The sequence below is a fragment of the Peromyscus leucopus genome, chromosome 13 (assembly GCF_004664715.2).
Source record: "Peromyscus leucopus breed LL Stock chromosome 13, UCI_PerLeu_2.1, whole genome shotgun sequence".
Lineage (NCBI taxonomy): Eukaryota > Metazoa > Chordata > Mammalia > Rodentia > Cricetidae > Peromyscus > Peromyscus leucopus.
In genome coordinates, this window is record NC_051074.1 from 63,377,929 (window position 1) to 63,430,098 (window position 52,170).

General features: G+C 43.9%; 1 protein-coding gene across 3 annotated transcripts; it reads right to left on the reverse strand.

Annotated features, from left to right (window-relative positions):
• Positions 1-7,666: 7,666 nt before the first annotated feature.
• Inpp1 (inositol polyphosphate-1-phosphatase) lies at positions 7,667-42,063 on the reverse strand. Of its 3 annotated transcripts, none has more exons than XM_028886772.2 (6): positions 41,637-42,063; positions 17,712-17,947; positions 15,344-15,404; positions 12,723-12,923; positions 9,931-10,105; positions 7,667-8,489 (listed from the first exon to the last, which is right to left on the reverse strand). In XM_028886772.2, the coding sequence occupies exons 1-6, from the start codon at positions 42,058-42,060 to the stop codon at positions 7,937-7,939; spliced, it is 1,650 nt and encodes a 549-aa protein (XP_028742605.2). In that variant the 5' UTR covers positions 42,061-42,063; the 3' UTR covers positions 7,667-7,936. The 3 variants fall into 3 exon arrangements, with proteins under 3 accessions (XP_028742605.2, XP_028742615.1, XP_028742621.1); XM_028886782.2 differs by having other exon boundaries at positions 41,497-41,726; XM_028886788.2 differs by lacking the exon at positions 41,637-42,063 and adding an exon at positions 24,729-25,212.
• Positions 42,064-52,170: the final 10,107 nt, after the last annotated feature.

Genomic DNA, 52,170 nt, shown 5'->3' on the forward strand with positions numbered 1-52,170 from the left:
AAAAAAATCTGGTAATTGGAGAATGCTGACAGATCTGAGAGCTATTAATAAAGTAATTCAGCCAATGGGCTCCCTACAGACTGGGATGCCCTTGCCCTCTATGCTACCAAAAGAATGGCCTATAATAGTTATTGACTTAAAAGACTGTTTCTTTACCATACCCTTACAGGAAAATGATAGAGAAAAATTTGCCTTCACAGTACCTAATTATAATAATTCTCAGCCAGTCAAGAGATATCAATGGAAGGTCCTCCCACAGGGAATGTTAAACAGTCCTACTTTGTGTCAATACTTTGTGCAGAAACCATTAGAGATAATTCGTGTAAAGTTTCCACAATCCATAATTTATCACTATATGGATGATATCCTATTAGCTGATAAAAAGTTAGATACATTGGAAAGCATGTTTGAAGAAGTAAAAAAGGTTTTGCCTCGCTGGGGACTGCAAATTGCTCCTGAAAAAATACAAAGAGGAGATTCTATTAATTACTTAGGATATAAGATAGAGCTACAAAAAATTAGACCCCAAAAGGTACAACTAAGAAGAGATAGATTGAAGACTCTTAATGATTTTCAAAAGTTATTAGGAAGCATTTCCAACTTACTGGGTATCATGGGAATACCCAAAGATGGACTACAAAATTTGGCTAATACTCTAGAAGGGGACAAAGAATTAAATAGTCCAAAGAATTATCAGCCGAAGCTGAGAAGGAATTGGCTCTAGTAGAAAAGACAATTCGAGAAGCACATGTGGATCGTGTGGATCCAGAACTTAAATGCATTCTTGTCATATTCCCCTCCAGACATTCCCCAACAGGTATTTTGATGCAGAGGGAAGATATTATATTGGAATGGATATTCCTACCACGTAAACCAAATAAGAAATTAAAGACTTATATAGAAAAGATCTCTGATTTAATTCAAAAGGGTAAATTAAGACTTCGCCAGTTGACAGGAATGGACCCAGCAGAAATTGTAGTACCATTAACTAATGAGGAAATTTCATCACTATGGAAAGATAATGAATACTGGCAGAGAGCCTGCAGTAACTTTTGGGAGAGATTAACAACCACTATCCCAAAAGCAAGAGAATAGAATTCATAAAGAAGACTGAATGGGTCCTTCCTCACATTGTACGACAAAAGCCAATTTCTGGAGTCCTCACATTCTATACTGATGCAAATAAATCAGGGAAAGCAGGATATAAATCAGGAGACTTAAGTAAAGTGGTGCAAAGTCCATATAGCTCTGTACAAAAGGCAGAACTGTATGCCATTCTTATGGTACTGATGGACTTCACAGAACCCCTCAATATAGTCACTGACTCTCAATATGCAGAGAGAGTTGTTTTACATATTGAAACTGCTGAATTTATTCCTGATAATACAGAATTAACTTCATTATTCATACAATTGCAGGAAATCATCAGAAAAAGGGAACATCCTATATATATAACACATATCAGATCCCATACAGGTCTGCCAGGACCTTTAGCACAAGGTAATGATGAGATTGATCAGTTACTAATAGGTAATGTGCTAGAAGCTTCAGAATATCATAAGAAACACCATATAAATAGCAAAGGTTTGAAGAAGGATTTCTCCATCACTTGGCAACAGGCTAGGGATATTGTGAAAAAATGTCCTACTTGTTCCATCTATAACCAAACTCCATTACCTGCAGGGAGTAATCCAAAAGGTATACAAAGAAATGAAATTTGGCAGATGGATGTGTTTCATTTTGCAGAATTTGGAAGATTAAAGTATGTACATCATACCATTGACACCTATTCAGGATTTCAATGGGCAACTCCTATGAGTTCTGAAAAGGCTGATTCTGTGATTACACACCTATTAGAAGTTATGGCCATCATGGGAATACCTGTACAAATTAAGACAGACAATGCCCCGGCATATGTCTCCAATAAAATGAGACAGTTCTTTGCTTATTATAATATAAAGCATGTTACAGGTATACCACACAATCCCACAGGCCAAGCAGTCATAGAGAGATCCAATCGAACTTTAAAGGATATGCTAAATAAACAGCAACAGGTAACAATGACTCCTAGAAATAGACTGCATAGTGCTTTATTAACCTTGAATTTTCTCAATGCTAATGAGAAAGGAACAACAGCTGCGGAGAGACATTGGACAACAGACAAAACTCCTGAGCTAAACCAACCAGTTTATTTTAAGGATGTGCTGACCTCAGAATGGAAACCTGGATATGTTCTACGTTGGGGAAGGGGTTTTGCCTTTGTTTCTGCAGGAGAAGAAAAGCTATGGATACCAACAAAATTAATAAAAATTCGATTCGAACAGGAAAAACCCCTTGATGAAGAGAAGTAAAAGATCATCCACCAATGTGACATCTCTACAAGTTGTAAGAAAAATTTAACAATCAAAGGGTGGGGTAGGGTTCTGTTTTTGTCTTTACAGGATAATGGAAATACCCATCTTTCAAAACTCATAAGGCCTTGGATATCCGGATGTTTACAGCAGAAAGGAAGAATCTATTGGTACCAATCTACACATGGTAAAATCTCACTGTCTAACATCTTTCTCTCTATCAATCTAGAAAAGTTGTGGTTCCAATTCAATTATAGCCAAGCTGGCTTTGGAGATGGAATTGGCTCACTCCTTCTCTAAACCCAAGCATATTGCTAAAAGAAAAGTTTGAGAGATTCTTCAGTCCCATATCAGAAGAGCCCTCTGGTGTGAGACAGAAGGAAACCAATAAAAAGGGACCATTGTCTTCTAAATTCTAATTCTCTCCATGCTTACTCTTGATTTCTCAGAATCCTTTCTTACATGCTATGTCCTCTTTAAATCCAAACCTCCCATTTTTGATAACAAATAAGTTTTTCCAATAGCAATCTCAGAAGTCTCCAGAAGGAAGATGGGGCCCCAAAAACAACATCTCTACCCAATCCAGAATGATGCCATGGTAATCATCATCATACTACACTTCTTGCCAGAATTTCAGACAATCTTACCCATTACTCTAAAACTTGCTGCAGAACCTACAGTTAGTCTAACTGAGATTTAACTATCTGAGCTTTCTCACAGTACCCAACAGAGATAACATCACCCCCTAAACAGCAGGAAGCAATTCTAAGAAAACGACACCCTTCTCCCTTAGGTTTCATAATTCTCAGGGTTATGGATGATGGTTATAGGGTTGGGGTGGAAGAAAATATTAACTCAGGATTGTAAAAAAAAAAAAAAAAAAAAAAAAAGAAGGGGTGGGGGAGAAGAAATGGAACGGATAGGTATAAGATATGATGGTAAATCATTGTATATACTAGTAAACAAACTTAGTAAAATAGCAATCTTAGATAATTTGCACTGTAATTTGTACTGTTATAGAATCTTATATGTTGATACAAATGTAGACTATTTTTATACTCCTGTTTAAGATAATTTGTATATTGATACAAATACAGAACTATATTTGTTATAATGTACATATATTTCTACTCTTATTTGAAACATTTTTATATTGATACAAATGTAAATTTATATCTGTCATACTTTATATATGTTCTACTTCTGTTTAGGATATTCGGTATATTGATATATATTTAATATTATTGTCATATTGCATATCGCACTATATATTCCTACCTCTGTTATAAATATCTTGTGTATTGTCACAATTTTGAAGTCATCGTTCTTCACCATACATTTGCTTATAGACTGTTTACCTTATTTATGTGAAGCCTTAGTCCTTAGGTTATTTTGATAGATAAGATTTATAGATTTATAGTCGCCTATGTCATCTCTATAGTTACGTTAGTTAGGTTATCCAGATTTACAGATACATAGGTTAGATGGGCAGGTAATCTTCAAACACTTCATAGACCTGGAGAATATGGCATTTAAATAACTTAGAATTCTGTTGACGTGAGACACAATTGCTCCTGGCTGCACCAATTGATCCCGAGAGAATGTTGGGCTTCTAAGACATCTCCATTTGGAAGTTTGTCTTTTGGCACAAAATGGCCTACTGGGCAAAGAACTGCCCCTGCCTTGATGGCTGACAGTACAAATGCAATGCTCTCCTTTCTGGACAAGCGGGACACAAGGAAAGCGACCACTGTACTCTGCCAAGACAGAGTAAGATGGTCTTTCAGAAATCCTGCTTCTGAAAATGGTCTGTCAGATACTCTAGGCCTGTAGCCAATTTGAATGCACCAACAATGCTGAGAAACATCAGGTGACTGTCCAGGCTGCCAGCTGTCTTGGTCTACTTTTGCAAGATTCCCGAAAGTTGCTTGCATCCATCTACCATTTCTCAGGTACCATTATGTTCCTTCTCAGGTCTTTGATGTGGTTGAAAACTAGATAGTTGTAATTTCCTCAGTTATGATAAAAGATAAGTTAGATATAAAACCTTAAACTCCCAAATATAAGATAGATAGGACATCTTCTTTAATATTGTAACTATAATTCTTGCTCGGTAATTGTTTTGCTATATGTAATTTTACCATGTTAAAGTTAAAACCTTCCTTTTTAAAAAAAGAAGAAAGGGGAAGTGCTGTGGATATCACTCTATGTAAATAAAACACTGATGGCCAATGACCAGGCAGGAGGTAGGTGGGACAAGGAGAGAGGAGAATTCTGGGAAGCGGAAGGCGAGGGGAGAGAGACTGCAGCCACCGCGAGGAGAAGAGCATGTAGAGACGCCGGGAAGCCACCAGCCACGTGGCAAGGTATAGATTTATAAAAATGGGTTAATTTAAGATAAAAGAACAGTTAGCGAGAAGCCTGCCATGGCCATACAGTTTATAAGTGATATAAGCATCTGAGTGATTATTTTATAAGTGGATTGTGGGGCTGCGGGGCTTGGGGAACCTGGAGAGAAGCCCTCCAGCTACAGCTGTGTTCTGTTTTTCCTTTTAATAATTAAGCCGAAAGGCTCTGGAGACATCTCAGGAGGTAAAAACACAAGCATGAGGACCCAGGTTTGAAAACCTGAGCTCAGGCCTCCTGCACCTGTCTCTAACTTCACCGTTGTGGGGATGAGACAGGCAGATCATGAGAACAACTCCCTAGCCAGCCACTCTGGCTAAAACGGTGACTTTCTGATTCAGCACCAAACTGTCTTAAAGCAGTAAGAGGAGGGCGGTAGATGAAGACACCCAGTGTCCTGACCTCTGTGTGTGTGTGTGTGTGTGTGTGGGCACACATACCTGCACACTTATATGCATTCACCATACACAAAAAATATACAGAACACACAGACAGACACACAGACAGACACACACACACAGAGTTCATGGATTAAATATAATGTAAAATAATGGGACATGAGTTTGAGAACAAAGAATCAAAGGTTTCTTCTGTAGGTACTGATAATGGTGACTCTTAAAAAAATACTGTTGTATATAAAACAGTTGTAGAAAAAGAATAAAATGACAAAAATATATAACAATTGTGCCTCAGGCTTCCTGCAAATGGTTCTAAACTTCTGCCTGCAAATGAATTTCGAAAGCAATGCCCCACAGACTCAAGTTTACACAGGCTCAAATTTCTTGTGTAAAATGACAAGAGTATTTGTATTTAACCTATTCAACTTTGTCCTGTGTGTTTCAGTATCCAGATTCTAATTCCTAAATTCAATTTGCAAATTATATATGTATGTATATATAATAGATGTGTGTGTGTGTGTGTGTGTGTGTGTGTGTGTGTGTGTGTGTGTGTGTGTGTGTGTTTTAAGACAGGGTTTCTCTATGCAGCTTTAGAGCTTGTCCTAGAACTCGATCTGTAGACTGGTCTCAAACTGACAGAGATCCACCTGCCTCTGCCTCCTGAGTGCTGGGTTTAAAGGCATGTGCAACCATTGCTTGGCTATAATAGACATTATATCACATTGTTTGGAAAATGTTGACATGAAAAGTCCTTATTCAGTACAATTTAAACTAAAAAAATGGTTTCCATCCGACATTGCTTGAACGTGTGGCTGGCTACAAAAGCCACAGATGAAAGGTCAGTTGTATATAATAGATGTTTCCAAAAGTGTTTGTATCTCTTTTCTCTTTGGGTCTTTTCTCCTTTAGTAACTGAGAAACTGTGCATTAAAATCTCTTTGAAGGTGGCTGTTTTCACTCTATGTTATTGACTACATACTCTTAAGATGTTCACACTAACACACTTACTTTTTAAAAGACATATTCATGTCTTCATGCTAGTGCATATGGGAGCAAGGTTCCTGGTTTCGTTTCTGATGCATTTGTGAAGAATGAACTTGTCTTCAAACCAACCTTTAAAATTAGGAACAAATATACAACTTGCAGGACTGCAGTCATTGACCACAGAGTAGACTTCTCAACAATCTACTCCATCACTAAAGGATGTTGCAGTAGACTTCTCAGTGCTCTAACTCCATCACTAAAGGATGCTGCAGTAAACTTCTCATTGTTCTAACTCCATCACTAAAGGATGTTACAGCAGACTTCTTAACACTCTACTCCATCACTAAAGGATGTTGCAGGAGACTTTTCAATGCTCTAACTCCATCACTAAAGGATCTGTCATGGGCAACTAAGTTCTAATACTGAGATTTACTTCATGTTAAAGAAGTAACTTATATAAGTTTATCACAGCATTGGTTACAGCAGTCGGGATTATGGAATCATCCTGAGAGCCCTTCACTGTTCCAGGTCCTGCAAGGCTGACTGATTCCAGCTTTGCTATTATAGAGCTGGATTCTCACTGCAGTTGAAAAAAACTCAAACTCAGAAGTGAAGAGAAGAATGATGACTACTCAGGGCTGAGGCAGGAAGGAGTTGGTAAAAGGAAACAGAATTTCAGTTAGAAAGAATGTTCAAGAGATCTTCTGTCCAACATGGTGACCATTAGTTAACAGCAGGGCATTTGCTGGAAGATTCCTAGCAATAGCTTGTAGGTCTCCTCACCACAAAAGGTGAGATATTAGTTCCATATAGTATGCATACTTCAAAGAATCGTCAGTGTTCAACACAAATATACATAAATTACTTGTCAATTCATTTCTTGAGTTTAAGAATAAGGGAAGACACAAACAAGTTTGACCTCTTTCCAGTAACTTGTAATGACACGATAGAAAGAGCCCTTAGCGCCCAGACAGTCTGCTGAAGGTTTGTTCGATCCCTCCAGTTGACACCACCATCGAGTGTGTCAACCTAGGCTGGGAAAGAGCACTGCACAAGTGGTGTATGCCCAGCTCTAAGAGCAGTTAGTATGGCAAAACAGAAGACTGCGCTGGAATTGTAATGTGTAAAACAGAGAGCTCTTTGCCGCACTCCTCCTGCTTTACCTGTGGTAGGGGACCGGCTCTCACTTGCCTGCACACACACACACACACACACACACACACACACACACACACACACACACTGCATGCTTCCTCTTTCTCCAGTCTCTGTGTGTCTCTCTTTTCTGTTTCCTGATTTCTAATTCCCTCCCTGCCCCAGCGCCCAGCCTTTCTTCTTCTTCTTTTTTAGTAAGAAATACAAAACTATTAAAAGTATATGCACTTGGCTACATTATTCAAATTTGCAATTCTAAATCTTCTGCCTCAGGCTAGAACCACAGATTTCTTTTTCAGGACAAGAAATAAATCCCAGCTCAAGCCTGGCTCCCCTAGCAGCTGGGTATTTAGCCATCACTCCAACTGGACATTTTTGCTCCTCCCTTGGTACTTTATTGATGGTTTCCAAGCAGCATTAACAGCACAACGTTCACTATAAGAATATTATATACCAACTTAGTTGTGACATGAATGTCATTAATTTACTGAAATTAACATTATGAACACATAATGGGGGAAATGTTCCTCAAAGGAGGACGGTGGTGAACGTTAACCATCAACAGGACGGAACTATATTTGACAGATAGAGATTAACAAGAAGAGGTTCAGTTCGGTTCAAGGGCGAGTTGAGGTCAGAGTCCTACGTCTGTGTCTTCAAAGGCCCGAGGTTTTGGATGAGGCAGCTCAGGAAGGAGTCCAGCCGATGCCTGGACCTGTACGCTATCAGTCCTCCCTTGTTGGCCCAGAGGTCCACCCCGGAAGCGCCTCTGTTTTCCATGTGATACAGCAGCTGTGGCCAGTCCAGCCCCGTTTGGGGGCTTCTCGCCAAGCACTCCTTCATGTCTGCAATGCCCCCACCCATGGCCCGCAGAATGGCGTGCGCTGCGCAGGAGTCCCACTTGTACGTGGTGTCCTCTGAGAAGATGTAAATGTCCACCAGGCCTTGGACTACACAGAGGCTCTTGTAGCCCGCCCCAGCCGCGGGGAAGACGCCGCCCCCGCACACGCGCGACAGCGCGGCTTTGATGGTCTGGTTTTCGCTGGTGCTGATGACCGCAGAACAGGGGCGGGAGAGCTCCACGTCTGCGTGTTCAGTCTGGGTCTCACCGTCGTTCCCTTTCGAGGTGGCGAGCTGCAGGGAATGGATGTTGGTCCCCATGTAAGAAAGGCCCCAGTAGTACTGTCCTTTCCACCTGCCGGAAACAGTTTTCGTTGGTGAGAAGCGTGTTTGGTTTATTGCACGCCGCTTTCAAACAGAACGAAAGGAAAAATGCCCCGGAACAAAACGAGTTTTAACGCTCCCGAGCCTATAAATGAACATCGAGCTACTAATGAGTTCTGAGTGACTGCCTGCGTTCCTGTGAGAGAAGGACCGCCGGTTTATCTCACTGTCACACCCAGCTGGGGTAACACTGGAGTACCGGTGGGATTTCTAACCTCTGAAAACAACGCCAAAGCTCAATCCTGCTTCTGTCATTCAGAGTCTCGGAGGGAAAATCTACTTGCAAATCCCTCACAGGCCTCCTCTCGCAGACCTGCTCGGGCTTCTCACACCAAGAAGATGGACTTGGGTTGTTATTTTTGGCAACAGCAGTAATAACAACTGCGTTTATCCACTTACCCTCCTGTAAGGCACTCTATTTACAGACGAGAGGCTAGGCTTAGGGAAAGCAAGTGACTTGCTAAGGTGGCCTGGATCCTTACGTGGTGGAACCCGCATCCAAACCCAGGAATTCACCCCTGAATCTGTACTCATCCCCCACCACTTCCCCATCCTCACCCCTACCCCCCAAAGCTGGCCTCGGACTCCTCTTATACCTTTGGCGTGCTGGGCTTACAGGTCCTTAATGTTTTAATGACCTTTAAAAGCATTACCAAAACATATTTGGTTTGAAGAAAAGTGGAGTAGAGGAAAATTCCAGAGGCTTAAACTGTTAACTCTTAGAAGATCAAAGGATTCTTATCTGAAGTAACCCGAAGATTAAAGAACACAGGCCGTCCTATGCAATGGAAGCTGCAAGTTATTTTCAGTGAACAGGGGTTCATTGCAGTTATTTTCTACTACGCCCAGGAGTCAGCTCCCCCAGCCCAGAGGCCCCTGGCCACTCTCCAGGCTGTGATCAGGGGTCAGTGGAAAGGCGGGGGTGGAGGGGTGCCGGGTGGCGGGCAGGAAGGGCACCGGTACTGGCAGTATTCGGAGGGAGTTAGAGTCAGCCCTGGCCACATCTGTCTATCATTCCACTGAACACTGCACATTTGGCTCTGTATTTCTTCTACCATTATACATCTGGCAACACAATGGTGGCATCCATCCCGTTCCAATGAATCAGAAGACAGCGCTGAGCATTAATCTGTATGTGTGGTTTTTGAGTGGATTTTAGAAACGGGAATAGGATGGCAAAGCCATAATTTCTCCATGACAGTGTTAATTTCTTTTAGAGTATCACTGTGCACTTAAACCCAAACCAAACTCTGCCAAATCCCGGGCCGAAGAGGGAAAGCCTTTTAATTCAGCCCTGTGGTCTCGCAGTGGGAATGCCCCACGGAATCCAGACGCGGGCATGCCAGGTAGTGACAACCCTAACAGGCAAGGCTGAGGCTGGACGATCGAGACGGAAAATGGCCATCTTTTACCTTAGCGTCGTCAGGTTTTGAGACGCGAAAGGTTGGTTGATGACTCCCATCAGGGGCATGCCTGTCTGGATGTCATAGACGCCAATTAAAATGGTCACACACTGAAGTCCGCTGGGGAAAACTCCTTGGTTGGACTTCACGTCGGCAGAACCTTTAATGTACTGATAGGTTGAATCTGAAAAATGAAGCAAATGTACAGGTACAGATTGTTTAGAAGATAACGGTGAATCTATTTAGAATTTTTTGTCCTTTGTAAGTTCTCCTTCTAATCTGGTAACCAATCAGTTTCACCTTTGAGCGTTGCCTGCAATGAATCATTTGAGCTCTCCTACATCATGTTTCTACATCACTCAGTGTATGAGAACTTTTAAGAAGTGTGTTGTCTTGAGACAGGTCTCTAACTGGAGATCCTCCTGCCTCCGTCCTTGAAGGGGGAGGACACAGTCACAGTCCTGTGGGGTCTAACACAGCACCTTGCAGATGACAAGGCCTCCAAGGCAGCTAGGGCTGGGGAGATGGCGTCATCGGGGAAAGTGCTTGCCTCAAAGGCATGAGGACTTGAGTATGGATTCCTAGGGCCCATGGAAGTTGTCGGGCAAAGTGGACCACACTTAAAAATCCCAGTGCAGAGGAGGCAGAGACGAGGATCCCTGGGGCCGCTGGACAGCCCGTCTATCAGAATCGGTGAACTTCAGGTTAGGTGGAAAAGAAATGAGAAAGGTAAACTACATACGACCCTGGCCCCAGTGTGCCACGTGACCAGCAGCACATACACGCACCCCTTAAAAAACGCAGTTAAATGGCCAACAACTCCTGGTAACTAGTGGGATGTTTCTTTAGAACTGTTACTAATCAGAGGACCGGAACAATCTGAGATGGAAAAGTCTCCTTCTAGGAATCCGCCAGATGTGAAATGGCCTAATTGTTGTTATCATTTGCCTACCCGAGCTGCAAGAAGGAGACAATGAAGCTGACATAATGGGAAGAGGTTCACAGTGCTTGTGAGGGTTGGTCTTGGTTGTCAGCTTGATGGGATCTGGGATCAACTAAGAGGAATGAGTCAGGGCGTGTCTGTGAAGGTATTATCTGGAAGCTTTACCTGAGGGGGCACAATCCTCCCTCAGAATGGGCAGTACCTTCCAGGAGCCCAGATGTAAAGAGGTCTGAGGAAAAGCAGTGCTGATTTTGCCTTCCTGCTTTTCTCCTTGCTGGTGTAAGCCTCTGCTCTTCAGCTGCTGCGAGCATCCTTCACTGACATAAACACCTTAGTGTCTCTGGACTTCCCATACGGACCGAAGACCAACGGTTTCCAGGGATTCCCCAGGCCTTCAGTGTCCACTGGGACTGCTGAGGCTTCCAGCACTGTAGACTGAGCTGCTGGCCTCAACAGTATGTGTCAGCCGCTGTTGCACGGCCCAGTCCCGTGAGTTAGCACGCGGTGAAAGATGTGTCTGGCCAACAACCCAGAGAGTCAGATAAACATCTCTTCAGGGTGGAACTAAGACAGGAGACCACCATCCCTCGGAACTATAACAAATGTCAATTTACCCTGACATGACCAGAGATCTGGGGGGAGATTCTTAGTGTTCACATACAACACACTGGCTGAATGTTACGTAGCTGTCTGATGTAAGGAAAACCACTGTGCACATGCTATGTGCTGTAGACTGGGGTTGTGAGAAAGTTGTCTGGCTCAGTATAATGCTTGCCACCAGCTGAGTTAAACAGAATTTACCAGGGAGATGGGAAAGTGGGGAGACTTTCGTCTGAGGACTTTGTATCGACAGGGCTGTGAGGGAAGGAACTGCATTTTAAAAACATGCACGATAGTTACAATTCTACCCAAAAAGGACAAAAACTTGGTAAGCTTTATGTCAGCTTGCAAGTGGCCCAAGACACGTTCAGGTGCCTTGCTTGACCGTGGTTTTGACTGTTGCCTCACTGAATGAGTAGCCAATGATTCAAAGTTAGCAACTCTCCCTTAAAAACACAGGTTTGCATGAACCTGTTGGGGCTGAGCTCTAAGTGGTGTACGTTATTGCCTTCTCACATTCTCACTGATTTACCAGTCAGAAGTCACTGAAAGATCGGTTAGTTCACCTGCGTGTGTGTGTGTGTGTGTGTGTGTGTGTGTGTGTGTCACACACACACACACACACACACACACACACACACACACACGCCTCACAGCCATCTGTCCCTCCAGTTCCAGTGTATCTGAGGACCTCTCTGGCCTCCACAAGCGCTGCACACACATTGTGTACGGGTATGTGTGCACCCATACACATAAAATAAAAGTAAGGGAAATCATTAAAGACAGTAACTTCTCTGGACACCATATGACTATTACACCCGTAAACTCACAGTGGCAGTGGTTCCTGTATAAGACCTGCATGAAACCAAGGTAGCCGGACTTCTGGCACAGACTGGGGCTCACTCATGAGGAGCTGCTGAAGGAGGGGTGCAGGTCTTTGGGTGTGGGTGTAGGCTCCCATGCTCTAATTGGACACTAACTGGACTTTGTGAGTTTAAAAAGAAACAAAAACCATGAAATTAGGAGAGTAACCCATTGGGGAGGTCTGGGAGAAATTGGTGGTATGATCATATTTCATTGTACACATGTATGAAATTCTCAAATAATAATAATAATAATAATAACAATAATAAACATTCCAGGAGATCTAGACTACAGTTCTAATGGCTTCTATTTCTTGGAGCTGCTCCGACCCCTCAAGAACACGTGAGTAAGAACAAAGCAGAAGTCACATATGGAGCAGCAGTCCCACACTCACCGATGGGATCCACCCAAATTCCCAGAATGTCCTGCGGGACCTGGATCTCCAGAGACTCCAGAGTGGGGTCAGTTAAGTCCACATCTTGATGCACCACCTTAGCCAACGCTTCAGACGCCGGCATGTTGCCATCAAGGACTCGGCTGAGAAGCTCTGCTGTCTCTGCCTCCGTGGTCCGTAGTTCCACAGTGATCTTTTCCCCTAGAATAAAGACACGTTGGAGGCCCTGCTGCTGAGAGTTCAGGGGAGAGCAGACAACAGGAGGCAGAGGGACGGGGAGGGGAATGGGCAGCTGAGCTGAGCTCTTAGGTCAGGGAGGGCAGTATGTCCACAGCAGCGGTTCTGAGACCCAGCTGACCCCCAGGATCGCCTGCAGCACTTCACAAAGCAGTGGATGTTAGGGGTTCCTAGAGGCTCCGTGCTCTTCCTCTCAGTGGAGAGGTTAGGTTCCGGGACTCAGCCTGCTCCCCAGAAAAATGTCTGCAAGGGCAAAGTTGTGCATTCAAGGAGCTCCACAGAAGCTGAAATCCTTCAGCCTTCAGTAATTATTCTGTTCCTTAGTTTTGCCTTTTGCCTTTTCATGTGCATAGTTTGCTCTGTCCGTGTTGGAATGTTACCGAAAAAGACGTAGGTTCTACCCACATACGGAAATGCTTCTACTTCCTTCTGTAATACTGCTTTTTAACAAAAATAGTGTTTATGCTCAGTAGTGTCAGATGAAACACAGTAATCTTTGAGTGCAAAAAAACTCAGCGGCTCAAAAATGACAGACAAAAACTCTCCTCTGTGAAAGCTGTTGGAAGCCAGATGTGAACAAGCCAGCTCTCCTGCAGAAGCAGAGCGAAGAGGCGGCTGGATTCCCATCTCTTGAAATACACATCTTAGGCCGCTGGTCTGGCAGCCAGCCTCCAAGGGAAGAGAAAGGGGTAGGAAGGAGGTAGAGTTAGCTGGACACGGGGGCACATACCTAAAACCCAGCACTTGGGAGGTGGATGCTGGAAAATTAGGGCTTCAAGTCCAGCCTGGGCTATGCATCAAGTGGAAGGGCAGGGCGGGCCACATGAACCCCTGTCTCCACAACAGCAAAAGGCACCACAGATAAACACAGAATGACCCCTAAGATGAATATGGTGAGACATGCCTATAATCCCAACACTCAGGAGGAAGGCTTGAGTTCAAGGCCAGCCTGGGCTACCTAGTGAGACCTTTTCAAAGAAAAAAGTGGGTATACAGATCCATGCTCCTACCTACTCTAGCAGTTCCAACCAGTGGCAGCTTGCTGGAAACAACACTTCAAGCACCACCTGGATGTACTGAAATTTCAGAAAAGCCTGAGGTCATAATATGATGAGCACAGCTCATGGCCCAGTGGGAATCTATCGTAGCTCTGAATTTTCACTTGTTGCTTTTGGTGCTGTGGATTCGGCCCAGGGTCTCTGGGAATGCTGAGCAGTTATTTTACCATAGAGCTGCATCTGCAGCCCACAGCAGTGACTCTGGGCCACCAAGTAGCAGTCACTGAATATGCATTCTACTTCCAGCTTACTAAAAACCAAGGACCATTCAAATGAATAAATCATATGGTTCCTGTGCTTAAGCTCGGCCAGTTGTCTCCATCACACTTAGTGGAAAGCCCAAGCTCCTGCTATGACCCAGGCCCACGAGTCCCAGTAAGTACAGCAGCCTCACTCCCGGGTTCTCTGTCCTTTTGCCTCTTCAGTTCTAGACAAACGAAGCATCAAATTAACTGTTTATGAAACGGTCAAATATAGGACTGTAAATTAGAGTGTATTGTGTATTGTGAGTTAATCATAATAGTTATTTTCAACTTTCGGAAGTTTAAATAAGATTTATGTCTTCTTTCTGGGAGTCATAGGGATGTATAAAAACTTTTATATACACAGAAATGTATATAAAAAGCCAGGGGGAATGAATGGTCCATGCCTGTAGTCTCAGCTACTCTGGGAGTTGAGGTGAGAAGAGGATTTGAGCCAAGGGTTTGAGACCAGTCTGTGCGGCACAGTGAGGCCCCACCTCACACAGAAAATAAACAAACAAACAAACAAACAAACAAATAAACAAACAAACAAACAAACAAATAACTTTGTACGAAATGGAAACTTCTAGCCAATCCAGCTACCTTCACAGAGGTTCTGTGATGGAATGCAGAGGGTACTGGAGCAACATCATGTGTTATTTCAGGACTGAGGTATCTGATACACTCTTAGGGTCCAGGGTGTCCACAGACAGGTTTAAATCCCTGCCCAGACACTGTTTGCTCAGCTGTGTAGACAAACATCTCTCTGGTGCATCAGTGACCATTTTAGATTGCCAAAAGGCTATAGAATTTTTCCACAGGCTATGTAACAATTACTAAAATGCTAGAGATTTAAATTTAGAAAGATGCATGGACTGCTAAATTATTCCAAGAAACCACTTCACCTCTCTCTAGCTTAAATGTCATCATATTCTGAGGTAGAGCCTAAATGAAGTTTCACATTTAAGCATGTTATGCTGTTTATACCTAAAAGCTTCCTAGCATTCATTTATTATTAGGTGAGTTAGAAATTAGAATAATAGGATGATTAAGTTACAAAACACAGTAAGATTCTTATACTTACCCAAATCATTTGTGAACTCATTGGATTCTTCTCCAAAAATTTTCTTCCCCAAACCTGGAAACTGAAAGAGTCAGAGTTTGAAAAACAAAGAAAGGAAGAAAGAACTACCCACAGCCCCACAATCAGTTCCAAGAGAGTTCAGTGAGTGTTAGATTCAAAACTCAAAAACTTTCATAGTAGGAGTCAGTCTGAGCATGGAAAATGAAGTCAGCTTGGTTCTGTGCTTAGCTGTCTCTTATTTTCCTTTTCTTTTGCCAGTCTAGAAAGCCTACTCCATGGCTGAAGTCTGGCTTCCTTATGTCCTGTCAGCTTTCTGCTGGAGAGCCACAGGACTGGAGAGCCACAGGACTGGGAACATATGTGAATCCTGCTCCTAAACACCAACCTGTAAAAGCTCTTGTTATTGTCTACGTCCCTAAAATAATTTCATTTAAAGAAAATTTATTTATTTTTGTATTCTATGTTTATGGGTACTTTGTCTATATATATGTCTGCACACCAGAAGAGGGCATCAGATCCATCCTAGATGGTTGTGAGCTACCATATGGGTGCTGGAAATCCAACTCATGTCCTCTGAAGAACAGCATCTCTTAATCACTGAGCCATCTCTACGGTCTCTAAAATAATTTTCTAAAGGTGGAAAAAGAACCTAGAAGGCAGTCTTCGATTTTATTTTCATTTTCAGGTACATCTCTGCATCTATGAGGTGTGTCAAAAAAAGGGGGAGGGAGAAAGAAAAGAAATACTGTAGTGACCTATGACTTAAGCATTGATACAGAGTGAACAGGGAATCATGTAGACTTTTCTCGAATCTCCATATCCGTGTTCAGATAAACACATTTGACTCCTGACCCTCAGAAGACGTTTTTTCTCAGAGACTCCTGTTGTTCTCAGGGAAGAAACTGCTTCACATACTTGAACATGCGCATTCCCAGATGCTCAAACCACCATCAAGGCCATACCACCTGCTGTTCTTTTTTCTCTTTTGTGAAACAGACCTACCATGGGTGGCAATCTGCCCACTCGCCAGCCCCACACCTGTTTGCAGAGCTGTTCAGAGGAATGCAGAGAGAGGGGCCTGAAATAAAAATAAAGTAGCTCCAACGGAAAGTATTTGTTTCATAAATTCTGGCATTACTTCATGAATAATTGCCTGGGCTTGCTCTAGTGCTGGGGGGAGGGTGGTGGTGGTGCACATATTAACCCATAAAACTAATGTTGATCCATATCCAGTCCAGTTGCTCAACCAGCCCTTGTATCCAACTGTCTCCATAACAACAGAAAACAAGCTTCCTTCATTTAGTTTGCCGAAGCCAGGTAGTAAAGGGGCATAAAGAAATTTTAGTCTGTGGGGATTTCATGTCATTTATTTATTCTCTTCCCATGCCAGTGGTCAAGATTTTACTTGATTCTAAAGTGGTCCTCAAATTTAAAAAATGCATTGAAATACAGAGAAACCCTGTCTCGAAAAACCAAAAAAAAAAAAAAATGCATTGAAAATATTAAAGTTTTTCTGACATAAACCTCCATCCTCCCAAATTTAAAAAAGGGGGGGTCATATATAAAAGGCAACAGAATCCCTAACGACAACAACTCAAGAACCATTTCCTATGTTCAAGAACTTGAGCTGTCATGCTGTGCTGTGCAATTTCAGGCAACTCACTCAAGCTCTCTGTGACACCTGAGTCACAGGGGAATAATAGCTCTTACTGAGCAAAAATGGTTACAGGGTTAACAAGCTAGAATTCATAAAGCCGGGTACACAGTGAGCATTTACATGTATCTGCTGGTATTACTGTTCCCAGTTCAGAATATTAGCTTTATCTCATCATCTCCACACTGAGAATCACAGTCACTGCGTGTCATATTTTTATAGTAGCATGGAGGGAGATTTTACTCAATTCTGAGCCCATAACCAAGGCAAACATTAGATAAATGGTTAAGTTGATAAGCTGGGATTAATGACTTAAGCAAGTGAGACAGGCCACGAACACACAAGGAGACTGCAGCATTCCTCAGCAGCGTGAGGATTCCCTTCAACACTGGGCATGGGAGGGACCTTCAATGTGCTCTGTCTCTGAGAACATGGATTATTTATTAACAAGAAACTCATCAATAAATAAAGGGGCCAATTCTAGGTACTCCTCTTAGAATTCTGAGTGCTCCTATTTTGTTTGTTTTTCTATACTTCATTGTTTCCTGCAAAGACCATTTCCTTAACACTGTAATAAAAATAAGGGAGGACCAAAAGATGTTTGTTTGAATCCAAGATATCCTGAGAACCAGTACAAGGCCTGCTGTTTATTCTGAGGGGAACAGAGCTGGGGAGGAAAAGCGTCTCACAGCCACCTTGGCCCTGACCTCTTACCTTGTTCTCCATGTTCTGTTTTATAACTTCCTGCACCAGCACATCCGCCAGGGTCTTGAAATCTGCAGCGAACTTCTTGTTCTTCTCTGCGTCTTTCTTCTCCTGGATGAGCAGCTGGAAGAGGGTCTCCTGCTGGCGGCAGGCCCGGGCGATGTTAGCAGCCTTCTCAGAGACGCGGAGCAGCTCCCGCAGGATGTCTGACATCTCTGAAGCCTCACCCACCCTCGGGCTCTCAGCTGGAAAAGCACCAGAATGCGAAAGAGAAAGCAGTTCAGAGTGGAGCCGGGGTGCCGCTCCTGCTCACACCCAGCAGGCAGCAAGTTGTCAGCATGGCTGGCCAGCTAGTGAAGACCACGTTTTCAGCGTGTAAGAATGGAGTTACAATCGAAAATTATTTCTCAAATTTCATAAAACAATTACACTCTCAAAAAAAAAAAAAAAACCATTATCCAAAGAACTGAACTTTCAGTGAAAGAAAGAAAGAAAAAAAATCTTTGAGTAAGAATCTATATTCCAGAGCCCTACCAGACAGAAGTACCACAATGTCAAAGGAAAGCCAGATTCTTGCAATGTCCTCAATCATAGCACAGCCTTATGGTGAGGATTAGAACAGCACTCTCTCTGTGAGAAGGGTGAGGGGTGACATTCACACCGCCACCTCCACGTCCTAAATGGCAGAGCAGCAAGCATTGTGTCCTGCATGGTTCTGAGGCCACTCTTTGGCTAGCGGCATAAAGCATCTCACAGGCAACTCCACTAAGAGCATTCCAGTGACGAGTGCCAGCCTCCACCAAGGAGCAGCCTACACAGCAATGTGAGGGGAAACTTGAACCCTGCCAGGACTTGAGAAGTTCTGAACTCTAAGAACTATGCATACACATACCCCTCTCTCTCTCTCTCTCTCTCTCTCTCTCTCTCTCTCTCTCTCTCTCTCCTTTCTTTCCTTTCTTCCTTCCTTCCTCCCTCTCTCCCTCTCTCTCTTTCTTTTTCTTTCTTTCTGTGTAGCCGTGGCTGTCCTGAAACTCCCTCTGTAGACAAGGTTAGCCTTGAACTTAGAGATCCACCTGCCTCTGCTTCCCACGAGCCGGGATTAAAGGCGTGCATGCACTGCCACACCTAGCTGCTGATGTCTTTCTACTGGAAGCCCTGAAATGCTTCCACTTAGTGATGGCACTCCTGTCCAAAGTGTGGATCATTCTGCTCCCGTTCAGAGAGAACCTACTGTGAGAATGATCTGCCCTGTGTTAGTTCCGGAATGAAGCTTAGGGGGTTGAGTAACTTCTAAAGGGTTGCACAAGGCTGGAAGGTGGGGCTCAGAATTGCTCACACACAACACTAGGGCTCTTTATTGTCACAACAGTTTCCTCTATTAAAAGAAGCTTGAGGCTGAGAACTCACTCAGCCATGAAGACGCTGGTGCAGGGGTGCGGCAAGCTGTTATAACTAGTTTGTCTTAAGTTAGCTAAAAAAAAAAAAAAAAAAAAAAAATTCTTATGGTCCATTGCCCGAGGAAACACTTCCTCAACAGAAGTGAAGGGAAGGTGAGTAAAACAACGAGACATCCCTTCTCACTAGTCTACTTCTTTACCCTCGGCAGTCATCATCTCTGGAGGTCAGCAGTAGGACAGATGCCGACTCTGACAATGGACCTGGAAATACACAGGTTTCCAGGGAGCTGCTGACATGACCATAACAAACCCCTACCCACGGCCCTCTCTCATCAGTCACAGTAACAGCTCCAAGTCTTAGCTTAATCTGTAAAGAAAATAAGAATTCAAATATTTTCATACAAGGTAGGCTGAAATTATTTAAAGCAGGAAAGACTTTAACATTTTTTTTGAGGCAGGTTCTCACGTTGTCCGGGCGGTCTCACGCTGGCTGTGTACCTGAGGATGACCCGGAGTGCTTGATGCTCCAGCCTCCGCTTTGAGACTAGGATGTTGCAGATAGGTACCAGTTTCTAGCCTAGTTTCTATTGTCACGACTAAAAAAACTTAGAGAGAAAAGGGTTTATTTGGATTTCACTTCCTAGTCATAATCCATCCCTGAGGAAATTCAGGGCAGTAAATGAAGCAGGAACTATAGATGACAGCCTGCTCCCTGGCTTCTGCTCAGCTAGCTAGGACAACCTGAGTAAAGACAGTGTCATCCACAACAGGTTGGGCCCTATATCAGTTAGCAATTAAGAAAATGCACCACAGACATGCCCACAGTCCAGTCAGATGTAGGCAATTATTCTTCAATTGAGGTTCCCTCATCCTAGGTATGTCAATAAAATTGACAATAAAATTTAACCTAGGTATGTCATAACCTAGGTATGTCAATAAAATTGACAATAAAAATTAACCAGGGCCACCGCATCTGGCCTAAAGATAATCTTGTATATGAATTTATGTATGTTGGGGAGGTTTCCTGTGTACGTGGGTGTGCACGAAGGTGCATGTGTGTGTAAGTTCATGTACACATGGGTGTGCATACATGTGTAGATCAGGGGTTGATATCTAGTGTCTTTCTTAAATACTTTCCCACTTTATACTTTGTCACTTTGAGACAGGGTATCTCATTTAACCTGAAATCTACAGATTGATTAGACTGGCTGGCTGGCCAGCAAGCCCCAGGAATCAATCTGCCTGTTTCTGCTTCCAGGTGCTGAGATCAGGAGGCATGTGGTACTGTGTTTTACATGAGGGCTGGGAGCAAGCTCAAGTCTTCATGCTTATGAACACTGTATTGACTGAGCCATCTCAACATCCCTACCCCCAAAACCTTAAACACTGGTAAAATGTAAGAATCCTATGTGGCCTGTAAATACTGTTTTTGAGGAATGATTAATGAAGAAAAACATGAATGCTATAATATTAAGTACAGAATGACCTATGACCATATCTTGATATATATATATATATATATATATATATATATATATATATATATATCATTATGTTATCAATTTGTATAGGGGGGACTAATAGGTGATGTTTTCAAGGTAGTCAATTTATAGTGTAATGATGGATGACTTAATTAGACTTTTCCATAATCAGATATTCTACAGTAAATATGTAGTACATACAGTTTATTTTATACATTATTGTTCTATAAGAAGTGACATTATGTAGTATTTTGTGTGTTAGGGGTATGTGCCTGGGGACTGAACTTGGGGTCTTGCACTTTCCAGCCAATGTTTTACACTGAGCTATCTTGCTAACCCTTTGATACTTGAGACAGGTCTTACTAACCTGCCCATGCTGGCCTTGGATATGGAGTCCATGCTGACCTTGAACTTCTGACCTTCTCACCTCAGACTCCCAAGCATCTGGGATTACAAGCCCAGCTAATGAATGGCATTTAAAAAAAAAAACTAAAAATGAATCTCTAAGAATTCTTGGGCTCCTTGATGGAAGAATGGTCCAAGCAAAATGTGCCTATGGTAATAACAAACTTTGCAGATCAACAGGATAATACAGTTAGAACCCAAGTAACCACCGCTTCTTAGATAACTTTATTTCCAGACTCAATCCTATTAGAAGGCTCACTTTACTTTGATGTGGATGTATACACCAATAAAAGCAGCATTCGTATAGCAAACTCACTTGAACTTGAATAATTCATGGCATCTAATATATAAATACTAGCCACAAATGATTTTATAAAACAATACATATACAGAGATGCATATATCCTCACTATAACTCATGAGTCACAGAAGTGTAAATTCAGGGACCACAACTTTTATTAGCAACTTGTTCTACATTATTGTAAGAGCAAAGAGTCAATGAACCAACAGTATCTAAGGTCCTTCTTATTTAGAAGCAGCATGGAGATGTAAAGTTCACTTTGAACTTGAGCAAGATACATATCAATTGTTTATCACATTCAATGGCTTTAAAATCAATGTTTATTTCCCTCCCATTTTTTTTTTTTTTAATCTGAAAAGAAAACACTATATCAGTTACCCTGTTGGGTAAGCTTCTGCACCGTTACCTCTGGGATCCCTGGATTCCTCCCTCCTAGTCCTGGCTTATTCTAGTAATGGTCATTGTCCCATCACTAAACAAATGTTACTCAGCAAGTGCAGGAACTTGGCCAAGAGGACAGAGCATTCAGCTGTGAATAGTGGGCTGTGACGCACAGGGGTATGAGCTCGAGAAATTCACAGTACGGCATCTGGGTTTCCAGGTCCTGAGTCACCCTACAGCAACCGTAACCTCCTTTCTTCTGGCCCAAGACACCACTTGTCCCATTTTGTCAGGCTCCAGATGATTCTGGGTTTCTTGCCCAGTTTCAGTCGAGACTTTCTCCAGCCAGTCTAACACTTCTCAGCTCATTCCCTTTCTCTGCGGTCCCAGGAATCCAGAAAGCCACCTCCTACAGCATGCATACAAAACTTCCTAAATCTCCTGCAGTGCGGCAAGCTTGTAGTCCTTGTTTTTGGGAGACAGAGGCAGTTAGGCCCAGGGGTTTGAGGCCATCTGGGGCAACATAGAAAGCCCTTTGTCTCGATGAACAACTTTATAATTAGCTGGCGGACCTCCTGCTTTCTGGTGGGAAATCTCATTTCTTCTCCCAGACTCACTGTTGTTGGCCTCTGTAAGCTCTCCCCTTTCTCTGCCTTTTCATCTTGAGCTCCTTCATGCAGGTAAGAGAATTACCTAGGGCACTTCACCCTGACCTGGAATACTTGAGACAAGTTGTATATGGAAAGAATCAGGGGTAACCCCAGCACACAATTTCTTCAGTTTTCAATGGAAATTATCTTTCAAATTACTTAAAAAAGCTAATTGAATTTATACAGCCATTATTTGACTCACTTAATATGGCCCTCTTTTGGGCCGGTTGGCACCTGACGGTGGGAATCTTAGTGGAACCTTATAGGAAGATGATTCATGGACAGGGTTAGGTGAAGTCTGTCGTAGGTAGTGGTTGTTTTGATTTTTAGAGGTGCGTGCGTGTGTGCGTGCGTGCAAGCATGCATTATTAGAAAGTAAAGCCCTGGGCAGGCCAGATAAGTATTCTAACACTAAGCTACATCCCTGGCCCTTGGATCTCGAGTCAGCTAGCCTTAAACTCAGTTTGAGTCACATGTCATTTTCCCTTTTACTCTCAGAAAAGCCCCTTTCTCATAAGCTAGTGAGGAAAGCTAGTGCTCTTACTCACTGTAAAGTGCTTTGTGAGGTTCTCGTTCATGGTCCAGTGACGTCCCTCTTAACCAACTGCACGACATTGGTGATGCGGGCAGACGGGGCTGTGATCATGACAGATAACTAATTCTTCTTGTAGTCATTTGCTGTTTAAGACTGGGTGGCCTCCACCCTGGAGGCTGGCAGCCCGTCTGTCTGTGTCCTCACCCAGCCTCGCCTTGGTGGGCATGTAACTCAGGCATGTCTCCCTCTTCTTACAAGGACTCAGTCAGGCTAGATTAGGACCCACCCATGTGACCTCATGCCACCCAGGAGGACCTTCTTCCAGTCATTTCTCAGCATTCTTAGGGACTTGGCTCCAGGCTTTCCACAGACACCAATATAGGTATGTGCTCAATTTTTCGTGTAAAAATGGCTCAATATGTGCATGTAACCCATACATACCCCTTGATGCTTTAAGTAATCTCTAGACTAGTAACAGTATCCAGCTCACTATAGATGCTGTATAAATAGGTGTTCTTCTAATTTACCAATAATATCCAGCTCACTGTAAATGCTGTATAAATAGGTGTTCTTCTAATTTACCAGTAATATCCAGCTCACTGTAGATGCTATATAAATAGGTGGACATGATAGGGAAACATCTGTGTGTGATCAACCCATACACACATTTTGTCAAGTATTTCCCACTTATGTCTGATTGAATCCAGAAAGGAGTGGATAAAGGTATTAGACCGCAGTCACATTCTAAAGTTCTGGGTTCACGGCTTCAATACCGCCATGCTGGAGGAATGCGACCCAGCCCTTAATGCTTCTCCTGAGAGAGGCCAACACAACCCACCCCTTTGTCCCCAGTCTTCTCGCCAAATAGTAAAAATGGGATAGATTGTCTTCTTTGTTTGTGTGGTCGAGAAGTTTGCTTCTGTGAGACGGATTTTCCAGCTAGCCATCACTCTGGCAGCCAGCCCGCTAGCAACACAGCGAAGGTTGAAGCAGCTTCCACAGACCCTTGGTTTGAAATGATCCCCCCCCCCCAGCCACTTTGCGGCAAAACAGGCTTCATTCCTCATCATCTCAGACTAAACCACACATAGGTAATATGTACATCAATATCTATAAGCATATTCAGACATACAACTGTGTCACAGTGTCAGAACTAGGATCTCTGACTCTGGGAAGATTTGCAAGTTTAATTGGAAAATATTGGGGGAAAAAATGAAGTAGGGCAGTCAAAAAAAATAACCCGACAAACAAACACAAAACAGACAGGGGATGGGACTGGGGGAGTCGGGGAGTGGTGGCACACACACACACACACACACACACACACACACACACGAATGCACATATAAATGCACCCCCCCCCCAAAAAAAAATCCGAAGCAAAAACCTCACTACAACAACATGACTCATTAAATTTCTACCTATTCTCTGTCTACACTGGAGGTAAACCAGACCTGGCAGCAGACTCGCCTGAGATCCCCAGCACTCAGGAGGTGGGAATAGACCAATTGGGAGTGGGGGGGAGGGGGCAGTGTTCAAGGTGAGTTCAAGGCCAACCTGGACTGCATGAAACCCTGTCTCAAAAGAAAACCAAAGCAGAAGTTTAAAATCAGATCTGGGGCTAGGGACGTAACTCAGCAATAGAGCACTTGCCTCCTCGAATGAGTGAGCTCTGAGTTTGATCCCCAGTGTGAAAAGAAAAATAATATAATCAGAATAGTTTACAGGTATTTAAGAGGCAATGAGCAATACAATATGAAAGGCACAGGCCGTCAAACTGACCTGGATTCTAAACCTAGTTCAGCTGTGAGGCATCAGGAAATTCATTCAGCCTCTCGGAGCCTCTCCTCATCTACAATTGGAGGATAAAACTTACCTCGCAGCGATGTCTGAGGATCAAATGAGGTGTCTGGAAAGGCACTAGCACTGAGCCTGCACACAGCAGACAACAAATAGCAGCTCTGACTCTTAAATACAACTTCACAAACACCACAGTCATATGTCCTTCCTTGAGAAAGTATGAGGCTGGCAAGTTATGTGGGTCACTGAAACCTTCGTTTAAAATTTACTAGTTCATTAAATCCCAAAGCCTGGGAACTATTTGTAATGCTGTGAGCAACCCAGAATAAAGTCCCTTTATGTAGGCCAGATCTGATCGCTGCTTCAGTTTCTGGGCGTATGGGTGAGAACTCTGGCTCCTGGAGGCTGTGTGGTGAGTCTGGCCTTATGTCAGACCAACTGAGGGTGGCCTGGGAGAGACACTTTCCTATGAAGGGGGTGTTTTGTCAGGAGACTCCAGAGTCTGTAGCAGAATATTTTAAGATGTGTTACTTTTGTTTATGTTGCATTTGTTTACCTCTGTGAAGCTGTGTTACTGTGCCTGTGTAAAACACCTGATGGTTTAATAAAGAACTGAACGGTCAATAGCATGGCAGGAGAAAGGATAGGTGGGGCTGGCAGGCAGAGAGTGGAATATAGCGGGAGAAATGTAGGAGGAGAGATCTAAGAGCTAGCAACCAGAGAAGGAGGAGGACATCAGTCAGCCACCCAGCCACCCAGCCACACAATAAGCCATGGAAAAAGAGTAAGATTTACAGAAGTAAGAGAATGGGAAAAACCCAGAGGCCAAAGGTTAGACGGGATAATTTAAGATAAGGAAAGATGGCTAGAAACTAAACCAAGTAAAGGCCGCACATTCATAATTAAGAATAAGCCTCTGTGTGTGATTTATTTGGGAGCTGGGTGGCGGGCCCCCCAAAAGAGCAAAAGAGCCAAACAACAACAATAGGATTCTGGGGTCCAGGTCTGTCTTGTGAGAAGACCCAGCCTGCCCTTCTGTTGTCCACAGTGATAGAGCACAAGGCAGAGATGGGGCCCTCAACAAAACAGCAGGCTCTCTCACAAACAGCTGAGTAGCTCAGGGCTTTGGTTGCCATCCCCTCCTTCTGGCAGATAACCCAAGTCTGCCGAGGCCATGTCCACGCCCCTTACACACTGACTGCCTCCCACCTACCCCCTCACATCCTAGTCAGTCATTGAAACCACCTCCTGAGCAACGGTGGTTTGACCCCGGCATATGGTGGCCCTGCTTCACAGCCAGCTGTGGCCAAAGGAGGAAAGGCACCCGTAGAGTACGTGGGTGCTTTAGAAGAAGGTGTTTGCTGGAATCTCTCTCAAGACCTGCAACCATCCAGGAGTCCCCCTAAGGTGGTGAATGCCAAGGTGTGGCCAAGGCTCTGTGCAGCTCACTACTATGCAGCCACTGTGGGAGTGGACTCTGTCGGCCTCTCCTTCCGCTGTCTTTGAGGCTTCGTGATTGGAGGCAGAGGAGAAGGGAAGGCGCCAGGGAGATAGCTCCACAGTTCCCAGCACCCACAAGCATGGCTTACAACCAAACATCCATAATTGACACACCCCTCTGACCTCCCCAGGCACCAGGCATGCACATGGTGCCCATACACACATGCAGTCAAAACACAGATAAGTATTAAAAAAAAAAAAAAAAACCTAAAAAAATAAGGGGGCAGGAAACAGAATCCAGTTCCCAGGAATTTAGGGCAGGGTTCAATCCGGTGTACAGCTTGCTAATATTAACTGCACTGATGCCCCCAGAGATATCCACCTGGTCACCTGCCCCAGAGGAAACTGAACAAGCAGCTTTACCAGAGACTTGCAATCCTGACTTTCAGTTTACTGGAAACTGAATGTCTTCCTGGTTGAACTTTCTGACATTTAGTCATCAGAGACTTCTCAGGAGCCAGCCTCACAGAACGAGACTGCCTCTACTGTGACCTGGGTGTTATCACTGCCTAACCTTTCAACCCCTGATTGCCGGCTTCTCATCCACTGTCTCTGTGCTCTGGGAACACTACACATTTTCATATGCTGGTCATCCCGGCTCCCATGCTTCCCTCTCTTTCTCTGCCTCCTTTAGGTTTCTGCCACTCTTAGAATTTTTTTTCCAAGGGTAATAAACTTGAATAAGCACCTCATAAAAGATATCCAAATCCCTGACTAGAAATGGTCGATAAACAGGTGAGAAAGTTTACCTTCAAGGTAGTTGGGGAAATACAACTTAAAATCTCAAAAGGATACCACCACATGTCCAGCAGGACCGCTTACATTAAGAAGACTGAAATGTCTGCACCTGGATGGAGACTGGAGCAAGAATCTCTTGCACAGTGGTAGCATGAATGAAGCGGCACAACTGCCTGGAAAGTCCTTGTTCACATATATCAAATAATGTATGCACATATACATTAGAAGATGTCTGCCGGGCGGTGGTGGCACACGCCTTTAATCCCAGCACTCGGGAGGCAGAGGTGGGTGGATCCACTCAGGAGGCAGAGGTGGGTGGATCTCTGTGAGTTCAAGGCTAGCCTGGGCTACCAAGTGAGTTCCAGGAAAGGCACAAAGCTACACAGAGAAACCCTGTCTCGAAAAACCAAAAAAAAAGATAAAAGATGTTTTCAAGGGGGCTGGAGAGATGGCTCAGCAGTTAAGAGCACTGGCTGCTCTTCCAGAGGTCCTGAGTTCAATTCCCAGCAACCACGTGGTGGCTCACCACCATCTGTAATGAGATCTGGTGCCCTCTTCTGGTGTGTGTATACATAATAAATAAAGAAATATTAAAAAAAATATGTCTTCAAGAGTATTCACAAATACCATTCTTCCAATGAGCTAACAACTGGCAAGAACTCAAGAAAGCACCGGTAATAAAATGAAGCGGCTGCGGCAACTCACCGGGGAGGAAGGACTGCAGCAGAAAGCAGCACAGAGGAAACTCACAAAACACTGTCACTAAAGAAGGTGGACTCTGGAAAGCTGCGTGTGCATTTAATTCACTCCAACTTCCGTGCATGTGCGTGCGTGCGTGTGTGTGTGTGTGTGTGTGTGTGTGTGTGTGTGTGTGTGTGTGTGTTTAACACTTAGATGGAAAGAAAAGAGCCTCCAGCAGAGCCATTTCTGGGTCCTTCAGCTCTGGTTCCTGGGCTGAGGGAGAAAAGGGGAGAGCTGTATCTCTAACCTAGATCCCTAACACACTATACATTTGTTTACTTATCTGTGCTCTGTTTGGCAAGAAACTTAAAACATACCTGATGTCTTATACCTCTCAGGGCATACTCAGAGGTCCGCAGCGCATGCTGGCTGATCAGCTTCCCCTTAGCTTCATAAGCACAGAGCCCACCCTTGTCTTGGTGTTTAGCATACTTGGATTTTATCGGCACTACCCAGGAGCTGTTAGGCACATGGTCCATATTGTTTATGGGAAAGTCTAGGCACAATCCCTATTGATTATAAGAACAAATGAGAGTTCTCACCAGATGGCAAACAACTGGACTACATTTCTTTGAGCACTGAATCAGAATATGTAGTTATATTGCTCATTTAAGGGTGACCCAGGCTTGAAAAAATTACTTTAATTAATAAAGCACCAAAATAGTAAGTTCACTTGTTTTTGTTTTAAAAGACAATAAATATGGGATATAATGGCTGGGAATGTATCTCAGTGTTAGAACATTTATTCAGCACATGGGAAGCCCTAGGTTTTATCTCCAGAAACACAAAACTAATTGATTAATCAACTAATTAATTAAAGATAAGAAAAATTTAACTGACCATGGTGGTGCATGCCTCTAATCCCAACACTAGGAGATCTCGAGGTCAAGGTTAGCCTGGACTATGCAGTGATACCCTGTCTCAAAGTAAACAAAAAGGGATTATAGACATTAATGTATTTAACATTTCCCTTTCTTCCTAACTTTCAAATGGTGTTAATATACACAGCATTTATAAACAGGTTAGTCTAACTTGTGGTAGCTCTGGAGAGGCTAAGAGACTATATTAGCCTCTGTTCCCGCCTCCATCACCACCACCACCCCCTTACCTTTCCCACCATCAGGGGTTTACTATATAGCTCAGTCTGGTCTCATGAGATCCTCCTACTTCAACAACCTCCCAAGGGCTGGAATTACAGGCACACGCGACTGGCTTAACTTGTAGTTTGGACTGTTGTTAATCAAATCTAGATTCCCATCCTGGCTCACTTCTCTTTTGCTGTGATAAAATGTTGACCAAAAGCAACTTGAGGAGGGAAGGATTTACTTCAGATTTAAATCAGTCATCGAGGAGAAGCAGGGTAAGAGCTCAAAGCAGAAACCTGGATGCCGGAATTAAAAACCGAGCCGATGGAGAAGCACTGTTCACGGACTCGCTGTTTCTGGCTTGTTCAACCACCTCCCTTTGTGGCCCAGACCCAGCTGTCCAGGGACGGTACCGCCCACTGCGGCTGGGTCCTCCCACATCAATTAACAATTAATGAAATGCCCCACAAACAAGCCTCTAAGAAAATCCGATAATGGCAACCCCTCCACTGTGGCTCCCTCTTCCCAGGAGTGTCGGGGTGACAACGAAGTTGACACCTACTGGTCTTCAAGTCTACTCTTTCTGGGTGTGGCGTTCTTGATCACCAAGGGAGGTTCTCAAGTCAACTTATCTTTCCTTCTGAGCTCTTCCAACACTGCCTGGAAGTACCAGCTCACTCAGCACTTGTTCTTATTGTCAATGTGGACCACTCAAGGAGTGGGAGAAAAAGTAACTGACTAGTCAATGCCTACAAATCCTAGCATGTGTCTTGGAGATACAGAATGGGCGTCCTGTTTAGAAGCATTTATGGCTCTGGAGTGAGGACCATGGTTCCCTAGGGAGGGCCCTGCTTCTAAGGGAGAGGAAAGGGAATGCTAGGGGACACCCTGCTACATTAACCCAATCTGCTTTGCCCTTCGCCTGCTGACTGTATGCCCATGACCATATGGTTTAGGTTGTAGACGACTTGTTAGCTTTATTTTTGGAAACATAAAAAAAGGAAAATATCAAAGAAGCTGGTTGGAAGAGATGGTTTCAATTCAAAACTGGTACAGTCTGTTTCAATTCAAACCTCCCCTGATCTTTACAGCTGCTTTCTGTATAAAAGAGGTCGGAGACTATCATTCAGCCTTAAAAAGGAATGAAATCCAAATACACGCTGCCATGTGGATGGACCTTGAAGATACTATGCTAAGTTAGATAACTCCACCTTAAAAGTACAAATATTTCATTTATATGAGGAACCCATAATAGTTGTGCTCATAGGGACAAAGGAAATGATGGTTACCAGGCTGGGAAGGGAGGATAACAGAGCTCTGTTATGAATGGGTTCTGTTTCTGGGGATGGGCAGTGCTGATGGGTGTGCGATGTTGTGACTGTACTTGATGCTGAAATTTATATAAGAAAATGGCTGAAATTAGATATTTTACAGAACAAAGTCACTTCTCCACAGGTATGCCTATCTCAAATGCATTTGACATTTATCATCTACCTGAGAAGGCATAATAAGTATTTGTTGATTTAATTTTTAAAAAAAGAGGTTGGGATAAGGATTTAAAAATTATTTGGGGGCTGAGCATGGTGGTATACACATTTAATCTCAGCATTCAGGAGATGGAAGTGGGCAGATCTCTCTGTGAGTTCAAGGCAGGTCTGGTTGACACAATAAGATCCTGCCTTAAAAAATTATATATATATATATATATATATATATATATATATATATATGTGTGTGTGTGTGTGTGTGTACATATAATATATATATATATATATATATATATATATATATACATACATATCTCTTTGGTATTGTTATAGGTCTTGATGCTTATTTTGCAGTTACACTGGTTTTTAACAGATTGCGTGTTACATTCCCTTGTTGGGTGTGAGTGAAGGGGTTAATGGACAATAAGAGGCAGGAAGCTCCTTACCAGCGCACTTCCTGGGGCACCATGGTCCTCACTCCAAGGCTGTTAATGCCTTCCAAACAGGAAATACCCCCCCCCCAGACACACAGTGGGAGTTGTCAGCACTGACCAACTTTCATTCTGTTGGAGATAAACATGTTTGAAGGGATTTTCTAGAACTGAATCTGGAAGGGATTATTCATTATTCAAACCTTAGAACTATTAGACCATAAGCTGAAAAAGTGCTTTAAAGAGTTCCCCAGATGATGAAGATCATGAATTCAGTTAGGCACCCAGGTACCATTGCTAGGCCTGGGCTGCCAGCCCTGAGGTTCTATTTGCTCGTGCACTTCCCAGAGCAGGTGCTTGTTTTAACAGGTGTTTCAAGATATGGAAGAGAGTGATACAGAATTCCAAATGTAACATTTACCCTTTACGGAAAGTGAACTGATAAAAGAATATTTACAGTATGATTGATCTAAAAAGCTCAAAGCACTAAACAATGTGTGGCTCATTAAAGCCACAGAACTATCTAAACAAACTGAGTACTCTTGCATTCTGGGGATCGTTAACCATAAGCTGATTAATGTTTATCTTCCTGTTCTCATCCTTATTTTATCTCCCCATTTTTCTATTAATGAAGCTTATAATCACTCATATTTCTAAAACAGGCTTTTAATCATTCCCAGAACAAACTGGGGTTGTGCACGAGTCCTGTAAATTCTGAGGAGTTGAGTAGGGGCGAGTTCTGACACTCGGTAGTTCAAATCTTCGTTGGAAAGGTTGATAACAGGGTTGGCGAGATGGTCTGGGGAGATGGCTCGGCGGTTAAGAGAGCTGGCTGCTCTTTTAGAGTATCTGGGTTTGATTGGAAGCCCCCACGTGACTCACAAATGTCTGTAAATCCGGTTCCAGGGGCTCTGACATTCTCCTGTGTCCTCCCTGGGTACCGGACACGCACTGGTATACATATATACATGGAGACAAATACACACACACAAATTTTTAAAAACATGTAAGCTGCTAATAATGAAAAATTAGGGCATTACTTTTTACCAAGTTATTTTTCCTTAAACAAAATTAAAATTTGGTCGTTTTATTTCCTCGTTTGGTGTTGGTGTGATTCTTATTTACACCAATGGGAAGCCTACCATAGTCACATTTTTTAAAGCATACATTTAAATATCAACTGGTAAAGTTACCTGAATTAACTTAAGCTTAGATAATTAATTTAGGAGATCTAAAATATTTAGTTGTTTAAGGTAAAAACCAGCATGCAATTAATCTCTCTTTGAAAGAAAGGGGAAAGGAAAGAGAAGACATGGAAAGGAAAATAAATTCTGATATAGTCTCCATTTTGATAATTAACCTTAATATTCGGCTGAAATCTCCAGCTAGGTCCCAGTTCTCTCTCTCTCTCTCCAAACCCCACCCCCTCAGAGAACTGCCAAAAAAAAACCCCAGTTCTCATTCTCAATGGCAACAGCTCCTCCTGGAGCCTACTAGCTGCTCAAGACCCCGCCTGCCATACTGGGGCCCCAACCCAGCTTGTGAAGGACAGGTCATCGCCCCACCCCACCCCCAGCCCCGCCCACAGGTTTATTTACTCCCCCTCCTTCCGAGCAGTCATGTGATTTTTCTCCTGCCCCCTTCCCTGCCTCGATCTCCAGGGGCTTGAGAACTCACCCCGGAGTGCTCACATATACCTGGTCTTTTATTTTATTTATTTATTTATTTATTTATTTATTTATTTATTTATTTATTTATTCATTCATTCATTCATTCATTTATTTGTTTGTTTGTTTTTCAAGACAGGGTTTCTCTGTGTAGCTTTGCGCCTTTCCCAGGCGGGCCTGGAACTCACAGAGATCCGCCTGCCTTTGCCTTCCAGAGTGCTGGGATTAAAGGCGTGCCCCACCACCGCCCAGCACAGTCTTTTATTTTTTAATCTGGCTTGATCTGGCTTACTGCATTGGTGGAGAAACCTACCACAGGGTGTAGAAAACTTACCATCTTGGTGCTGAAACCCAGGAGAAGTTGAGCCTCCCACTCTAGGATGACCTGGGGCCCCAGACACGTGGAGAGGCCACTCCTCTTTTTAATCTCCCTCTCCACCAAACGGGGTTGACTTTGGGGCTCAGGTAAGTCACCCATTTCCAAGCCACTGCCTATACAGGTCTGAGACCTCTTCTGAGTCAAGATTCCTTCTGAGTCAAAGACTTTCGGGTTTTCCGCCAAGCCGCAACTGCTCAGCGCAACCTGGATCCATTTTTGGAGCACAGACAGTCTTTGCTCCGTGGGGTCCTTTGTAGAGGAGATGTCCTACACAAAGGCAGCTCCCACACGTCCCCCACCCCCAACCCAGGCTAGAGCAGTGTTGCTATAGACTTTGTTCTCCGTCACAGACTTGGAAACGGGCAACTGCAGATCTAAATTGGATCTTCAGTCACCCCTGGGGTGTTTACTACAAAATTTATCCAAATTAGTTAGGACTGTCTCACATCATATGACAAATGGTTTGAGCTCCCTCATCCAGGGTTTTCGAGCCCTGCACTCCCACCCTCCCGCTCCCCTGTTCTGTCTGTCTACCTGATTTTCATGTCTCCACTTGAGACGGCCTCTCTCTCTTTCACTCCCGCCCCCCCCCCCAATAAACCTCCTGCACTCACTCCGTTGTTCCTGGTGTTCTCTTAGTGGGACACCTTGGTCGGGCCCACTGAAAGGTACCCACTTTGCCTTCCTATTCACTGGGCTCTCCTGACGCTTGGTCTGGTCATGCTGGGATTCTACCCGCAACAGATCTGTTCTCTTCATTTGTCCCTATGTCCTCTCCCACCCTAAACTGTGTAAATGTCCCGTGCTTGCGTTTGTTACAATGCGGGAGTCACAGCTGGAGAGGCCAGCTGCTTCCTGCCCAGCACAGGTCTGTTCTGCCCTACAGCGTCTGCCGATCTGGCCCTCAGTAGGGTATGCAAAGATCATTGTCTGTGTCTGAATCTAATTCCAAAGTTTAAGAGTCCGATTCTTCCTACGTTAGTTTCCACAGGGGTTCATGTGTGCTTGTCTGGCTCCGGCAGTCTACTGCATCCACATGGACATTTCTCCTGCTCGCTCCCCTCCCCCAACACCCTGGGAGACCCACAGCTTAAGCTCTAGCCCTCTGTATTCTCCTTGTGGCTTTGGCTCTTTTGGCCTGCAGACCCACATTCCAAAATCTGTTACCTCTAAGGCTCTACTTCCTCACTCCTAAATATCTTTTTTATTCCTATGGTTTCTTGCATGCTGTACTATACTGTAAACTCTTATTGAAGGATTTGTAAGTTGCTCATCTGGCAGAGTTTAAAATCTATAATGATTTATAACAAAGTCTGTTTCCCACAGAAAGGTTTGTTTGTCTGTTAGAAAAGTTCTGTCTACTTTGTGTGGATGGATGAATTTGTGCCTGTATATATTCTTGTTGACATGGGAGCTACACAGAATTACTTCAGGCTAGTTGGGTGTATACCTGTATGGGGCCACGTCATGCTTGTTTCTGACTGGTCTTGGATGCCGGAGTTTACGTGTTCCGTAAGTCTTGGTGATAGCTCAGCTGTCACTATTGTAACTAACTCAGAATTTGCCCGTGGGATTTCCAGCCACTGCATCTGATGCAAAAATAGAGATTCCTGGTCTGAGGGCTGGGGCGGGTAGAGTCAAGGTGCCCCACAGCGGGTGAGAGACAGAGATGCCATGCAGACCGTGCTCAGTGAAGAGTTTTATTTGGTGGGGGGAAGAGATGGGGGCTAGGGGTTTGGGTGCTCACCTCGTGGGAGGACAGCAGAAGAGAGAAGAGGGAGCAATGGGCAGAGTTTATTCTTAAAAAGAGACTTTTACGTCAGGACATAGGGTGGCGCTAAGGGGTGGAGTCAGGATATTAACACATAAGTCATTTGGGTATAAATAATATTAAAGTTATTTTATTTTGTTCTACCTTAAGAAAAAAACAGCTAAGGAATTGGATATGATTAAAAATCTGTAACAAAAAGTTAACTTAAACTGTGTAACTCCAAATTGGAACTGTTCTGGGAAACAACATGTGGTGTGCCACCATCTTAATTAAGTACAGCCACGTGGGCAGTCACCATTTGACTAGGGTTGGAGAAGAGAGAGGTCATGTGACTTCACTGCCATCTTGATTAAAAGTGATCACATGGGATGGGCCTACCAAGGAGACAACAAGTCTCCAAGATATTTTGGGCTAGGATAGATTTCTATATGATAATTCTTGTCCTGTCCTAAAAAACAAAGTTTATGAAAGTTAGGATTTAAAACACTGTTGGTTCAATGAGTTACTAAAGCTGCACCTGCATGCGTTCATATACAGGGATGTATCTTCCTGGCAGCCAGATTTTGTAATGTAAGAGTAATCCACTTGGTATTGATTTTAGAGACACTAAATTGTTTATACTGTTAAAACTTGGTTTTGCCTTATAGAGATACTAAATTATCTACATTGTTGAAACTTGGTTTTGTTTTCTACAAATTATTGTTGTGTTCCATGCCTTCATTCTTGAAATAAAAACTTAGGACCACAGCTGAGCACCAGAGACTGAGGTATTCCTTCCTATGACACAGCAAGACTCTCCACCTAAGGTCTACTCAGGCTAACAGAGACTGATTTAGGAATGTTATGTCTAACGTCCTTGCTTTTACTAACATTATTAAATTGTAGCTAGTTTGGTAAACTAAATCATACAGAAAACGGCTGTGTTCTATAATGGTGTACTATAAAAGGATCAGGAAAGAACTCAGCCTCTTTGTGGACTGTGTATTAAAAAAGCTTCAATTCAGAAATTGTTATTTCTCAAGGCTAAACTTATCAGAGATAAAGATATAAAATTCTAATCTTATAAGACATACAAGTTAACAATCAGCAGTCACCCCATAAAGGATCAACTTCTTTGATATTTTCAGACTTAGCTTCTCAAATATTTTCAAAGTTAAACCTACAACAAGAAACTAAAAACAAACATTTGTCTAGTTTAGAGATAATTAACAGAAAATGATATTCTGATCCTCAAACACTTCAGAGATATGAGAATACAGCATTTAAAATGTTTAATAAAAATGCTTTTCATGATAGAGACATGCCAGCTCCTGGCAGCACCCCTCTCTCCTCCAAAGAAGATGGATGGGCACAGAAGAACCTCCACCTGGAGCTTGTTTTAAATGTAGCAAATCCAGTTATGGAGCAGGGGGAAAAAAAACAAAAAACAAACCAAAAAAAACTGCCTTCACCTCAACTGCTACCAAGACCCTGTCCAGATTATGGACAGACAGGACACTGGGGAATTGATTTCCCCACTTTGCCAAGACAAGGTAGGCCAGTCTCCCTAAATTCCTACTCCACAGGAAAGTCTGTCAGACCTTCTGGACCTGGCAGCTGAGGACTGACGCTGCCCTGAGACCCCTGCCCACAGTGACCATGGAGGAACTAGGGGTAGCTGTCTAGGGAGCCAGCAAGTCTGTCTTTATTAATATTTGTTTCACTTCTGCTTACTCAGGTGAAATTTATCCTTCTCAGATCTGATGGTGTTTGATGACTAGGCCACTGACAGCCTCTCCCCGCCCCCCAAGGCTACAACCACTGTGGTAGTTCGTTAGTTCATTAGTTAAGTTTCTTGTTAAAAAAAAAAAAAAAAAAAAAAAAAAACACTGGAGGGCTCCTGTTGTAAATCACCCTCTGGAGTGATGGAAGGATCTTTCTACTAGCACGTGGAGGAGACCCGATCTAGTGTTGGTGTGGCCCCAGTGTTTGGTTTATGTCTTTCCTCAGGACAATGAGGTTCCTCTTTGGATTCCTGAGCACTGAACACACCCTGTGGCTGCTGCTGAAGCCCAACATGACAGAGACCTAATGGATCTTCATGAAAAAATCTACCCCTTTTGATGCCAATGGAGATTGAGAGCCCAATATGGCCAGCTTTGGCAAGCATTAATGTAAGCCTAGGAACTGTAGCCATGAGAATGGATTCTCCAGAAGAGCTGCCAGCTGAAGTCATGCTGGGATCAAGAAAAATGGCCTTGGTGGTTCATGTTACTGGAGTTGTATCCATGCCAGTGGATGTCCACAAAATCCAGAAGAGAATTTGACATTGCTGCTGCCGCTGTTGCTGTTATAGCAATGGTGCACACTGCTGCTACTCTACTGTCTGGGATTACCATTTCATAATTGCTTACTATAGCTAGCACAGTGGAGACCCTGGCAACAAAAGTAGCTACCACAGTTAGTTAATCTTTCATTCTATTGGGCATGATAAATTTAATTCAGTAGTTATATACATCTCAATTGGCTTTGAAAATTATAAATTTATAAACTCAAGTTCCAGTTGCTTTTGGGATACTATTTTACAAGGACTCCAATGTGCAGTATGGCTCGTTAAGGAAGGGAATGGCTCAGTTGCCTTTAGCCTACTAGCTATGGGTGAGATAGGACCTCTGTTGGTCTTTTCTGTAACGCACACACAGATTGCAAGCCCAGTGCCACTTTGAGATCTTTGGCAGCAATTAACTATGCAGCTCACACACGATTGAGCCTGTATGATAATGAATATTCAGAGACGGGTAATGCCTGGGGGGCACTCACCAACCTAAGACAGAGTGCCTGTGTGGCCTGGGCAGGCGTCTCCATGACAGGTAAGGTGACCTGTTGATATCCCACGCAACCCAAGTCAGAAGCTCATTTTTTAATAAAGGGGGGACCTGTAGGGCCCTGGCCCCTGTTTTGGGTAACTGTTGCCTTGCTTGCGGACCTTGATCTTGATATCCTCCCTATGCTAATTCCCTGCTAGGTTCCACTCTCCTGAATGCTTAAGGGAAGTTCCTTGTCTGTGTATCCTGAATAATGGGCGTTAACAGATTAGATGCAAGATTGTAAAACATCATAACGAACTTCTGCCCTCTGGGGTCCTCCCATTGTGCTGTAAGCCTGTATTTAAGACCTCCTACCCCCTTCAAGAAATGACATTCAACATTTAAAATTAATATATATATATACATATATATATATATATATATATATATATTTGAATGAATACTGCAAATGTAATCTATGAATACCACAAATGTGATTGATATCATGAGTGTAAGTAATGAATATCATGAATATTAAAAAATGAATAAAAAAATTAAAAAAAAAATACAGACAAGTTTGTCTTGTTCACAGGTTTCATAGTAAAGGATAAACAGGTTTCAGATGTGACTTTCCACTAAGGTATGTAAAGATGTTTTGGACTTCTGTTCCCTTTCTATGCTGTTATTACGCTGGAATTTCAGAAGTTCAGAGTTTGAACATTGATACATGAAGTCCTGATAAACAGAGCACTGACTATTTACTATCCAGCCACAAGCTCAAGATTTTAAATTTCTTCTGGTTGTCTTCTAAGTACAGACCTAACGAGGTGTGTTTCATTAGGCTAAAAACAGGCTCTCTAGACATAGGGGAAAATGTTATTGCCTTTTAACCCAGAGCCATAGCCTTTGCTATGACAACAAGGCGTAACTCTGTTCTGGCTGTTTTACAGACACCTGCATGTGTCTGGGGGAAAGAGTGCTGCTCCTGTGTCAACGAATCTGGCCTGGTGGAAACTCATATGGAGTCTCTCCACAAACTGTCTGAAGAACTTCACCAATACAACCAGGGCACATCTCCATTCCCTTCTTCCTGGCAGTCTTTACTCTCCCTGTGGCTAGCCCCACTCATAGGGCTGGTGTTAATAATCTATTTGGGGGGCTCCCAGGCGGCGGAATGGGGACCTGTCCTTAGTGCATGAGCTGGCTTTTTGGAGCCTAGTACTTATGGTGAGACACTTTGCGAAGTCTTGGTGCAGGGAGGAGGGGACTGGACCTGCCTCAACTGAATATACCAGGCTCTGCTGACTCTCCATGGGAGGGAGACCTTGCCTTGGAGGAGGTGGGAATGGGGGATGGGTTGGGGGGGTGGGAGGAGGGAGGAGAGGGGAATCTGTGGTTGGTATGTAAAGTGAATAAAAAAAATCTCTTAATAAAAAAATAAATAAATAAAGGGGAAAAAAGAGCAACACCTTATTTAAAATGTTTTACATTTCTATGGACTTTAGTTTATTGATACAAATTTAAAGTTAATTTTGTTAGTGTATTTCTACTCTTGCTTAAGGTATTATGTTTATGTAACTCACTGAAATTGTGATGGATAATTAAGAAATACAGATTAATAATTAGTCATCCATGATAATTTAAAAAAATCTATTTTTTCTTCTAGCAACTTGACGTCTCCACTTCCTCAAGTAGTTAACTGAATGCCTTTTCACCCTTACCTCCTGCTGAGCATGAGTCCACAGACTCCCGACTCTCTCTCCCCACATCGTCCCATGCCAGCAGGAAGTAGCCAGACTTGAACCGGTGTCCATATATCCAAGGTCAGGATGTTCGGCTGGAATCTCCAGCCGGGCCCCAGTCCTCTCTCTCCAAACCCTGCCCTCTCAGAGACCCACCAAAAAAGCCCAGTTCTGCATTCTCAACAATGGCGGCAGCTCCTCCCCCTGCCTGCTAGCTGCTCAAGACCCCACCTACCATGATGGGGCCCAGCTTTCGGAGGATGGATCATCGCTGTCCCCACCCGCCACCCCCTGCCTACAGGGTATTTAAGCCCCTTCTCTCAGAGCGGCCATGTGATTTCTCTCTTGCCACTTCGGATGGAGGACTCACCCAGGAGTCCTTTGCCCAAGTATACCTGGTCTTTTACTTTTTAATCCGGCTTGATCTGGCTTACCGAGTCAGTGGAGAAACCTACTAGTGTTGTGATACTAGCAAGACAGAGATGGAAACAGGAAGACCAAGGCGGGGTTTGAGGCCAGCTTGAGACACACGAGACCCTGTCTAACTTACTAACTAAATACTAGAATGAAATTACCAAGTTGCAACCGAGTATCATTTTGTGCATGTGGTGTGTGTGCGTGTACACATGGTCCACTGTTTGCAGGTGCAGCTGTGTGTCCGTGGAAGCCCAGAGTTGAAGCTGGATGGCTCCTTAGGTCACTCTCCAGTTTACTGTAGTGGCTCTCACAGAACCTGAAGCTCATCCAGCCACTCTAGCTAGCCAGTCTGACCTGAGAATCCACCTCCGCCCCGTATGGGGGGAGTACCGGGGCACACTATGCCTGCCCCCCTTTTGTATGCCTCTGGGGACCGGAAGCACTTTATGCAGTGAGTCATCCCCCCACCCCACCCCCCAGTCTTCTACTATGATCGTCCATTCCCTTACCTGCCCTTAGCTCAGGTCATGCTAATAAACAGACACGTGTAGGAAATGTGATTCCACACTAGCTGTGAGAAACAGGAAACAAAACTTTTATTTCCAAACTACCCCAGGCATGAACATTGAGTCCCGCTGACCTCGTTAGGACACAGGAAGTTTTTTTTAACAAGGACATTTACAAGGACGCCCACCGGGCAAAACTTCTCACATGTGCCATTCTTGACTTTAGAATTGAAGGTGTTTGTTTTTAATTGATTACGTGTTTAACTTACAAGCACTTTTGGTACAACTTGAAATAGAATAAGGCATTTTTTTTTTCTAATTATCACTCAAGGTCGAAATAAAAGAAATGCCTATATGATGATTTACCTTTATTGCCTGTATTTTATTGGCCTTCTGTGTCTAAAAAGAAATTAGCATTTTCTTTCCAAGTATAATAGTTATAATTTAAATCAGCAATAATGAATTTCACACTACAGATGCAGTTACCAAACAGGCCGTGGCTTAGTTCAGAAGCTTGCAAAGAAGAGGTATTTATTCTATTCAAAACGTGTGGCTTACATCATGACTAAGAATTAGCTTCAAAAGTAGCATAAAAGTCCCTAAAAAAATAAAGTAAGTGAGTAAGACCGCAAACAGGTGCGAGCAGGAGTTAAAAGGGGCTTTGCCATGGCCTGCGTTATCCCCAATGGTCTGCACTTTCAGAGGCCTGGCTGAGGTCACTCCGTAGTTAGGTCATCAGGCAACCAGTAGTTCAGGGGACTGTTTTCTGCCTTAGATTCTTACCAGGTAGAGTGGACCTAAGCCTTATCAACTTATCGAAACTGGGAATTAAGGGCAAGGAGCCAAAAAAAAATGTTCCACTCCGCACAGCCTCAAGCCACACTGTCCTTTTGGAATGAACACCCTCACACAGTGGGCAAACGTCCACGTGCTCGGCCCTCGTTTTAATGATGGAATCTCCAGAGTACACACCCGCGCTAGCTTGCGTGTTTTCCCTGGATTTTCTCTCACACCCCACGTCTGACAGTCCATGTGATTTCACCAAAGCCAGGTATTCCCGGGTGAGGTGACAGCCGCCCATGCTGTCCACCTCCGCTGCCTAGGCACGTCTCACGCGACCACACTTCAAAATGTACAAAGCATTACAAGCGAAGGGGTGAAGATTTATCTAAATATAGTCCCGGTCTGTTTACTTTACACTCACCGAGTGGGTCTCTAGCGGCCCTCCACCTACACCCACGCTGAGTAGCATCTCTCAAACTGCTCCCCGACTTCCCAGCTACGCCACCTACCGTGGCACCTGGGCCTCAGCTTTCTCAGATGAGCTCATTCAACCTAGAGGCTAGTGGGAGGATTGAGAGGAACCAAGCCGGGGAAGAGAGTTGCTTGCTACTCTGTCTTCCCGCGCGGATCTCTTGGCGGCGGCTCCTGCAGAGCCAAAGGGGACCGCGCGCGCGCGGGAGCCTCCCGGCTGGAGACTCCGGGGCCCTGTCCCGGTAGGCACGGCCAGGCCGAGACGGCCTAGCTGCAGCGGCCGGGGACCTCGCAGGCCCCGCGGCAGAGGCGAGCAGCCTTCGGCCGGAGACCAACTCACCTGCCCTCCGCGGAGGCGATGGAGCGCGCGCCGCTCGCTCGCGGGGACCCAGATGCGCCGCGGAGGAGGAGGAGAAGGAGGAGGGGACGCTGGCGCGGGGACACCGGGGAAGGGGTGGCGTAAGCAGGAAAGAGGATTACCTAAGCGGGGATGCGGAGCCCAGAAGGAGGCTACAGCCTTTCCCTGAGAAACGGAAGAGGAGGAGGAGGAGGGCCGGGCGAGGAGGAGGAAGGGAGTGCCAACGCCAGGAGATGGTCGCGCGGGGACCCGGCGCCGGCGTCCTGGGGCGGGCGCAGCGGCCGGCAGGACCGCGGAGGTCACCGCAGCGAAGGCGGGGAGGCGCCCTGCCTCTCCTGGCTCCCAGTGGTGCAGCCCAGTTTCTGCCAGGTCCCCGCCCCCTCTCTTCCCCCGGGGCTGGTGGCGTGGAAAGGCGCGGTGACGCCTCTGGCTTCTGGGGCGGGCGAGGGCATCCCACGCCTGCCGGAGTCTGGCGCCCGCGACGTCACAAGTGAAGCAGGGTGAATTGCATGGGAGGGCCAGGAAGCTGGGGGTCGGTCGCCCCATCCACAGTTCATGGCGTGCCGATTTCTCCCGAACCGCCCACAAACTCTGAGAATATTCCTCCTCCATTCATTAGGACTCCGGGTGCTGTGGGTTTGACAGATGGGTTGGAAGCTGTGAAGCTGGACTTCCTGCTAGCCACACTGGAGTCTCCCTGTTCTAATAGAAGTGTCTAGGTGGCTGCACGTTCCTTTAGCCAAAGGACATATATGCCTTACATGTGGGCCAAGGGCCAGCCAGGCAGGAAGCGCTTCTTGGGTGCTCTTCTCGCTGCATCCCTTGCAAGTAGTGCTCGGTGTGTCTTAAGGATAGTTGGGAATGGTAGGTGGAAATAGGAATGAATGGTGATGGAGGATGGGCAGCAAGGGTGGGAATTTCAAAAGGGCAACAGAAAACTTTGGGATAGAACGGGCTCAGGGTCTCTGTGAGTGCACGGCGCCTTCTAAAGCAGCGCTTTACATACAGCCCTTTTTACTTTATACAAGCAGTGCAGGACAACACTGCAAAGCCACAAAGAAGCCTGCAGAAGAGGTTGCCCTTGCAGGAGGTGGCTGGAACTGGAACGCTCTTCCACGGTTCCAACTAGCAGGTTCTCTCATCTACCTTCTCCCGCACAGCCATTTATCTGCATCGCTGTGATGGCGACTCCCTGAGCAACAAGGAGCCCCTGGGACAGGAGCCTGGGGCAGGAAAACAGAGCCTGTAGTAACTCAGCTGGCTCCTGTAGGGCGCACCCATTTCCAGCTTTCGTTCCCTCGCAGGCTCAGTGGATGCAGCCTTCTTTCTCAGATCATCTTTTTATTTTATCTTGTTTTCTCGTACAGAGTCTCTCTTTATAACCCCTGCTGGCCTCAAATTCATGGTCCTCCCCACCCTGCCTCTGCCTTCTGGGTGCTGGGAGTACGGATGTGGATGTGTGCCACCAGGCCTAGATTCTCAGGCTGTCCTTTAAATCCATTCTCTTAAGTTCCTCCTTGCTGTTATTGCTCTTACTAGTTATGAAATCAGATCTATGACAGCAATATAAAAAAATATAAATTTGATATTTAGGAGAAGTAGATGGAAGGTGGAGAATTTTGTTCAGGAGCAGAACTGGAGAGGGAGTAGAGTCGGGGCTATGAATCTAGCCCACTTCTCTGCTGCTGCTGCGGGACCACCCTACAACATATATCACAGTGAGTCTCTTGCTTGCTTAGAAGCCTTCCTTAGCTCCTGTTCCCTGGTAATACTACAGCAATCTCCTGGTGACCAAGGCCCATTGTCCCCTCTTATCTGTCAACTTTGCCACTCACATTTACCAAACCTGGCCTAGAGGTCAAGCCATAAACATAACTCCATGTTTGTGGACGCCATCGCGACGGCCATGAACAGTCTCCTGTGGCTCTAAGACCATTGTGACAGCCGTGTGACAGACTGGCAAGTCTCACCTCTATCACGGCTGGTGAGAGGACAGAGCAGGTAAAAAAGATGCCTGATGACCTCGGTTTGCTTTCTGGAGCCCACATGATGAAAGGAGAGAACCGGTTCCCAAAACTTGTCCTTTGACCTCTGCTCATACGCCACGGTCCATGTGTGTGCTCACATGCACACACAATAATAAACATAAAAATTTTTAATTCTTACCCCAGTCTCACGGTAGTTATTACAGCTATTTTTATTTTATAAAGAAATGTGTATTTTTTATTATTATATTACAAAGAATTTTTATAATATTATAAAGAAATATTTATATGACAATTAAGATGTAAAGGGGTTAATTTGCTCAACTATGTAGTATTTGGTGAGGCTGTTTGAACCTGGAAGTTTGGCTCCAGTACTCACATGGTATTATCCATTCATCATTTTAATATCTTTGTCAGACTGTTATGGCTTAACTGTGAAGTGTTACCCACAAGCTCACACGTTTGGACATTTCGTCCCTAGTTTGGGGTCCTCTTTTGGAGAGTTATAGAACCAGTGGGTGGGAGGTCTCACTGGAAGAAGTGAGTGGTGGGGAGTGAGTGAGCACTGGGGAGTGAGCCTGGCCAGTAACCAGCCTCTGCGTCTTTTTGGGGTTTTGTTGTTGTTTGTTTTATTTGTTTGGTTTGGTTTTTGTTTTCTCTCTCTCTCTCTCTCTCTCTCTCTCTCTCTCTCTCTCTCTCTCTCTCTCTGGAAGGAAGGAAGAAAGGAAGGAAGGAAGGTGGAAGAACTTGGAGCTGTGGATGACAGGAGCGTTAGAACATTGTACGCAGAGCTTAACAGGCCCTTCTGTAGAAGAGCAGAATGCCAATAAGAAAGATGGACCAGAAAGAAACTTCTCAAGAGGTTTCCGAGGGGAAGGGGGCTCTAGGCGAAGGAACTGGCCTGGAGGCCATTTGTGTTAGATTCTCACAAAGCCTGACCACATTCCCTGCAAAGTGCAGGCAAAGCTGGGTTCGAACGTGAGGAATAACTGGTTTTGTGCAGGAAATTTAAAGCAGCATGGGATTTGTTCTTGCTGCTTGTATCCAGATTTGCAGTGAGAACTCTGAACAGAAAGTGAAGGAGAACAGTGTGGAAAATATGCATTTGGGCCAGGAAAGGAGGAGGAGTAGATTTCAGTTGTGGACAAAGTCACTGCTGGAAACGCTGCTGACTGTTAGAGGGAACAGCTCAGCCTACAGAGGAATTTCCTGCTCTCCACTGCAGTAGGAACGGTTCCTTCAGTACAAGACCCCCCCCCCCGCCCCCACCCCCCCCCACACACACGGAGAGCTCCTAGGCCACCTACTCCAACTTAACCAGCTAGGGAGCTGTTTAATTAGGTTCAGCCATGTTGGTACTCGGAGGCTGCCACAGCTAGGGATCACCTGTTCAAACACAAGGGGGGACATTTTATCTTTGAACCATGGTATTTCATTCCCACCCCCTCTAGGCTTAGTGCCACTTCATAGTGAAAAAAAAAAATGGATTCTGTTCAACGGCAAAAACATTGTCTTATAGCTTCAACACTGTTCAAAACTGAAAGTCAAAAGACAAAAAAAAACAAAAAAACCTGAAAGTCCATAGTCTGCCTTAACTATTGATGCCTAAAAACAAACAAACAAACAAACAAACAAACAAACAAACAAGTCACCGACCTTCAATATACAATGACACAGAGTAAAAGTTCCTGTCCAGAAAGGGGCAACAAACTATAACAAGGAAGGACTGAGCCAAAGCAAAGCCAAACCTCTCTATGCCAACCCCTGCAGCCTTGTGTTTGGCGGCACCAGCTGGGATCCCATGGACTCGGCTAGCCCTTCCCTATAGCTCTGTTGCCCACAGCACACGTGGTCTTTCTTGGGCCAACTGTTAGGAAAGGAATACAACTTACCCTGTAAACTATAGCTGTTGGCATTTTGGATGTGTGTGTGTGTGTGTGTGTGTGTGTGTGTGTGTGTGTTTTAAGTCTTCTTTGTGCATATGTGGATGAAAAAAATCACTGTAGAATGTTTTATAAAGTGCCCTTTAACCATTATATAAGAGCATTTTCTCCATTTCTGAAAGAGTTTTCAATGGCGTATTAGCCATCTTATTTAAGGGTCAATGGCCACAGTCCAGGTCTTCTCAGGCTTTCTTGACTCGGTCATATTCTTTATATAGAAGTGTATCTAATGGGCTCAGAGTTGGCCCTGCAGTTAAGAGCCTATGCTGCTCTCTCAAGGAAGGGTCTTGAGTTCTGTTCACCACACTCACATGGTAGCTTACCACTGACTGTAACTCCACCTCCAAGGGATCTGATGCCCCCTGACCTCCACAGCACAGACACTCATGTGCACCCCCCGATATATGCAAATATTTTGAAAAAATTGTATCTGTCACTTCAAACTTGCATCAAACTGACCAGTCATCACACAGACCAGCATAGTGTGCTGGCCGCTGTCTGTACCGAGTAACTCAAGATGAACTGTGGGACAGCTGGAAGTGACTGGCTGTGGTTCGTTCACCAGGTGAGTGCTACAGCGTTTATCACCTGTAGGTCTGCTGTTAGGCGGATGTAAAGGTAACTCTATCACAGGAGGCTTGGTAATGAATAATTGCATGATGCTCCCAGCATGGACTGTTTGAATTGGTATCGTCGTGAGTCCGTGCACTACGTACGTTGTACTATGTTACTTTGATGCCACCTTTAAATTGTTAATGAACATAAATCAATCCTTAGTCGTAGAAAAGATTGAATTTCATGAAACTCAGATTCATGTGAGCTACTAATAAAGAAAACTTTTAGGGAGGACTCCTTGACATTTGTGGTAGATAGACTATTTAAAACTGGAGTTTTAAAAGGGCAGAGTTATTAAACTGTATAAATGAGAGGGGATCCAATGAGGTATTTCAGCTAAGAGTTAAAAGGTCAAAAGCAGAGGATGAGCAAGTCATGATAGATATATTTAGAGTCACATCCTTATACTTGGAAATATGTTTTCTCTTTTCCAGGTCTCACCAGGCCTTGGGTACATGTGTGGACCTGGTAACATGGGAATTACAGTGTTCCACTTGCCCATCCACAGCAGGGGTGCTCACTGAGTTCCCTCACAACCGCACAGTAAAGCTTTGAAGTACATGGATCCTGGGATTCCAGCTCTTCCGTGTCTTGAGGAAATTGCAGGCCGGACTTTAAGAGTGAAAATTCGGGGAAGGGGTGTTGGGATGCCTTTCCCCTTGGGCCATCTGCCTGCCCCCTTTGGAAAGTCTGACCCAGCTTCCGACGAGGAGGGGCCACCTTCCCTGCTGTCTGGCACTGAGGGTTTCCTCTGCAGTAAGAAGATTATCAATGAGTCATTTCCTTCCTTTCTTAAACTTCCTGGACATTTTCTTGTTTATTTTAGCTTTCCACAGAGGACTCTAACAGGAGCTTATGTGGGGTTTCCTCTGTGCTCATTAGTTTGTAAAACTATTTCAGTGCATAGCATGTTATCTTGAATGTTCATGCCCTAATTATTCTTTTTATGTATTTTGCTTCAAAATGAGTTTCCTTAGTTTTGTTTCCAGAACTGTATACAATATGTTTTGATATTTTGTGGTATCAACATAAATTAATTTCATAGAAAATAATGCATTTATTTCTTAAGTATTAAAAATAAAACATTAAAGGGTTTCTTTAAAATATCTGTACACTGAATCAAATTCCTTTCCTAAACCATACCTGTGGTGTCTCTAGACCGCATGTCACCAGATCATTCTGGAAGGGCAAGAGAAGATCGGGCTGGGGGGGCAGGGTTCTCTCCTATGCTGGTTCTTTTGACTTTGAAATTTACCAAAACTCTTACTTTTGTGATCCAAAGCAGTTTCTTAAGCTTTTTCTACTTTCAACCCTTTTTGCCTGAGAGAAATATTTAATGTGACTTTGGGTACATATAAGATATATAAACTAGGCGCATAAACCACACATTTACTGACAATAAAACAGAAAAAAATTTTAAAATAATTCTTTGAAAAAACAAAACATAAATACCAAGCAAATCTTTGGCATAAGCAACCATTTTAACCAAATAATGCAAATTTGCATACCAATGAGATTAATGTAGTTGTTTATTTCTATATAAGAATTAAATCTTGGCTGAATTTTTGATTCCACAGGACACAGAGCATCCATCTTGAATATTTTTCAGAATTGATCAATATTCTGATTTTATAATCAGCAAAGCTGAGAATGCTGGGGGTTTTTTGCATATATAAAAAAGAAAATGACAGAAGCAGGTTTGGGACCATTTCAGAATTGCTGGAAATCCTGTCATAATCACAGGTCAAATTTGTTTAATTGTTTTATGAAACTCAAGTCAGCAACTCAAACAGTGACTTAAAAAAATCAAACATTCCAAGCAATCCACAGATGTACTGAATTGTTTACTTATCTGTTGATAAATAATGGTAGATAAAATAGTCAAGGTGGGTTTTTTTTTTCTGTAATTAAACTATTGTTTCTGTAAGAACAGAAACATTTGTAGGTCCAGTGAGAACACTATTATTTATAACATACAATATTTGCAAGTCTGAGCTGAAGTTAGGTGACATCATGAGCTTTCATACAGGGGAGCACTGTCAGGAACACCTTGGATTCATCGTGGATTGTATTTTGAATTACTTTTTGGCTTTTGTGCATTCAAAAAGTTTTTTTGTTGCCAGTTTCTTTTGTGACCCCCATACACGGCTGTGACCCACAGTTTAAGACGTTAGGCTTTAAGTGCCTGGTTATTGCTGCTGAGTCCACAGTAAGTACGTTTGGGCACCATCATGAAACTGATCCCCCAGAGCTTAAAGTAATGTTACTTTTCAAGATGATTATTTGTATAAAATATTTGATCTTGTATGCTTTTTCACAGTCTTTTGTCAAATGTACTGGTAGAAAAATGTTTGCTTAGGTATGATTAATCTAGTGTTTCCTCCAACTCCTGTAAGTGGGGAAAATACTGGGAAATCAGGAGGAGCATACAATTCATTCTGGTCTGTTGGGAGAACAACACTAAGGTCCCTGTGCCCACAGATCTTCAGCGAAATCAGGAATGTTAAGCACACAGGACTGTCTGTCCAGTGGGAAAGATGTAAAACCTGTTCTTTCATCAAGAAAGCTGAAAATTGGAAATGATTAACTGCCTGGTAATCTGTGTTATCGGTTGGGCCAGGCCATATCAAACTCCCACAACCAGGATCAGAGGTGGCTAGTAATCTAAATGACCCTGATAGACAGAGGTAACCCCAAGCTCCCACAACCAGGAACAGAGGTGGCTAATAGCCCAAGTGACCTCTATATATCTGTATGACTGAGACCAGAGCAGACCTTTAGGCCCTTAAGCTAGTACAGGTAGCCTATCTCTAGAACTCATCTTCTTGGAAGAAATGCCATGTACCCTGAGTTGAGTTTCAATGTAATTATGCTTCCTCGTGCAGTGGGGATCGTATTATACCAGGAAACATTTTTTTTTTTAATTGTACTGGACTTAAATACATTGGGAATAAACCTCCTCTCATTAGACCCCCTAAAGTCTGATTTGGGCTGACAAAGTCAACCTGCAGGAGGTTTTCAGTCTTTTCTCTTCACGGGGGTTCAGTTTCCTGTATGACACCTACAGGACCCCCCTCACTGGTCAGTTTAAAAAAAAAAAAAAAAAAAAAAAACTAACTTCACATAGTTTTTTTTTCTTCATAGTCATTTTACCTACTTCCTATTCTTTGTTTTACTTTTTTCTATTCTCCAAATGATTGTTTAGAATAGTTAATTATCTAATTGACTTATACAGTTAAATTTATTTTGAAAATAACAAATACAGTTGTTTCTACAGGTCCAATAAATTCAAAGAGGCTTGTAGGCTGGGCGGTGGTGGCACAGGCCTTTAATCCCAGCACTCAGGAGGCAGAGCCAGGTGGATCTCTCTGAGTTTGAGGTCAGCCTGGGCTACAGAACGAGATCCAGGAAAGGTTCAAAACTATACAGAGAAACCCTGTCTCGAAAAAAACAAATAAAAAATAAAAAAGAAGGTTGTAAACCACTGCTTGATATCAAGATGAGAAGGAAATGAGTTCTCAGCCCTGCTAGGATCTCCCATATCTGATTTTCTGTTCTCCAATCTTTCACACAGTCTGTTCTCACAAAGATGTGTGAAGACCCCAGCATGCTATCCAGTGTAAGAACAGGTCCTGCACCACAGCCTCTGTCTCTCATCTGTATCACTGGTGATATCAAAGTCAAAACTTGGGAAAACAGATCCTTGATGACACCAATTTCCTAAGTCTTTCACCCACCGCAAACTTACAATGTTGCTGCCTTAAAAAATACAATGTTGCTGAAGTGCCTTCCACTGACTTTTTGTCTCTAAATATAAACAGAGATCACACACATTTAAATCAGTTTTGCCACCGGTATTGTGGGATGAGTCACTTTTTTCTTTTGTTGACTTAGGATTTTGGATGGAAGACCCACATGGCAGCTCACAACAGTCTATAACTCCAGTCCCAGGGGATATGATGCCCTCTGTGGGCACTGACATTTATGGACATATATGCAGACAACCTATATTCATACAAATAAGTACATAAATAAATAAAATCTAAATCTGTGTTTGCTTTTGCTAACTGCACGTTTTTAAGGCACTTAAGTGTGAGTAAGAAGCGTGCCATGTATTTCCACAGCTTTACACTGTTGATATTTTGGGTCTCACTTCTCTTGAATGTTCTTGGACATATACATATTTCTTTTATTTAACAGAAACCATTTAAAAGTTTCCCTTACTTTATTAATGTTCCTATTATATTGGCTGCTGTTGAAAGTGATTCTGTGAGCATGAGAATTGGTCGATGACCTGAAAACTAAATCATCCTTGCTTGACAGATGCCTTTACTTTGGAACCTATGAACAGTCCCAGGGTTCAAACAGGTGATTAAGCCTCATGGACACAGTGGCCCATTCATAGTTCAAAACAAGCTCTGGAACTGTAGAAATGCCTCTGCAGTCCAGTAGACTGGCTGCCCTTACAGAGGACTCTCATTCAGTTCCCAGCACCTACATAGTAGCCCACAACTGTCTGCAATTGCAGTTCTTGAGGATCTGATGTCCTTTAGAGGGACCAGGTCACCATGGGGCGCACAGACATAGGTGCAGGCAAACACTCAGGCTCATAAAAACTCAATCTGAAAAGACACAACAACAATAGACTCTATCATATTGAACTACTTGAGTTCAGACAATGAGAGCTAACTTGGCCAGTTAGCACAACAAGGAAAAACAGTAAGGGATAACTATGTTAAAATGCTTTCATGGGATGATGCTATTAAGTATAGTTGATATTGGTCCAACCAGGGAAGGAAAAATCTCTTTCAAGTCAAGATGGAATAAAAGATACAGGGAAGAGTGTGAGAAGCCAGATGCATTTCCTCTGATACACTGGATGTGTTTCAGAGTGAGGCTGATTGGTTCAAGTCTGACTGTGTCATAGTTCCACTTAGATACCTGTAAGGTGGCTTGTCAGGCCTTTGGAAAACTGAGAAGGGGAAATAGAATACACAGTTACAGAGAGACAGGAGGAGAGTGGGTTAAATGGGGAAGAGGAGGGGAGGGCAGGGGAGGGGAGGGGAGGGAAGTGGGAGAAGGGAAGGGGAGGGGAGGGAAGTGGGAGAAGGGAAGGGGAGGTGAGGGAAGGGGAGGGAAGGGGGAGGGGAGGGAAATGGGAGAAGGAAGGGAAGGGGAGGGAAGGGGAGGAAAAGGAGGGAAGGGGGAGAAGGGAAGGGGAGGAAGGGGAGGGAAAGGGAGGGAAGGGGGAGGGGAGGAAAGGGGAGAGGAGGGAATGGAAGGGGGAGGGGAGGAAAGGAAGGAGAGGGAAGCGGAGGGAAAGGAAAGGTAAGAAGGAGAGTGTGGGAAGGAACAAGGAACACTAAAGGCCATTTAAAGGACTATATGGAGATCCACTACTGTAGAAGCTTCTTAAAATGCATACATATATTAAAGACATCTAAAGTCATCAAAAAATGGGGGAAATAATGCCCCAAATAGACATCTCTTGCCACCAAGTGAAACATCTACTGCCAGGAGTGGGTTACATCTGGTTGAGTTGGTGGCCAAAGGGGCCCCATGGAAACCCCCAAGTAACTTAGGGTATTGTCAAGGCTACTGGTTGCTCTCTACAAATTGATGGCAAGGCTCTATTGCTGAAAGCAAAACAAAATAAAATAAATTACTTTCCTATCTCACTGAACACAGAGAAGTTGAGCTGGAGTCTAAATAGAGCCTCTGCCTCTACTGACCAGTTTTCATGGTATTGGAAGGCACTCTGTACACTACCAGCGGAGAAAAGAAACTGCCAGCCCAGCTATGAACCCTGTAATCTACAATGAGGAAACGCCTGCATGGTAATTCTGGTGTAAGAGTGATACATATGTGGGACTAACCAGCCACTCTCTGACTGGATTTAAGGCCCTCTCCATGAGATGAAACCCATGGCTGACACAATTTGGGCGGCCAAGAACCCGAGACTAGATAGACCATGGGTCTAGGGGAAAACCAAACACTATTGTTCTGCTAGAGGAACATAGCTATAAAATGACTCCCAATGGCACTCTTTATACCTACAGACGAGTGCCGCACTCAGTTGTCATTACAGAAGGCTTGTCTTGAAGTAGATGGGA

Excerpts from the sequence above, each read along its gene's own strand:
- Inpp1 (XM_028886772.2), bottom strand. The coding sequence starts at position 42,060 with ATGGGGCGACCGACCCCCAGCTTCCTGGCCCTCCCATGCAATTCACCC. Across the intron at positions 17,948-41,636 it reads GGCTCCGCATCCCCGCTTAG|CTGAGAGCCCGAGGGTGGGT; the intron begins GTAATCCTCTTT and ends GTGCTTTTCCAG. Across the intron at positions 8,490-9,930 it reads CAAAACCTGACGACGCTAAG|GTGGAAAGGACAGTACTACT; the intron begins GTAAAAGATGGC and ends TGTTTCCGGCAG.